This window comes from Urocampus carinirostris, chromosome 4, assembly GCF_059441175.1.
Source record: "Urocampus carinirostris isolate Australia breed hairy pipefish chromosome 4, RoL_Ucar_1.0, whole genome shotgun sequence".
NCBI classification, from domain to species: domain Eukaryota; kingdom Metazoa; phylum Chordata; class Actinopteri; order Syngnathiformes; family Syngnathidae; genus Urocampus; species Urocampus carinirostris.
Window position 1 is genome coordinate 13,697,534 of NC_142352.1, and position 58,530 is coordinate 13,756,063.

Consider the following 58,530-nt stretch of genomic DNA (forward strand, 5'->3'; position numbering starts at 1 on the left):
TATGTGTGTGGCACAGTTCTAAGGTCTGTGTGGGTTCAAATCCAGCTACTGGACTTCCTGTGCGGAGTTTGTATGTTCTCCCCGTGCTTGCGTGGGTTTCCTCCGGGCACTCCAGTTTCCTCCCACATTCCAAAGACATGCATTTCAGGTGGATTGGCCGGTCCAAATTGTCCCTAGGTGTGAATGTGTGTCTGTCCCAGTGTGCCCTGCGATTGGCTGGCAACCAGTTCAGGGTGTCCCCTGCCCACTGGATGCCCAATGATTGCTGGGATGGGCTCCATCACCCCCGCGACCCTACTGAGGATAAGCGGTGCAGTTAATGAGATGATATATATATATATATATATATATATATATATATATATATATATATATATATATATATATATATATATATATATATATATATATATTCATATGCTATAGAATAGAAGTGTGTTTTAAACGTGGATTTAAACATTCCCACTGAGGTTGCAGACCGAATCTCAGGGGGAAGAGCATTCCACAGCACCGGGACCCGAATGGAGAACGCTCTCAAACCTGCGAATTTCTTCTTGGCTCTTGGGATCACTAGTAGACCAGCATTTTAAGAGCAAAAGCTCTGGACCGGAACATGGGGAGAAATTATATCTGAAAGATAGGAGGGAGCAAGTCCATGCATGATTTTGTATCCTATGGACAGAACCTTAAAATCACATCTTAAGCTAACAGGGAGCCAATGCAGGTTAGCTAAAATCGGGGTAATGTGATCAAACTTTCTTGTCTTAGTTAAAAGCCCTGCTGCAGCATTTTGTACCAGCTGAAGGCTCTTAATTTTGGACTTCGGGAGACCGGAGAGTAGTGCATTACAGTAACCGAGACGTTAGGTAACAAACCCATTAATTATAATCGCTGCATCTGACTGAGACAGCATAGGCCGAATTTTAGCAATGTTGCAAAGATGTAAAAAAGCTGTCCTAGTAATATTCCTAACGTGTTTTTGAAAGGACAGATCATGGTCAAATATGACACCTGAATTTTTGACTGAGTCACTTTGGGTGATATTACATTTGTCAATGTTCAGAGCCGTTTTTGAAAACAAGTCACGGTATTTAGATAGACCGATAACTAGCATTTTGGTCTTGGATGCACGAGATATTAAACAATAAAAATGTCAAAGTTCTTAGCGTGCTGGAGATTCAGTCCAGCATGTTTACACAAGTACTAGAAAGAGGAAGTAGATTTCTTCTGGGTGGATGCTGGGTGACCTCTCACAGCGCCACCACACACGCTGGTAGCGACGGAAAGAATCACTACAGTAATGTCCTGTACTCGGAAAAAGGTGCACACAGTATAAAATTTAATTGATAGCAATGTCCGGATATTTTTCGACATCCTGAAAAAAATCGAATCGAAGTCGAATGCTCGTAAGTAGGGGAGTGTCAGTATGTAGTTCGATAATCCAATGGAAACAGAAAGGAAGAGAGACTTTAAAAAGAAAAAGGGAAAAGATTTTTTGTGTCCGCCAACATAAAAAAGAATGAAGTAGTCAATGTTGTGCTGGGCTTATTTTCACTACAATAATCCTGTTGGCTTGGCTGCTGTATCGCGAGTCGGCACTATCCCCCGAACTGGGCAGAGAGCAGTCGATGATTTCCTGGGCTGTGCTGATGACTTACTTTTGATGTCTGCAGCAAAGCTCCTAGCATACCACACCCTGATGTCATATGCAAGCATGATCTCCACTGTTTTTTCTGTAGAAGGACAGCCAAAACTTCTGACTTAGAGTTCAAGTCAAGTCAAGTCAAATTTATTTATACAGCCCTTAATCACAAAAATGTCTCAAAGGACTGCACAGGATTACAATGACACAATTACCTGATCTTGAACCAACATGCGGGCAAGGAACAACTCAAAACCTCAGCGTGAGGAAAAAGAGAAACCTTGAGAAGGGACCTCACAAGTGGTATCCCCCTTTCAGGATGACCAGGGTGAATTACATTTAGCATTAATTTAATTAATTTTAGAGTCCTGAACAGTCTCAATAGGTAGAGTTGCTTCTGGACCTGCCCTACCACGGCTCTGGTGTTGGCAGATGAGAAGAGGTCATTAGAGATGTCAGAGAGATTCTGTGACACCAATGTAAAACACAGACAAAGCATCATCTCATTATGTCTCTGTTTTAAAGTTCTAAATTTAACTGGTGCCTAAGTTCCAGGGCCCCTGCTCTCAAGGCCTGTCAGCCGACTAGGTGTTGGAGGAAATGATGGTTGAAATATAGCCTTAGCGTGCGTGCGTGCATATGTGCGTTCCTGGCACAGGATGAGCATTGATGGGACGTGCCGAGGGCAGCTGTTGTTCTTTGGCCATTATGCTGGGACCGGAATGAAGGTGTCTGGAGAAAAGGATGGGGTGGGGCGATTGCACTACTGTTAAAGATAAAAGAGCGAGACACACTGCAGAGAAAATCACCTCGTTTTGGAGAGGACATCCTTGGGGAAGATGCCAGAGCCAGTCAAAAAAACGCGTGAGTTTTCCACTTATGTCATTTAAATCATGTTTTTTTTTAATTGGGTGCAGCCCACACATCTGTTACTTGGACAAACTGTAAGCTTCACTCTTGGGCTTGAACATATCCTCTCTTACAAAACACAATTTTTTTGAGATACAAGGACAAAAACCCTGAATGTGTTTTTCCCTCACACTGTCTTGAGCAATATTAACCACAGCCAAACTGCTAGAAAAGCTCTCTACTTGTCTCAAAAGATAAAGAAATTGAAAAAAATAAAATATTAATGAATTTATAACTATAAAAATCCCCAACTAACTTTTATTCCGATTATGTGAGGCCACTAGGAAAACAAAAATAGATTGTAAGCACAATTCATCAAATTTGTTTTAAATCAAAATAAAATTCAGTAATCTATCTATGTCATCATTTGATAAATTGTGTATGTCCCCATTGCCGATCTATAATGAAATGGATGTTTGATTTAAGTGCATTTGCTCAAAATAATTGAGAAAAAAGGACCATGTAACATGACAATAGCTCTACTGCCTTTTCTCATGTCATATAGCTCCCTAATGGTCTAATGAAAACACAGTGGATTTATGGCTCAATAGTTTTTACCATGTTTCCCTGCACAATGTAATTCTTACTTTGGTGTCCACACAGTTGCCAGCGAAAAAAAAAATACTAATCAAGAAACTATATACTGTACATGTATACATAAAAGAATCTCATCTCATCTCATCAGCTGCACCGCTTATCCTCAGTAGGGTCGCGGGGGTGCTGGAGCCCATCCCAGCAATCATCGGGCAGTGGGCAGGGGACACCCTGAACTGGTTGCCAGCCAATCGCAGGGCACACAGGGACAGACAACTCGCTCGCTCATTCACACCTAGGGACAATTTGGACCGGCCAATCCACCTGAAATGCATGTCTTTGGAATGTGGGAGGAAACCGGAGTGCCCGGAGGAAACCCACGCAAGCACGGGGAGAACATACAAACTCCGCACAGGAAGTCTGGTAGCTGGATTTGAACCCACACAGGAGGTTCCCAAGACCTTTGAACTGTGCCGCACACGCGCTAACCACTGCCCCGCCGTGCTGCCCCAGAATATTTTGAATATTAAAATAGAAAAACTCAAGTTAGGTTAAGGCAATAAAATAAAAATAAAGATAAAACTGATAAAACGCTGGAATATACCCTTCTTTTTTGCAATTTTTGGGGGGTATGAGTTGATGTATCTGCAACAGACTTTTTCTTACTTTTACCATTTTCTTTCTACACTCACGAAAACTGCGAAAATGAGCATTAAATCATCCTCCAAAGCCTAAACCCAGGCCCTTCCTCCCCCCTCCTGTTACCTGATTGGTTGTGCGTCCAGGAACAGCTTTGATAAAAGTGTGATTAGAGGAGATAGGAGTTTGGGAAAAATATATATAAAGGCTCTTTGAACATAGTTGGACATTGTTAACACATACTTGATAGCAAAATTATTCTAGCTCTATCTTTTTGAGGAGACCTCAAACAACATGCACCACTTTTTAGTGAAACAACGTTTTACTACATTATGAATTAAATATTCAATGGTTCAAAATCACATCCATAGAAGTATACAGTGGTCAGCAATCACCGGGCTGTGGGCCGCTACTGGGCTGTAGGTCTTTGGTAATCGGCCGTAGAAAAAAAAGAAAGTTGCCTTATTTTTTGGATATGGCACATTTAGTTTTTCCCACAAAAAACTCAAAGTATGGGTGCGCAATATACACAACGTTTTACGATAGTGTATTACTGTATTTGAGCAATGATTGATTGGATGCAACTGGAATCGAACACGAATCACAGAAGTAAAAGTGCATAATCTTAACCACTAGTATTCTTACTTATACTTATTTAATATGATTCAATGTTTGATTCATTATCATGATTCCCTCATCGTTCTTTTTTGCATTTATTAATATACTTCAAGACAACTTTTGTTTTTCTCCATTGTTTAACTGTTAGAGCAGTCGGGAACCTCTTGACCCAATGAGACATAAAAGCAAAAATATTTTGTTACTTTTTGGGGGGACGGGGGTTTCCACACAATATATTTTAAGACAAATTTATACAAAACTGTCAACCCACTCTCCAGACAAAATCTAATTCTTCAGCACATTTTTTCACCGTGTGACATTAGATGATTTGATGAAATCTTTGAAATTACAAGCCTGTCCCATATCGATAAAAATATACAACTTAAAATGTTTCTCCCTCCCAAAGTGTTGAGGCTCATCATGACTGTCATTTTTGTCCTAAAGACTGTTTTCAAACACGGTGAAAAATAATGCAAACAAGGATACCCATGTTTACCTTCAGTACAGACTGCACTGGGCGAGGGTAAGAAGCTGTGCGTACACCGTGTGTATAGCGCCGCCTACTCCTACCGCTCACCCTGTCAAACTGTAGTTCTAAAATTGTGCACTACCACACATCGGCCCGGTATTGCAGTACCTCCGGGAACGGTGCATTCGCACTGATCGCTGCTTGGCCCTGTGGCTAGGACCATGACTCAGCCTCTTGGCTGTGAGCAAGTGTCTCGGCCTCTTGGCTTTGTAGTGTATTATGATTTGACCGATAATGGATAATGGATAATTGATAAAGAATATAGAACAATAAACCTCTACAAAACCCGCTTTGCCCTGTTTTTGGGTGTTGACAGTATGTTCTGTGGATTTTTTTCATAAAGCGTCTCAACAGTGAACATAAATTGTTTATAGGTTTCCATGTAAAGGATTCTTTAGCGATGTGCAATCAAAACGGGGTCTGTTGATGTGACTGTGATTGTCAACTGTAGTTAGAAATAAGCCAAACCTTACATGTAATCAGTTTTGTCCTGGCTTTTCACATGCTACAATTGTAAACAATTGCGCATGTTCCATTTAACTTCGAGCCTGTTGTGCTGAAAAAAGCCATATATGGCTCACCATCCACAGGTTCCCGACTCCTGTGTTTGAGAATGGAGAGAATTTGAGAGTATAACATTCGTCTTTGGTACCTTAAGTAAAAATATTGTGATGTTGAGACAAAATGGAATGTCTTTACGTATATCTTGTATCTCTAGTGGTCAAGTGATTACACAGTAGATTTAGGGTGATTATAATTTGTAATTATTATTGTTCAAACTAATGTTATTACTATTATTAAAGTCGGTCAGTGGTACAGAAAAGGTTGGGGACCATTGCTTTGTTTCATGATTTTCTTTTTGATGGACCAATGTTGATGACATGTTTAACAAAATATAGTCATGAACTCCTACAAAATTGTGATGTTGTGTTGTTTTTTTTTTTTTTTTTACATTTGTACATATTAATTTCTTTTACGCAGTTTTCACACTACTTTTAAGTTTGTTGTGATACAGTCGACCTCGGAGTTGACTCTTTATCGCAACAACACTCATTTCCATTGGCTAACATTATTATTCAAACCCCAAATAACGCTTATGTATATAAAGGCAGCATCACATGGAAATGATTCCATCTTCTTTCACACAAGTGAGTGAAAGAAAAGCCATGAATGTACTTAATGTGAGTAGGCTCCGGGATACTGGTCTCCTCAAACAATAAAAAATATTATTTGCTGCTTTTGAAGAAGGTCTATGGCAAGAGTAAGTGTATACATCAGTAGTGGCCCGCAAGGTAGTTTTCTTACGGCCCCTGTGTTAATCTCCAGGCCAACATATGTTTCCACCCAGTCTCAAACCGAGCATAAATATATTTTCATACACAATTTATAAACACCACTCATCTGTCATGATGCGATTTTATTTCTCTTTTATTGTTTTCCAATTGTGACGTTTTAACAAATCACATTGGCCGTCTAAAAGTGATTGTATAAAAGAATAAAAGAGACTTATCAACCGAAAACAAAATTTAGGCCTAGAGAGGAGTCATAGCAGATTGGAGCCAACCCTCTGGTTCGAGAAACTGAAGGGCCCACAAGTATTTCAGTCACTCAAAAGCTTTAAAAATAGATCCAAGATAATCCCACTGCTGTGATAACCGTGCTTGTGCAGCAACTTAACCCTACTGAACTCATTCATTAGTTCTTTGCATATGCATCCTCAATTTAAACACATTTAAGCTATCACAAATAGACTGTGGAAAAAAACCCAGACTTTTTACGTTATTTGCAAATTTAAATGAAGTGGCCGCGTGTTGAATAACTACAAAGTGATGTCAGAAACTGCTATGTTCAAATATTTTAGCCTACAGTATATTGTCCAAACCTTTTCCACTAGGAATCACTTTTGGAAAATTGAAGTAGACTTTGAATTTGGTTTAACAGCCCTTTAAATAAAAATAATAAAACATGTATTTTTGCATGAGATTACTGAGCATTAATTTTACCAAAACCATCTATTTTTGGGAAAAGGGTTGACTTCAAAAATGTAAAATTTGAACTATTTAAAAAACCTTCACAGTGATTTTACTTTAGGGGGCAAAGTCGAATCCCAGTTGCAAAACTTGAGCTGGTATTTGCTAATTGTTGTTCTAACTTAGATTTTGTTACAAAATACAGACTTTATGTGTCGTGCGTACATGTAATACTTGGCCCTCTGTGTCACATAAACGATAAGCATAAGCAGTTTTTATTGTTAAAAAAAACCATAACAATCTGTGAAATGTTTCGTTTAAATCGGCCCAATTTCAGATTTTGTCATGATTTGTCAAATGCTCTCACCTGCGCTCACCCTTTCAGCCCCAGCTGCCACTTGTTCCCTAATTAGTCCTCCTCCTATTTAAGCACGTCAGTCTCGTTTATTCCTGGTCAGTCCGTCCGCGAAACTCGGTGCATGCAAGGCAAGCACTTTTGACTCTGGCTCCCGTTTTGATCCTGACCTGTTTCCTGTATCGAACCAAGATCTAAGCTCCGTTATCTTGTCTCGGTTACCCGTATCCTGATTCTGTTTACTGTATCGATCCCCTTTCCAAGCTCCGTTATCGTGTCCCGGCTACCCGTATCCTGCATTATTCTGTTTCCTGTGTTGATCCCCAATCCAAGCTCCGTTCTCCTGTCCTGGTTATCCGCATCCTGCCTGATTCTGTTTCCTGTATCGATCCCCGTTCCAAGCTCTGTTATCCTGTCCCGGCTACCTGAATCCTGCCTGATTCTGTTTCCTGTGTAGATCCCCGAATCAAGCTCCGTTTTCCTGTCCCGGCTACCCGTATCTTGTCTGATTCTGTTTCCTGTGTCAATCACCGATCCAAGCTCCGTTCTCCTGTCCCGGTTACCCGATCCTGCCTAATTATTTTCCCTGTATCGATCCCCGATCCAAGCTCAATTCTCCTGTCCCTTTTACCCGTATCCTGCCTGATTCAGTTTCTGGTATCGATCCCCAATCGCTGGCTTCCCCGATTCCTTAACAAAGCAATGTGTGAAACTTTATACGCATTTGGGTCCCCTGCTTGTACCCGTTGTGACAGATTTGTGTTTCAGTTTCAGCCTTTACCAAGAAGCCAAAGACGCAAGAAGCAGAAGAAGGCTCCTCAGTGATCTTCGAAGTAGAAACCGAGAAAGCCGACGCCAAAGTCAAATGGCAATGTAATACAAAAGATCTCGCCAGTGGGGACAAATACGAGATCGCGGCGGAGGGAAATAAGCATTCCCTCACCATAAAAGCCGTTTCCCGGGAAGATGCCAACGTCTATGCTGTGATTGCTGGCGGCTCGAAGGTCAAATTTGACCTAAAGGTCCAACCAAAGAAAGGTGCGTTGCACATAGGTCCATACCTGTCAACCTGTACGGTTGTATGTTTCCCCCTTTTCAGTCTCTTTTATTTCATTCTCTCTCTCTGTCTCTCTCTTTCAGTCACTGACTTTATTTTTATTTATCTCTGTCTTTCTCTCTTTTTTCTTTCTTTTCTCTTTCCCTCTTTAGTTCTCTGTATTTTTCTTTATCGCTCTTTCTTTTTTTCTGCTCTCTTCTTTTTACTCACAATTAATCTGGTAATAACAAAGTAACAACATAGTATATCAAGTTGTTATTTTAGAAATGTATATCAAACTGGGTGCCCTTTGCACTAATATGTAGCAAAATGTAGCTCTCAGCTTGAAAAAGGTTGGGCAGCCCTGATTTAGTATGTTCAGTATTGTTGATTGAAAAGAAGTTAGTTTTACCACAGGCGCGCAACACGGTCGGGTGCGCAACACACATCACCCTTTAAATAAAAGCCATGCTTGTCAGTATCTTGGACCAGATAAGGCAGAAACATCTTGGGAAAATATCTGCAGTTGTGTGTTGCAACCCTTTGAAATGCGCTTGTGCAGCGACCTTGACCTTCCACTGGCATTATTTAGTCATGAGTAATCAGCACTTGACTGGCTCTCAAGCCAGACACGAGAGCGTGTGGAAGAAAAGCCATGCAACCAAAGATGAGATGTATGAGTACGGTTATATTCTGAAAACAAAAAAATTCCGATAATTTATTTAGTTAAGTTAAGTTATATGACTCCAAACAGATACTCAGATTCAGATATACCGTACTAACATTATCATTATCGTTCAGGTACAGATGTATATGGAACAAAATGTCTATACATACATTTTACAAAATGTGTGGATGTGCAATAGTAAATACATAATTCTAGCTATATCAACAATGTACTGTAGTTCAACAGGAGCATCTCGGATAAATGTGCAAAATGGGCAGTCAGGTAAAAGTATTGTCACGACCAGAACAGAATCAGGACCCAAATGTGTAGCGTGAACACAAGTTTATTGATAGAAAGAGGACGGGCAGCGCCAGCGATCCAGTGGAAGCAAGCCACTCACACAATCAGATCAAGATCCGAATACGGAAGGAAATCTTCCGGAGCGGGAGATGGCGGTGTCAAGGGCGGAAAAACAGGTCGATAGCCGGGACAGGAGAGCAAAAACGTGGGCGGGATTAAAAACAGGTCGTAAACCGGGACAGGAGATCAAACGTGGTCGGAATCAAAAACAGGTCAGAGCCGGAGACATCAGGGGAGATCAGGAACGGACAGGTGCAAAAACGGGTGCAAAAACGAGACAGGCGGGAGTCAGGGTCAAAATGCTTGCCTTGTAACAACAGAGGTTAGCTGACGGACTGACAATCGGAGAGTGAAAAGGAATGGGCTTAAATAGGGAAAGGGGACCAATCAGGTAGCCCGCAGTGACTGGCGCCAAATGAACGGGCACGGGTGATGCCAATCAGTAATCATGACACGTATGTTCTCATAATACAGTACAGTATATAGTAAAGCAGCGCAGAGGAGTGGATAGGTACTATGTGAACTGTCGATAGAGCAAGGAAAAACATGTGCAAATAGATCTTTATATGTCCAGATTTGTGACAGCAATTTAGGTCGTTTGAGCATTACCTGTTTTTGGGATGTTTATTGTTATTATTTGTATTGTATATAAATGACTTATGTAACGTATCATCAAGATTAAAATATATTCTTTCTGCTGGTGATGCCACTTTATTAAGCTCAGGAAAGTTTCACAGAGTGAATGTTAGCCATGATATTAGCTGGAGATCACATATGAACTGGATACAATCCAAATTAGCAAAGAACATTACAGTTATGAGTAGATGCAGACAAATATTTGACCATAAAGACCATCATGTAATGTACTTCCACTGTTCTCACTATCCTCCTCACAGTTCCCAAGTCATAGGCCCTGCAACCTCTACGTCACATAGATACACAGTTGGTCAGGATACTCTCTGAAAAGCAACATTGAGTTGATCTTTATCATATCATGTGGGTTGCAATATATTTGGCTCTTCTAGGTTCTCAGAAAAACAGCACTAAAGAGAGCATATATCATGAAGTTACCACTAAGTAGGGGTGGGTAGATCAATAGATAATATTGATACTAAGCTAGTACTTGGATCAGATCAATATTAGATAGAGATAGATAGATAGATAGATACTTTATTCATCCCCTAAGGGAAATTCACATTATTGTCCTGGGATCGATACTTTGCTCCTCCACCCATCTCCACATAGTTCAGCTTCTCTATGTAGATAGCATCTACTATCTTCTATCTTTCACACTGCACCCTTGGCTATATTTTGCAGGTCTGCAATGTATGCCTCAGTGGGTAACTGATAGGCACACCTTTCACTACATGAACTGACAAGCAGAAGAAAGGGCCAAATCTATGTGCCTACCGCCTACCAGAAATTTAAAATGACAGAGGTAATCAGGAAGTGCAGCGCGGTGTGTACTTTTTTCAACTACAGAAACAATGTCAGGTGTTATTAATGTGTTAAAAGCGGTCTGCCCCTGTGGCAACACCACAAATTTACATAAACACATGAATAAAGGTCACCCTCCAGAGAGCAACGAGCTGAAACAAACTTTTTTAATGAGTTTTTGGAAAAAAAACTTTAAATCAATTGTCAATATGGCATGAAATAAAGGACGATAGATACTTATTTGCATTACTGACTTTATTTTCAAAATGTTGTGAAATAAAGTGGTTGTTTAGTTGTTTTGTCTACGTTGTTATTCTGTATTTTTATTTTTGATATATTTAGGCTTGACTCTCTTGGCTTTTGTTCTGAAACAGTTTTAATAGAAATAATTCTGTTTTTTTTACACTGTAAAAGTCGGATTGGTATCAATCAATACTACCCTGTATATACTTGCATCGGATCGATACCAACATTTACGGTATCGCCCACCCAAACCACTAAGTGTGCAACATGTCTACATGGTAACCTAAACACAGAACCTCCTGCTGTGGTTCCTGCAACTGCATCAGAACAGTTGAGTGTGACGCAAGAACAACAGAATGCCACACCTGAAGCAGCGCCTATAGGAAACCAAGACACTGCTCCACCGACAGAAGGTAAGTAAACAGAAATAATACTGCACAATTGTTTGTGGAAAGGTCTTACTTTTCACTTTTTCACTCGCCTTTAGGAAAACTGTTGAGTATTTTACCCATGTCACAAACCACGGGACCTGACAGCGTTTGTTTTACTCAGTTTTTATCAAGAAAGAAAACAGTGCTTGCATCCACGATCCAATGATCGTCGGTCACGGGTAGCAGATAGCAGGAACGCGGAGGTGGCACTTCCGTGTTAAGCAAGGGTAGTCGTTGGCAGCGAGAAAAACAGGTCGACAGGGCAGGATTGTTTCGGAGAGTACAAAGGCTTGCCTAGCTGAGAGCAAATGGTTCGCAGACGGTCTGATGGGTTCCTTTCGGAAGACCGGGGTTTAAAAGGAGTCCAACAGCCAATCAGGTCCCGTGGCTGTTGGCGCCAATGGGGCAGCCGCACGTGCCCCGAATCAGGAATCATGACAACCCAAATTGCTTTCAAAAGGGCCAATCCTGTGGAAAACTGGTTAGCAAGTCTGATTCACGGTTCCTGTGTGCAGTTTAGCCTACTGGCCTCCCTGTATGAAATGTGCATGTTCTCCACCTGTCTGTTTTTTCCAAGCTATACGGTTTCCTCCCACGATACAGGTGGATTGGTGACTCCAAACTGTCCTAAGGATAGTTACATGTGTCTATGTCTTCCCTGTGATCAATCAGTCCAGGCTGTTTTGATGTCAGCTGGGATGGGCTCCAGCACCCCTGCTATATTAGCAAACATTAAAGGGATTTCCAAATTCTAAAATGTATAATCGCGATATATTTTCAGAGATAATATATTTTGAAAACAGTCTGTCTCGTCTTTGAGTTCCTAATATCTGAGGCTCAGGTGAAGCATACCAGCACCCTCGTGAGCCAGTCACTCTATTGGTTTGGGAGAGGATTTGAGTGTTTGTAGACAGGTTTTGCTAGTTTTTTTGCAGAATGGTTGGGCGTTGTGTCGCAGATCGGTGCAGCAATGGTATAACAAATGGCGAGCAGCCTTAATGGTGTGAACTGGCAATATCATATTATTTGAAAGACAAGCGGCAATAACACGAGAGGAAAGTCACAATCACATACCTAAAATGAGGGGAAGTCAAAAAAGGAGAACCCAGTTGTAAGTCAGATGTTACCCTTCATGTTTTTATAATTCTCAACATATTGTCATATGATGTTTTTACTTTACACCGTACGAGTCACTAACCTAAACTTACCTTATCTTATCTTGTGCATTGAAGATGGCCAGCCTCAAGACACCCGGCAGGACCTCACAGGCCTCTTTATGGAGAAACCCCAAAGTGGAGAAGTGACCGTAGGTGAGAATCTTATCACTCAACTTTGCACAGTTCATGTTTGTTTTACTTAAACAATTTATGAAACAGACTCAGCCCCTAAACAGAGCCATGTGAATTCCATGTACGAGGATAATTTTTGACAGTAACATCTCATGGCCAAGCATATTTTGATCATTATGTATGGATATTTTTACAAACCATCGATCCAACAAATGGAGAGTTATGTTTTTAAGGGAATTTTGATTCTGTGTCTAGGTGGAAACATAACATTTGTGGCAAAAGTCAATGCCGAATCACTGCTGAAGAAACCAACCATCAAATGGTTTAAGGGGAAGTGGATGGACCTCGCTAGTAAATCTGGAAAACATCTGCAACTCAAGGAGTTCTATGACCGAAACACCAAAGTAAAAAAGACCATTTTTATGCATTAGGTTTCATGTTATTGTTTATTTGGATGTTCATTTATTTCAATTAATAATAGCGAAAGTTAATATAGAAAAAAATAATTTAATCTGTTTTTTAGTATAATATTTGCCCCTTTTGTCTATGAAAGATTAAAAAAAAGTTGAAAATCATCCCTGAAACAGGTCCACACCTTCGAGATGCACATCATGGAGGCCAAGCCCAACTTTGCAGGAGCTTACAGATGTGAAGTTTCATCCAAAAACAAGTTTGACAGCTGTAATTTTCAACTGACTGTACATGGTTAGTCCGTTAAAATCGCTGTTCTTGTGTCTTTGATTTTTTTCAAAAGTGGTTTAATCAGTTATTCCAAATGTATACAACAAAACATCATTTCAACTGATTTTTCTCCATACTTAGAGGCTTGCACTACTGAAGGTTTTGACATAAGAGCAGCTTTTCGACGCACGTAAGTTTGCACGTTTCTGTTGGAATATGCAGATCGTATACCTTTCTTTCTTTGCTCTCACATCCCAAAAACATTCTTTGACATTCTAAAGATGACCAAGAATAAGATCATACATTATACAGTGGCTCGCAAAACTATTTGGCCCCCTTGAACTGCCACATTTCTGACTTCAAACATAAAGATATAAAACTGTAAATTCTTGTGAAGCATGAACAATAAGTGGGACACAATCATGAAGCGGAACACTCTTTATTGGATATTTTAAACTTTTTTAACAAATAAAAATGAAAAAGTGGGTGAGCAAAATTATTCAACCCCTTTACTTTCAGTGCAGCAAACTCTCTCCAGAAGTTCAGTGAGGATCTCTGAATGATTCAATGTTGATCTAAATGATTAACGATGATAAATGGAATCCACCAGTGTGTAATCAAGTCTTTGTATAAATGCACCTGCACTGTGATAGTCTCAGAGGTCTGTTTAAAGTGAAGAGGGCATCATGAAGAACGAGGAATACACCAGGCACGTCCAAGATACTGTTGTGGGGAAGTTTATAGCTGGATCATCAAGTGGAACACACTTTATTGGATATTTTAAACTTTTTTAATGAATTAAAAACAAAAAAGTGGGTGTGCAAAATTATTCAGCCCCATTGAGTTAATACTTTGTAGCGCCACCTTTTGCTGCGATTATAACTGCAAGTTGCTTGGGGTATGTCCCTATCAGTTTTGCACATCGAGTATTTTTGCCCATTCCCGAATGGTCTGGTATTTGGTTCCATTCATCTTCCCATCAATTTTAACCATCCTTTCCCTGCTGAAGAAGAGCAGGCCCAAACCATGATGCTGCCACCACCATGTTTGACTGTGGGGATGGTGTGTTGAGAGTGATGAGCTGTGCTGCTTCTATGGAAAACATAACGTCTTGCATTGTTGCCAAAAAGTTTGATTTTGGTCTCATCTGACCAGAGCACCTTCTTCCACATGTTTGGTGTGTCTCCCAGGTGGCTTGTGGCAAACTTTAAACAACACTTTTTATGGATATCTTTAAGAAATGACTTCCTCATTACCATTCTTCCGTAAAGGCCAGTACGACTGATTGTTGTCCTATGGAGAGATTCTCCCCCTCAGCTGTAGACCTCTGCAGTTCATCCAGTGATCATGGGCCTCTTGGCTGCATCTATGAACAGTTTTCTCCTTGTATGAGCTGAAAGTTTAGGGGGACGGCCCGATCTTGGTAGATTTGCGGTGGTCTGATACGCCTTCCATTTCAATATTATTGCTTGCACAGAGCTCCTTGGGAAGTTTAAAGCTTGGGAAATCTTTTTGTATCCAAATCCAGCTATAAACTTCCCCACAACAGTATCTCGGACGTGCCTGGTGTATTCCTCGTTCTTCATGATGCTCTCTGCACTTTAAACAGACCTCTGAGACTATCACAGTGCAGGTGCATTTATACAAAGACTTGATTACACACTGGTGGATTCCATTTATCATGGTTAATCATTTAGATCAACATTGAATCATTCAGAGATTATCCCTGAACTTCTGGACAGAGTTTGCTGCACTGAAAGTAAAGGGGCTGAATAATTTTGCTCACCCACTTTTTCATTTTTTATTTGTTAAAAAAGTTTAAAATATCCAATAAAGTGTGTTCCACTTCATGATTGTGTCCCACTTATTGTTGATGCTTCACAAGAAATTACAGTTTTATTTCTTAATGTTTGAAGTCTGAAATGTGGCAAAAGGTCACAAAGTTCAAGGGGGCCAAATAGTTTCTCAAGCCACTGTATTTTACATTTCTTTTCATCCTTGTGATGTGTTTTTAGTGGTATTTCACAAATACGTCATATTCATAAGCCAGACCACATTCAGCAAACTCAGTAAAATTACTATGCTATGCTAACCTATTAGGAGCGATGCCGACTTGAAGAAAAGCGGAGCGCCAATAAGGTAGTAAAAGTTTAATGTTGCAACCATTAAACTTTATGGAGTGTTCATGAAGTGAGAAACCTGGACTGAGATTGAAAAGTCCTTCAAAAACAGAGAAAATGTCTTCTCTTCTTTGAAATCAGACGGAACCAACAATACTGTTGATATTTGAAGGAGCTCAGAAGGCAGAATGTGAGAGAGCCAACAGACAAAAGAGGAAATCATGATAAGAATTCCACAGAAGTATTTTATATTCTAAAATATTACATATAATATCAATAGATAGATAGATAGATAGATAGATACTTTATTCATCCCCGCAAAAGGAATACAATATACAAATACCCAATGTGACGTGCTAATAACCACTGTAGCGTGTTGTATAGAGTATTTAAATAGTAATAGTAAATAAAACAAAACAAATAAAAACAAGACAAAATAAATAAATACACATTTCATAAACTGATAAGAATTTGTAGTAACGACAACAACAGTAAAAATAATAATAATTACACTACTACTACTACTACTACTTGTCAGGACCAGAACGGAAACAGGACCCAATTGTTTCATTGGAGGAAAGAGAAAGGGCGGCGCCCACAATCCGGTGTTCGCTGAACGTGAGAAACAAGTCGCTCTTGTACTTGATGATGCTCCGAACGTGGAAGTGGATCTTCTGTAGCGAGCGATGGCGGTGTCAGGGACGGAAAAACGGGTCGGTAGCGGGGACTGGGACAGCAAAGCGTGGTTGGGGTCGGAAACGAGTCATAAGCCAGGACGGGAGAGTAGACTTAGTCAGAATCAAAAATGGGTCGTAAGCCGGGACAGGAAGAGCAGACGTGGTAGGGATCAAAACAGGTCGTGGACGGAGACAAACGGGAGCAAAAACAGGACAGGCGGGAGTCAGGGTCGAAAAACGCTTGCGTTGTATAAACAGAGGTTTGCAGACGGACTGACAATAGGGGATTAACAGGACTAGGTTCAAATAGGAACAGGGAGCCAATCAGAGCCCGCAGCGGTTGGTGCCAAATGAGCGGGCACAGGTGATTCACATCGGTAATCATGACATAAACAAACATGCAGTTTTTAAAATACTCATAGATCGAGAAATTTGTATTTATCTGACGGAACCTGAAACTCACTGAGAAGGAGTATAAATCATTGTCTTGCTGATACCAAAACATGATTCAGCAACATTTAAAGGTTAAATGTTACACAGTGAACCTTTAGTGTCATGAACTGGAAAAGGATCAGGACCCAATCGGTGACGTTTCTCACACAAGCCTTTATTTTACGGTAAATGGGGAGTCATGCACGTTAGGCAGCGGTCTGGCGTGGAAAGACAGGAAGCCAGAGACCGACGAGATTGATACCAATTGCCCGAGCAGATATCGGACGGATGGGGTAGATACCGGACAGAACAGGACAAACATGATTGATATTGAAGCAGAATATCGAAATTGAACAGGACAAACTAGACGGGAACGATAACTGGAGAGAATAAATAACGGGACAAAAATAGACGAAAACGAAACTGGAAACTGATATAAAACAGGACAAAATAAACTGGAACAATACCGGAGAGGAAATAACAACAGGAAACAGGACCGAGTCAGAACGAGGGGCAGAGGTTCGTTGACGGACTGACAAAGGAAGAGTACGAGCACTGAACTTAAATAGACGGAAAGCCAATCTGTCAACAAGCCGCAGCTGGCGCCACACAGGCGGGGCCAAATATTACTAATGCAATGCTAACAGGAACTTTCCCTTGTCCATCCTTAGAGAGAGGAAAGCAAAACGTCACTACAATATAAAATTACTTTCGTCATTAAAGAGACGTTGATACTTTTCACCTCAGATGTTTATAAATAAATCATTAGCTCTTATGACATATTGGGAAGCGAGCGCTCTCTCATCTGCTTCTGGGTCTCAGTCAAAAAGCCCGACTGAAAGCGTCGGATGTGTTAAAAGACACACCTGCGCTTCAGTTTGCAAGTTCCTCCACTCACTGAGCACAAAGATAAAGCACAAATCAGTGAAGCACATAAAGCACTGCACCACACGCAATCCTTATTGTCCATTTTATATTGTCCATGCACATGTTTTAAATGCAATCGTGTTTTTGGGGGGCATTCTGATGTTTCTCTTGGCGTAAACAAACATCTTGAGGAGATGTTTGCTTTCCAACCAACATGAGAAACTCGATTCACGTTATGCCGGGATAGGTTGTACCACATGCATGCATAATTTGAGATCGGGATTTTGTTTAAAAAGGCAGGAGGCATATCTAAATTTCGGCCTGCTAAGACCTTGCGCCTATTTAGCAAAGGATGTTCAACAAGTGCTGAATCAAATCCTGAAAGAATTGAAGGAAGGATGGCAGGAGGGAAGGGTTGAAGGAAGTAATGGAGGATCCAAAAAAGGGAGGAAGGACCAAAGAAAGAAACAAGCAGACAGAGGAAGGGGAGAGACAAGGAATGAATGGAGGGATAAAGAATGGAGGAAGGAAGGAAGGGAGGAAGAACAATATATTGGATGAATGGACTAAGGAATGAGGGAAGGAAGGAAGGAAGGAAGGAAGAAAGGAAGGAAGGAAGGAAGGAAGGAATAAAACAAGGAAAGAAGGAAGAACAATATATTGGATGAAAGGACTAAGGAATGAGGTAGGGAAGGAGGGAGGAAGGAAGAAAGGAAATAAGGATTAACAAAATATTGCATGAATGGAATACAGAATTAGGGAGGGAAGGGAGGAAAATATATAAGTAAGGGAGGAGGAAGGTAGGGAGGGTGGGAGAAAGGATGGATGGAAGAAAGAAAGAAAGGCAGGCAGGAAGGAAGGAAGGAAGGAAGGAAGGAAGGAAAGAAGGAAATAAAAAATTGGACAAATGGAAAAAGAAAAGAAGGATGGAACAAAGAAGGAAGGAATGTGGGACGAATTGAAGGAAGGAAGGATTGAAAGGATGAAGAAAAGATTGGAGAATTGATACATTAAAATATGCAACAAAAAGTGATTAAAATATTTACAATCATGATTAAAATGAGAGCAAAACAACCTGCCAGCACAAAGCTTTTTGGACAGTGCATTTCTTGAGCCTTCCATTTACAATTTTACAATTTCTCTGTCAAAACGTCCACTGCGACAAAAAGCAAAACTGAAACAAAGAATGGAAAACGCTTCGAGAGTCCTCGTAATGACAATAAAAAGAGCATTTTCCTGTGAGAGGTCACTAGTTTTAAACTATGTTACTTCTTATATGGAAAGCATGATGACTGATGGATGTTGGAGTTTATCTTGTAGCTAAATGTTAATAAAACTTGTTGCTGCCATTGATATTTTTGCAGTAGCACTGATGGAAAAGAAGACTCGGGAGAATTGGACTTCAGCACATTGTTAAAAAAGAGGTAAGGCTCAGAAAAACTGAACTTGAAAATGACCTCAGCATATTTCACGACAATATGGCGCACGTTGTTAAAAGGCACATTCTTCGTTGTTTTATTTCTGTATTTTACATGACAGGGTGTCTGTTGCTGTCAGGACCAGAACGGAAACAGGACCCACTCACGTAACGTTTACCACAAGTTTTATTAAAGGAACGAGGAAGGGGTGCGCCCACGATCCGGTGTTCGCTCTCGTACTCGGCTTGTGATCCGCACACGAAAGTGGATCTTCCGTAGCGAGCGATGGCGGTGTCAGGGGCGGAAAACTGGTCGGTAGCCGGGACTGGGAGAGAAGGACATGGTCGGGTTCGGAAACGAGTCGTAAGCCAGGACGGGAGAGCAGACGTGGTCAGTATCAAAAACGGATCTTAATTCAGGACGGGAGAGCAGACGAAAACAGGTCGTAGCGGCAGATAAACAGGAGCAAAAAAACGCACAGGCTTGAGTCAGGGTCGAAAAAGGGTTCCTTTGAAAAACAGACGTTCGCAGATGGACCGACAACAGGGGATTGACAGGGTTTAAATAGTGGGGAAGCCAATCTGTCAACAAGCTGCAGCTGGCGCCACAGGGCGGGGCTAATTTGGCGCCATGGCAACCGTGGCAGTTGCGGCCTATGCTGTTGTGCCTACTATACGACTCCCCTTTGTGTGAACTATGCTTCTCAGCTCTGCTGTGTCGGAGACGTTTGCATAAACTTGATAAAACTCATTATACAGACTACAATCGCTTGTTTTAATCACGGCAATCAATATTCCTTTATAAACACATTATATAGACTACGATCGAGACACACGTTGTGTGGGAAGCATAGTGAGCGTTCACACGGAGAGGATTTTGCAGAGGCATCGAATTTATCCACAACATCCCTCACGGCTGGTCGGTTACCATGATCTTCAGCGTAGCGTAGAAATCTACACACCATAGCAAACAAAAATACCGAAAGCTTTCAATAGTGCGAAAGAGAGGTTTTAGATTTATTCAATATTTGGGGGGACAACTCTGTTCTGCCTCTAGTGGCACAATAACCTTCAAATTGATGGATACTGTACGGTGTTATGATCCATGTATACTTCCGCAAACATAGGTAGCATTGCGAGCGACGTCACATGTCCTCTTCTGTACAAGCGAGAAACTTATGGCGTCCAAACAAGAGTCGCTTAAAAGTCACGGGGGATCGCATCCAGTCGCTTTCAGTCAGAAATGTGAAGGATCTCACAAGAACATCGGATTTCACCCGAAAATGTTGTAAGTCTTTACTAAGCCAAGGCTCGTACCTGTCATGATTACTGATGCGGGGCACCTGAGTCTGCTCCGTTGGCGCCAACAGCCGCGGACCCTGATTGGCTGTTGTACTCTTTTTAAACCCCCGCCTTCCTGTCAACATTCGTCGGATCGTCTGCGAACCTTTGCTACACGCTAGGCAAGCTTTTGTGACTCCTATCTCTATCCTGCCCTGTTTTCCGTCTGATTCCCGTTGCCGACTTCTTTTCTGGACCCATTTATGTTTTTGCTCCTCCGTCCCGGCCATCAACCTGTTTATTTCTCGCTCTTGACACTGCCTTCGCTCGACACGGAAGTGCCACTTCGGCGTTCCCAGGTATCTGCTACCCGCGACCGACGATCATCGGATCGTGGGTGCAAGTCCTTTCCTCCTTCTAAATAAAGCTGAGTAAACGAGCGCAAATGGGTCCCCTCTCTATTCCTGGTCGGTGACAGCACCTGTGAGCTCCCAGTGTCAGAGCGGGCACCCAACCTTACGTCTGCCACTTTACATCACACACAGGGCGCATCGCAGGATCGGGCACGCCGCACAATTCAAAGAAAATCTTAGACTTTTATCTGCGCCTTATGGTTGTGAAAATACAACTATCGCATTTACCTGATTTCATTAATGTCATTTTATCTCTCATTCTGGTGACTGTTCCACATCCAAAGAGAGTAAGTAATGTCGTCTACTTATCACAATTACATGTATCAGAGCTACTCTGCCATATGTAAAAAAAAAAACAGAAATAACAGACAATTCTACAAAAATATGCCATATAGATAAATGAACACATAAATGTATCAGGTAATACCTATTAATATGACATGAATGTATATTGTTATTTAATTTTGTCATCTTTTTATTTCGGTAATTGTCATTTTCATTTGTGTTGTCGTATAGTTGGTCAGGTATTCCGTCATGTATTTTTTAAGTGTTCCGTCACAACAAAATGTCATTTTGTTCATCATGACCAGATCGTGATCGCTTCCCACATCGGCTCCTGGATATGCATGACAATACACCAAAAATGACAAGATAGACGTACCAAAATACGTTACAAAATACAGTACATGACAAAAAACATAACAAATTACATGCCAAAATGAAAGAAAAATACACAGCAAAATATATGACAAAATACATGACAAAATACAAGACAAAATAAATGCCAAAACAAATACACAACAAAAAAACATAAACTAAATACACGACAAAATACACAACAAAAAATGCGGCAAAATACTCGAAAAGATACACAACAGAATGCTTTCTAAACACAGGAGAAAATGCATGACGTACTACTTTAAATACTGAAATAAACAAATGACGAACGGAACGACAAAATGCATAAATAATTTTTTGCCATATATTTGGCCATTATAAGATATATGTATTGTTCATTTATTAATTTTGAATATACTTATAGATATTTGTTAATAGGGCAGCACGGCGGCGCAGTGGTTAGCGCATGTGCGGCACAGTTCATGTCTTGGGAACCTCCTGCGTGGGTTCAAATCCAACTCCAGACTTCCTGTGCGGAGTTTGTATGTTCTCCCGTGGGTTTCCTCCGGGCACTCCGGTTTCCTCCCACATTCCAAAAACATGCATTTCAGGTGAATTGGCCGGTCCAAATTGTCCATAGGTATGAATGAGCGAGTGAGTTGTATGTCCCTGTGTGCCCTGCGATTGGCTGGCAACCAGTTCAGGGTGTCCCCTGCCCACTGCCCGATGATTGCTGGGATGGGCTCCAGCACCCCTGCGACCCTACTGAGGATAAGCGGTGTAGCTAATGAGATGAGATATTTGTTAATACTTTTATTTTTACATATGGCAGAATTGGTCCTCCATAGTCATACCAAAACACAATAATTGCTCTCGCAACTTAACATGCGTCTGAATTGAAGGAATGACACATTTGAATTTGTAGATAACATCACCTACCTTGTCAGCTAATATTTAATGCCATAACCTGCATGACGGCACATATAAAAACATTGTAGGGTTTCGAAAACAAATGATTCCCCATTAACGACAGAAACAAAGCATGTATACGAGACATTTTGAAATTTAAGTTGAGCCTCTACTAATCCTAAGCGTAGATTTGAATTCAATATCTCAGTTGATATAGTACCTAGCGAAAATATTGAGAACTTTCAGTAATATTGCCACATTTCAGCCTTTAAACTTAAAGCTTTAAAACTGAAAACATTTTCTGAGGATCTACAATACAAGAAATGAGACACAATCGTGAAGTGTAACACAATTATTTCAACAATTTGTATTATATTTACAACCATAAAAATGGTGTTGCAAAAATGTAGCCACCCCTGTACTCTTAGCTCAACCAACTGACTAGAGAAGTTCCCTGATGACTTTTGCATGATTTCATGTTGACCTAAATGACTCACAGTGAAAAATAGACTGCACCTGTGTGTCATTATTGAGTTTAAAAGCACCTGCTTTGTGATAAGCTCGGATGTCTGTGAAAGGAAACACTGGAGAACGGGCTGCATTATGAAAACCAAATAACACACCAGGCAGTTCCAAGATAAACTTGTGGAAAAGTTCGAAGGAGGAATGGGAAACAAGACCTCAATCCCATAGAGCATTTGTGGAAATATCTGAAAAATGCTGTGCACAAACGTTCAGCATCAAACCTTAAGGAACTGAGATGATTTCTAAGGGAGAATGGGCAAATATCTCTGTTTCAAGATGTGAAAAACCTATAGAGACATACCCCATAATACTTGTGGCTGTGATCGCAGCAAAAGGAAGTTGTACAAAGTATTTTTGCAACGCCTACTTTTCAGTTCCCACGATATAAAATGTTGAATAAACTTTGTTTCTTCTCACGATTGTGTCTCACATGTTGTTGATTCTTGGAATCTTTGGAGCTTTTTAATCTATGACTTTGAAGGCTGAAATATGGCAGTATGTTAAAAAGTTATTGGGGGGGGCAGTACTTTTGCAAGGTAGTGTAGCTGAGTACAATGCAAATGTTGCCCAAAGTGCTTTGGACATGCTGTGTTTTAACTTGTCTGCTTTGTTTTGCTGCTTGGCTTCGTCTACCCTCTGAATGAGCAGCAGTTTCTTAAAATCCTCCAATCGGTAAGGAGCTGCTTACGTCACGTGACTTGGGAAAACCTTGTATTTAATTCATTCAATTAGGGTGGGTTTTACTGTAAATATTAGTATCGATATCATTCAAATTAATGCATGGTAGTATCCATCGATACTGCTCTGAAACTGAAACTTTTAACTTGAAAATGTCATTATCATTGAATAATTAACCCTCCCCCTTGAATTCATATTCACTTGAGTTTATATTTTAGGCGTTAAAAATATTTACGATTACAAGTGTTTCAAAGAAAAAGCTAAGAGCAATGGGTAAACATTTTGAGTTGCATTGGGTTAAAACATTCGGCCAAGGGGCTTGGTGACCTATCCAATTTTTCTCATTTATAAATAAAGATACGTGCAGAAATCTACATGTTATATTTTATTTCATAATTGTGTTTACTTAGATCATTCCATCAAATTGGTTTTGAAACACAATTAAAGCAATATATGAGGTCTCTGTTTTAAGCACTTAATTGTATGTTTCTATAGATGTATTTTGATAGTATTCCTCTAATAAGAGTTCTGTTGTATATTATAGAATGAAAGTAAATGAATATATCAGGTCCCTGTTTCAAAGCACTAAATTTGATGTTAATTTTTATAGTAGTTTTAGTATTGTACTAGTATTTTACAGGAGACACACACAAGGTTGTCAACGCTGGCACCAAAAAAAACCCAACAAAGTAGTAATGTAACGAAAATACAAATATAAGAATGTCAACATGTCAACTTTACGTTCCATAGCACAATATTTTGAAAATAAAGACGGAAAGTGCAGATAGTTTAAACAATACAATATAAAAACCTTTAACGGTGTAAAAAGTAAAATACTTCTACTACAACAACTGTTAATGGGCAACAGTCAAGAGACTCAAAACAAATAATCAGCATTTAACTAACAAACACAAAAGATTTACAGGTTTTTGTTCAGGAACAGTAACATGCTTACATTTTTGGTTGCAGCCTGTTGCGCTCTGTAGAGTGAACTTCCTGTGTTTATGTAAATTTGCCACAATAGCAGACCACTTTACCACACTAATAAAGTACCACACATAAAAACTATAAAATACAAGAATAAACTTTAAATTGGTCACATATAAAAAAATACAATTTAAAGTCAACAACACAGAAACCCTGAAAAAAATACATATTGACCAATCAGGTGCACTCTCAAGAGAAAAAAGCGTTTAAAAGGGAACTGGCTTTTAATTGATTTTCACATCAAAGAGCAAATATTTACAAACAATGCATCAGTACTCCGTAAGTTGTATTCTTCCTTGTGTTTTGTGGCACTCGTTTCTGGTTGCACTGCACAACACAACATCTAGTGGTCGAATATTACACAGTGTCTCTTCGAGGAAAAAAAGGTGCGGGATCTACACAATTCTATTTTTGCATTAACTTAACAAAATACGATTGACTAAATTCAACACTTATTTTTTCTGCGTGTTTAATAAATGAGTTTCATTTCCCCATGCAATGGGAACATAAAAAACTAAACATTCTCATTTTCAGAGCGGCGCACATAAGCACAGAACCCGAAGTGGACATTTGGGACGTTCTTAGCCACGCTCCCGCCTCAGAGTATGAGAAAATTGCATTCCAGCACGGCATTACGGATTTGAGGGGCATGCTCAAACGACTTAAGAAGATGAAAAAAGAAGAGAAGAGTGCAGGTTGGTTCTAGTCTAGACGAAATTGCTGCAGACATGATTTCATTGAACTCATTGAAACCTTGTCAGCTTTCCTCAAGAAGCTGGACCCAGCTTACCAAGTGACAAAGGGACATAAAATTAAACTAGCAATAGAGGTAGCCAATGCGGATGTTGACGTCAAATGGATGAAGAATGGACAAGTAATACAACCAACAGGAAGGTCTGAATGTGTTTATTATTTTTTTTTCAACATATATTTTTATAAAAAGATCAATAAACTATTCTGTTAATTTTCCTTTTTGCCTTTCATTCTTCTGGATCAACAGCAAGTAAGTATCCCGAACTATCGGATGCATAGTACAGAGAACGTTCCATAATCAAATATTGTATTATTCTTAATTTATGCAGGTACATTTTTGAAAGTGTTGGAAATATGCGCTACCTCACCATCAACCATTGCTCATTGGCGGACGATGCGGCCTACTGCTGTGTAGTTGGAGAGGACAAATGCACCACAGAGCTTTTTGTGAAAGGTCTCTTCTCGTCGTGGTCAATGAAGTGTATAAATAATACTAGGATCATTTTTTTTTAACTTTGGGCATCAGGGACACAAACACAACACTATTTCAGTTTGTACAATAATATTACAGCATCCAAGCTGACAATATGACATAAAAACAAACAACCCGATACATGCACAACAAACGGAACTAAGAAAATTTAAAAGAAAAATAGCGGTACCTTGACATGCCTAAAAAGAGAAAATACAATTTATATTATCAAAACCGTGGATGGCCCTCACACGTGAGACAACTGAACACATTAATGGAGGAAAAAAACATGCATAGCACACACATACACACAAGCAGAAACTAACTAACTTTAACTGGATTACTTTCAATTATGTTTCGATTACTCCAATACCAAATATGCTAATAAAAGACAAAAGAAAAGAAATATGTATAAAATGACTAAATTTTGTGCAGGCTTGGGGAGTAACGGAATACATGGAACGGCAAAAACGATGTTGGCAAGCTGTTTGGACTTATTTTCATTTTGTTTCTGTCGCATTTTATGTTAGTTTTGATGGAGATCAAAGAGATCAAAGCCAGGAGAGAAAGCTTACCACGTGTTGTGAGTCATCATTTTATTAATATTTCGTTTCTTTTGTCTTTTATTAGCATATTTGGTATTGGAGTAATCCAAAAGTAATCGAAAGTAATCCAGTTAAAGTAACCCTACCCAACCCTGCTGCTACACATGCTTCACACCATTTGGACCAAATAAATTAATTTTCGTCTCATCAGACTAGGGGATATCTTTTCTGTAAGCCATACTTATTTTAATTGTGTCCAAGCGATGTTTCTTCAATGATGTTCTATTAAACGTTTAAATGAAATCCCTGCAGAAATGTCACTTTTGTGACATACTGTATGTTGTTTGGCTTTAGTTAGTTTCAATTTAATTAGAGATGTTCCAAATAATTCTATTGTTCGGTACGGTTTGACAACTGAGCCACATACTTTTGAAATAGTTTGAAATATTTTGAAAAACATACAGAGACAAACAACATCGGAACATGTGGGTATGATTGGCTTGGGATTTATAACACAATGCATATTTTGAAATAACACCCTCAAAAGTTTGGGTTATACATTTTTGTTTTATTTTCTTTGCCCCAGAGCCTCCTGTCATGATTATAAAGAACTTGGAAGATCAGATGGTCATGAAAGGTGAACGTGTGGAGCTGATGTGTGAGGTCTCCGAGGAGGGCGCAAATGTGAAATGGTGACACCTTTTTTTAATCCCAAACATGTTTTACTTTGTGTTTATCTGTTTCATGTTTTAACAATTAGGAAGTTATACACAAAAACAGTATACGCTAGTGGAGTGGTTCTGAATCTTGTTGTTTTTGGATGAAACCCTTGCAAAATATTTTGGATAAGTTTAAAGTTTGGTCGACACTCAAAATATGGAGAGAAGATATCACTAGATTTTGAACTTGCAAGGATAACAGAGGGAGAGAGCCATACCCTGTCGTAAGAGATTCCAACCTGTTCTAAAGGCCTTCTTCGAGCCCTTTCTTTTGCATTAAATATCCTAGGTTAAAAAATAAAATTCGCCTTAAAGGTTACTGGGTATCAAGGATCAGCAACATGATTGATAAATAGTGACAATCACGTAAACAGTTTATAATAGTTAAAGCAACAAACAACAGTCCGCAATAATAGTCAAAATAATAAACATGGCCTTGAATACAATATCATTTTCAGGTGTCCAATATTGAAAACAGTACAACTCATCAATCTTTGTCAGACAAGTACTACTAAAAATTCTGGAAATGTGAATTTCCCTTCGGGGATGAATAAAGTATCTATCTATCTATCTATCTATCTATCTATCTATCTATCTATCTATCTATCTATCTATCTATCTATCTATCTATCTATCTATCTATCTATCTATCTATCTATCTATCTATCTATCTATCTATCTATCTATCTATCTATCTATCTATCTATCTATCTATCTATCTATCTATCTATCTATCTATCTATCTATCTAACCTGAGAAAAGTATTTTTAATGGATATTTAAAGGGACAATTTGCATTTTTTAACGCAAATTCGTTTAAAAAAAAGCAAACAAAATTTATTGTTAAAAAAAAAAGTAGAAATTCATGAACTATCACACAAACATTTAATTTTAGGATAACCTTATCCTCCTTGTTTTATAACCTTATCTTCTCTGTTACGTTATCTTCTTGTTTTTTTTACCCACTGTGAATGTGTGAGACTGGAGTGTCATGCCCAATTTCGTTGTCACAATATGTTAACCCATTTTGTAGCAATGACAATAAAGGTATATTCTATTCTATTCTATTCTATTCTATTAAATACCTATAGGTCGGGAGATTTGTACTCATTGTACATAACATGAGCCTCACGTTAAGGAACTGACATAATTGTCCGTCATCTTGCTGTGCCAGGTACCCAAAAAACACGCGAAAGGTTGGGGGAAAAAAAATGAGAAGAAAAATGCTGTAGTGTGGTCACTTTGAGTTTTTGTATTTTTCTTTGAGCTTTTAAGGACTCAATTTTGTTTTAGTGGTCTAATAAAACACACTGTCCCTTAGAAATGAAAACTATATTTTGAAAGCACTATTTCTCAAATTGGGTTTAAAATCGGCCTATCCTCAATTTTGATCAACTTGATTTTACACAAATGGACAAATGTTTCAGGTGTTTCTTTTTGTTTCTTTTTTTTTGCTTGTGATTTTGACTATACATCAGTGACGCTATCGGCCAATCATGTTCATACTCTTTGACATCCACACCATTTAGGGCTGATTTTTTTTGTAAACTTGAAGATTTAATGAAAACAGAGGGCTCAGAGGAGAGCGGGCGGAAGGGATGGAATTATTTTCTCTAAAAGCCCCTTACCCGGTTCTCCCTGCTACTTCAAAATCCATTGATGTCGTCTCGCCTTATTTTGAGTGTCTACAAAAGTTTAAACTTATATGAACCAACCAGGGAGAAGGATGGCGTGGAACTGTCTCGAGACGAATCCTTCAAATATCGCTTCAAGAAAGATGGCTGCAAGCATATTCTAATTATCAACGAAGCGACAAAAGAAGATTGTGGCCATTACAAAGTCAAAACCAATGGGGGAGAATCTGTGGCTGAGCTGATGGTACAGGGTGAGTGTTAGTTTTATTGCCCATAATTAATATTTGGTCACATAAATATACCCCCAAAAATTAACCTTTCATTGAGAGCAGAAAAATTACACATTTTATTTTAGTTAACGCAGATAAATAGATATAATTAATTTGACTTAGTTCTACCGGAAATTAATATGTACAGCCCGGGATGAGTGTCTCAGAAAAGTCTATCTTCTCCTTTGTCTCAAATGCAGCATAATAATACACAAACCAATGATCCAATGAAAAACACCAGGGGGGCATTTTACAAAACCAAGATGAGTAATTAAACCAGGATATATTTGTTATTTTGGTTGAACATCTGGCACTACTACTGTCAGTTGGGTGGAAAGATTAATGGGTTTTATTTCATTTCTATGGACTTTCTTGATTTAGTGCATATATCGAGACCGTAGTGTAGTAGTGTAGTAGAAGGAAAAACAGGTCGTTAGCCGGGACGGGAGATCAAAACGTGGTCGGGGTCAAAAAACAGGGTCCTAGACAAACGGGGATATCAGGAACGGACAGGTGGAAAACGGGTGAAAGAACGGGACCGACGGGAGTCAGAGTCAAAAATGCTTGCCTTGTGAAAACAGAGGTTTGCTGATGGACTGACAACAGGCGAGTGAAAGGACGGAGCTTAAGTAGGACGGAGAACCAATCAGGAAGCCAGCAGCGCCTGGCGCCAAAAGAGCCGGCACAGATGAATGTAATCAGTTATGACAGATCTTGCATTAAAATTTTACATATAGGCCATACTGCCATTTCATTTAAATATGTTGACTCTATAATTCCAACAGTCATTTTATAGTCATTCAGTAGTAAAATTCATCCGTCAGGCCACATGTTTTATTGCTATGCCAATTAAGAATGCTTGTCAAATTGCCATCAAAAAGAAAAAAGAAAACAAAAAACAATTACAATCAGAAGTTGGTGAATGTGTACATAATTGCGGTTTTTGAGATTCTAAATTCTTATCAATGAAGTATTTGACAAGGGTACTATAGTTTATATCTTTTAGGTCCAACTCAAATTCATCTGTTCCCTCGTCAAAGAGAGAAGTGTGTTCTTTATAAAACAATGAATTAACTATAAGAAAAAATAATTAAATAGATACGAATTAAAATTAGGATTGACTTTATCGTCATTGATAACAACATAGTGAACATCGTTCACAATGAGTTCAGACAAGGCACTCCAGAATAAACATTTATTAAAAGACTCAAAAGAGAAATATAATTTTTTTTTTTTAATAAAATGAACAGGCGAAGATTTATCAGTGTATGTGTGAGAGAATATACCGTATTATTGTGTGAATGAGTGTAAAGTAGTCTGTGCATGAGAGTATGAGTAGTAATTATGATAGAGTATAGTAGTGTGTGGATCAGAGTATAGCGGTATGTGTATGAGAATATAGTGGTATGTGTGAAAGAGTATATTGTATTATTGTGGCCATGAGTGTATAGTTGTGTGTGAAAGAGAGTATAAGTGTGAGAGAGTATAGTAGTGTGCTTGAGAGTATAGGATTATGCATAAGAGAATTTAACAGTGTTTGTGCATGGGTATGACTGCCTGTATAAGAGTATAGATGTCTTCAGGGTTGGGTAGGGTTACTTTAACTTGATTACTTTGAATTACTTTTGGATTACTCCAATGTCAAATATGCTAATAAAAGACAAAAGAAACTAAATATGAATAAAATTATGACTCACAACACGTGGTAAGCTTTCTCTCCTGGCTTTGATCTCTTTGATCTCCGGCAAAACGAACATAAAATGCCACAGAAACAAAATGAAAATAAATCCAAACAGCTTGCCAACATCATTTTTTCCGTTCCATGTATACCGTTACTCCCCAAGCCTGCACAAAATTTAGTAATTAGAATAGAATAGAATAGAATATGCCTGTATTGTCATTGTTACAACATGGGATATGCTGTGACAACGAAATTGGACGACTCCAGTTCCACATTTACAGTGAGGATAAGGAAACAAAGAGACAAAGGAACAAAGAACTAACTGACTTTGTTGTAAGTAGGCTTTGTTGTCCTCCAGGGGGGGGTGATGAGGGTCAAACAGAGTTGCCGGATACAACCGAATGTTTGATCTTACATTACACATAGTCCAGTGTTTTTCGGAATTGCTCAGTCCACAATTGAATGGATTTGGGAGTACAGTCCATAAACATGCCCGATTAAAGTCGCCGTCGACGATAAAGCTCCGTTGGGGTGTGTAAGCTGCTGTTTATTGATAGCAGCGGGCAGGAGATTTAGCACTATGCTAACGTTAGCATCCGGTGAAACTGTTAGCGGTGGAAAGTAAACAGCAAACACAAAGACCACAGTTAACTCTCCCGGTACATAGAAGGGTCTGCACGATACTGCTAGAAACTCCATATCGAGTGAGCAGTGTGTGTCAATGGTTTGGCTATTATTGTAGCGCGTAGTCTCCAAGCCCTGTTTTTACCGGAGTCTTCGTCTCGTTCGAGCCGGTGATGTAATGCGGCGTCGGGAAAGCCAAGACTCCGTGATGACAAAAAAAAATCCTCCAATTCCGGACGTTGTATTGTATTGTATTGTATTGTAATGTATTACAATTGTATTGTAATTGTATTCATATTGTGTTTTTTGGACTGTGTACTTTATATTCAGTTACAATCGCGGGACTCAAAGCCGGGTTTGGGCTAATTTTCTGATTGTGTCACATGTTTTAATGTGGGCGCATGCGGCTTATATACAGGTGCGGCTTGTGTAAGTACAAAATCGGTTTTCCTCTTATAGTCTGGAATTTACGGTATTTTTTTTGTCTTTTAATAGCATATTTGGTATTGGAGTAATCCAAAAGTAGTTGAAAGTAATCAAGTTAAAGTAACCCTACCCAACCCTGGATGTGTGTGAGAGTATAGTTGTCCATGTGTGAGAGTATGACTTTATAAGTGAGAGCAAGTATAATTTACATCTCAAATGGTCTCTCATACAATTACCTGCATGCATGCTGCTATTTGGGATATGCAGCAAATGACCGCATTGTTGTTAAGCTACAAAAAAATATCATCAAAAATATGAATGCACTGTGGAATACACCCTACTGTAGGAATCATGAATGTTTGGCAAGTTCAAATACTGCATTTTTTTTCCTGTGAATAGTAAATGGCATCTGAATTTTGTCCAAAAATGGTTTTGTTTTAACTGTGCAGAGAAAGAGCTGGAGGTCTACCAGAGCATCGCTGATTTGACGGTGAAGGCGAAGGACCAGGCCGTGTTCAAGTGTGAGGTGTCGGATGAGAACGTGAGGGGAACTTGGTACAAGAATGGAGCCGAAGTCAAGCCAGAAGGCCGGATCAATATCACGCATATTGGCAGGTAGGCTTGCTTTGTACTGTTCAACATCTGCGTCCCTACCGAACGCCAGAGGCAATGCTTCAAGCACCGAATGTTAATACTTCGCATGCGTAGTGCGAGTAGTGCATACTAAAAATTAGTCACTCTAACATACCTGTGTCATAGGGATTGTATATCAAATTTAGTCTCATCACAGGTATGTCACCTTTTATCTTCTTGCGTGGCAGGTGCATACTGCTATCTCCCACTTGAAGGAATTGACATTTTTGCCATTCCTACTGCTTTTTAGCCTTGTGTCTCGAAGTGTTTTTTACCTTCCCAGCACGCTGCATAGGGTTTGTATACCTGCACAGGTGCGGCTTGCTTTCCACCTTGCCTTTGCCTCCCTTCAGGTTGGCGAGTGTAGCCTTTTGTTTTTCTACTGTCACGGTTGTTTTGATTTTGCACAGCATAGCTTTCTGTCAGCATCGGGGCTACCGTGTCAGGTTCCGGCCGTCACCGATTGTTGCTGCGGCCTATGCGGATGCTGTTTCGGGATTTCTTCCGGTTTGCCCGTTTGCAAGCTGGGTGTTTTTATTCAGCTGGCTTCCCGCTTGCTTCGGGGCTATCATGTCCTTGTCCGGGTAGCCAAGCCTTTTGGCGCTATGGCCGCTGCCAACGCTGTTTTTATATAATTTCTTGTCGTTTTATTGAAAATCTTTTGTTTATTTTCACCATACTCTCTCACAAACTGGAAAAAAAAACATATGTATTAATACCCACACCCAACCTATGCCCAACCTTTCAGATTTAAACAACAGGTCCATCATCCAACTGGCAAACACAATAGTCCAGGACATCACTCACCCTCTAACCAATACTTCATCCCGCTACCGTCACAGCGCACATACAGGACAATAAGATTTAGGAGGGCCCACCTCAGGAAAAGCCTAATCCCCTCTGCCCTAACCGTTTTAACAACAGTTCCCACTGACCCATCCAACCGGTATGCCCTCAATGCCCCACTGTCATTTATGTTTGTAATTCTGCAGTTTTTTATTTTTTATTTGTAATGTTGTGCAAATCCTGTTCTTTTCCTCCAGTACATGCAGTGGAAGTTAATTTCCCTAAGAGGACAAATAAATTAAATCTTATTTACGATACAATCTGACCTCTCTAGGATCCACAAACTGACTATTGACAACGTCAAACCTGAGGATGAAGCGGACTACACATTTGAACCTGATGGCTACGCTTTCAACTTGTCAGCCAAACTCAATTTCATGGGTAGGGCTGATGCTTTATTCGCGAATCCATCAAAACTCCACAAATGATTCACTTTCTCCAACTAATTTCTGAAAATACGCATTATCCTTTTCCAGAGGTGAAGATTGACTTTGTTCCACGTCAAGGTAATCATTGTGTATTTTGTAAATTGCTCGAGCTTGCACAAAGAGATATTTTTTTTCCTTTTTAAGGGACAGTGTGTATATTTTAGCACGTCTTGATGGTAAAAACGTCAAATAGGTTTCATAACCAATATTGATTGGAATATGAAATAATATAAAAATAGAAAAAAAATGGTGTGGTTTGGTCCGTTGAGTTTCCATAGTTTGTATTCCTCAGTGTGCTTTTTATCAGTAATTGTGTAGTATTTAATGTTATACTACACAATACAACTAAAGATAAAAAAAATACACACTGTCCCTTTAAGGAGCTCCATAAAATTTTGGAAGCAAATTGTCAAAAGCACTTTAGTGGGATGGTACACTACCCATTATTCCTGAAAAGGTTATTGTTGAAGGAAAAAACATTTCTATTGATTATTTGCAGTAAAAATGTCCCTGTTATAATTGATTTATAATTTTTTTCATTCCCTTAATCATCAATAATTAATAAAACAATTATTCGTTATAATTTGGTCTATATTTCTTTTGGATTCTCTTCCAAGTTAAAAAAGATGTAGTTTCATGCATAAGGGTACAATTTATTTACAAAGTACAGTATTTTGTCGCGCTTTGGGGGTGAACGAGGATCTTGGGCAACGACAGAAAATAATCAAGAAGTATTGTGTATAAGTGGTGTTCTGATTTACTGTTGGGCAGAGGCTGTGCGTCTTTCCATGATTCTTATCAAACCACCTGCACGATTCAGTCTCAAGAAAGGACTGGTGTGAAACTGTAATTTGGGGAATTTTCCACTAACTTTTCTTTAATTTCTATTATATACCATTACTGCCCCTCTTGTATCTAAATGATTGTCAGCCATTTTAAAACCGTAGAACCATTTTGCTATACTCACAAGCCCAAAATATTCAGTTCAATTTGTTTTTATTTTAAGAAAAATCTCAACGGAACTGCTTTACTTCAGTGGTTTCTATACCCGCGACGTCTTGCAGCCCAGAAGAGCCTGTCCTCTTGAACTATTTACGCCCTAAGAACAGAATGATTCTATAAAAATCCCCAACTCTTTAAAACAACTTGATGGTGCATCTCACAAGTGGCATTGTTTGACTTCCATTTAATGTCACCCCTCCCAATTTTCATGTTCTTCACATTACAGTAGTTTGCATTGTACTTTTCACAATCTAAACTACTTCTTTATTGCATTATGTGTATGTGTATTTATTTTGCCTCATAAGACCCTCCTAAGATACATCTGGACTGCAGAGGCCATACAGCTGAGTCAACCATCATAGTAGTGGCTGGAAATAAACTACGCCTAGATGTCCCGATCACTGGGGATCCGGCTCCCACTGTTGTTTGGACCAAAGGGGGGATGGTAATCGGCATCCATCATACTGTACACGAATCATCATTTAGTCCCAAATATGCTTTTAGAGTGTCATACAGTACCGCAATTACATCATCACTCCTTTTAGTCAAGACCAGTGCTGCATATCACCAAAAATCAAGCTAAATATAGAAAATTGCCTGTCAAAAGTTTCAAATCAAAAGAGAGTGGCACATTGTATGGATTTCATTACAATTTATTGATTCTATTCATTCTGAAAGTGTCAATAGCCCACTTGAGGTGGTACAGAAGCATAATGCATTAACACTAGAAGTACTAAATACAGCTACGGCAGGGTTCGATACATGGAATGTCAGGCAGCAGAGCAACAGTAGCTAGAACACCAGAGTCAGCAGTCGTTATCCAAAAGGCAGGAAAAAATTCTGCGATCCGGTAAATAAAGAAATGAAGGTGACAGTCCAAGAGTGTATTTGACGGTACACCAAATCAAGAAGGGTAGTCAAGGGTTCGGGACACGGGAATAACAAAATGCTGAGACAAGAGTGATTTGGATGAGACAAGAAAGACATTAAACTAGCACAGAGCCAAGGAGACAGAGTGTTGAAATAGCGAGGAGGGAGAGACGTGATTGGCGGGAGAGCGGGAAAATCAAAAGGACGGCTGTGGGGTCAAAATTAAAACGCAGAATTGAGTGACCGAATAAGATAAGGGCAAGAGAGAGAGAGAAAGATAGAGAAACAGAATTGTGACAGAAAAATATTTACATCCAGCAGCCAGTGGAGTGGCGTCATCATCAAAAAAAAAAAAAAATAATAGAAAAAGTGGGTAAAATATTTGCACAACACCGGCTGATTAATAATTTAGGCTTGAATAATAGCTGACCCCTAGATTTATTGTTTATATAAAGAATTAAGTTGATCTTTGTGTATTTCAAAAAGCTGTTTAACCAATTTGTATCAAGTACCATTTTTAAGTATATGCTTGTCATATATTTATTTCAAATAGTTTTGGAGGAAACTAACTGGGAAAAAATATAGCATTGTATGGGCCACTCTAAAATCTCCGACAACCCACAAATAGCCACTGGGCTGGACTTGAGTCATGTACTGTTCTCGGTATGTTAATGCTATTAGAGTCTTACTTTGCATTTTTTTCCCTTAGGCTAGTGTAAGCCCACTCCTAGTTTAAATCTATTTTTGCATTTAGAATATAATAGTATTTATTGTCATTGTCATTGCAACAAGATTAGACATCGCATTCCACGATTGATCTGATCTGCATTTTTTATATAGCGCTTTTCAAGTCAATGACTTCCCAAAGCGCTTTACAATGTGCTCCACATTTCCCAATAGCTGCTTTGCAGCCATGTAAGGCGCTAACCTGCTTATTGGGAGTATTAGGGGTTCAGTGTCCTACCTAAGGACACTTCGACATGTAACTTGGACGAGCCGGGATTTCGAACTGGGATCCCTTGATCCCAAGACGAGCGCTCTACCTCCTGAGCTACTCCCGCCCTAACACGTAATTAAGTCTGTTACAGGCCTGTTCGAACACTTTACTTATGCATCCCGAATCCTGGAGAATCCTACTGCATGATGACTGCACATCCATCCATCCATCCATTAAGAGACACAAAAATAAACTCAACTTGCGTTTCTAAAATCCAGGTGATCACCGAGGGAGACGGCAGAGTCCGTTTGGAAACCACCAAAGGCCATTGCATTTTTACTATAGAAGGGGCTGAGAGGCAAGATGAGGGGATTTATTCCGTAGTTGTTCGTAACCCTGCCGGGGAGGACACTGCAGACATCAATGTCAAAGTTGTTGGTAAGAACACGATTAAACCCCATTCAACGTCACTATTGTCGACAAAAGCATGCGACTTGTGGTAAAGGATGAGCTGATTATATATTGCTTCCTCCATTTGCTGTCAACAGACGTTCCAGATCCTCCCCAAACTCCTAAAATCCTCAGTGTGGGAGAAGACTCCTGTGTTGTCCAGTGGGATCCCCCTTTGTTTGATGGAGGACAGCCAATTATTGGTAGAGAAAACCAAATTTAATCAGCTGGAAAATATCCTGCTTATCTTTTTAAAAATACAAACTTAATAGATCCTGGGTCATAATAAATGCTTGATTTTATTCAGGTTACGTGTTGGAACGTAAGAAAAAGAAGAGCTATCGATGGATGAGACTAAACTTTGACCCGTACACTGAAACAACCTACGAGGCAAAGAGGATGATTGAAGGAGTGGAATATGAAATGCGAGTTTATGCTGTCAATGGCATTGGCATGTCGCGTCATAGTCCAGCCTCACAACCGTTCATGCCTGTTGGTGAGTCCAAAGATGATTTAATTTGAAATTTGTATAGTGAACAGTTGTCAAAGGCCAGAAACGGAGACAGGACCAAATAGCGTTTGTTTTTACTCAGTTTTATTGAGAAAAAGAGCAGTGCTTGCTTCCACCATCCGATGATCGTCGGACACGGGTAGCTAATGGCAGGAACGCGGAAGTGGCACTTGTCGAGCGACGATAGTCGTAGGCAGCGGGACAGCTGGTCGATAGCTGGGACGGGGGAGCAAGGGCGGTAACGAGTCCAGAAAAGAGGTCGGCAACAGGTATCAGGCAGGAAACAGGGCAAAACAGGTCGATGTCCGGGACGGAGGAGCAAGGCAGAAACAGGTTCAGAAACAGGTCGGCGACAGGTATCAGGCAGAAGAAAACAGGGCAGGAGAATGTCGGATAGTGCAGAGCTTGCCTAGCTGAAAGCATAGGTTCGCAGAGGGTCTGACAGCTTCCTCTTGGAAGCCAGAGTCAGGGAACCAATCAGCGCTCAGGGCTGTTGGTGCCAACGGGGCAGTCGCAGGAGCCCCGAATCAGCAATCATGACAATTAGATCTTTCGGTGCGATTTTCTGTTTTCCCCATTGTCTAACATGGTACCGACTAAAAATAGTGTGATGATGAGATAAAACTTAATACACTTTTACGTTAAAGTAAATAGTCTGAATTTATATAGCGCCTTTTCAAGTCACTGAATACCTCTCAAAGCGCTTTACAATGTTCACACGTACCCACCGAAAGCAGCGTCAGCCATGCAAGGCAAGCACCTGCTTATTGGGGGCATTAGGGATTCAGTGTCTTGCCCAGGGACACTTCGACATATAACATGGGGGGGAATCGAACCTGCGACCAATTGATCCCAAGGTGAGTGATTTACATCCTGAGCTACTGCCGCCCAAACATGTGGATAGAATTCAGCGCTCTATCTGGCGCAATCCACGTTTAATTCCTGTTGCATATAATGTTATACAATAGTGATCAGTGATGTATTGCTTCTGGTCAATCAATGCACAAATACGGTACTTCTTTATTGGTGTGCAACCCTAGCCCTTTCTATCAGGACCTGAACGGGGACAGGACCCACTTGCGTTACGTTTCTCCCAGTTTTATTGGGAAGAAAGGAAAGGATTGCACGCACGATCATGTCGCTCAGAACGCGGAAGTGGGGCTTCCGCGGCAAATGATGGCGGTGTCAGGAACTGAAAAAACGTGTCAGTAGCCGGGACAGGAGAGCAAAAAGCCTGGTCGGGATCACCAACGAGTCGAAAGCCAGGAGAGGAGAGTAGACATGGTCAAGATAAAAAAACTGGTCAAAGCAAACACAGGAGTAAGTCAGGGTCGAAAAGCTTGTCTAGAGTAAACTGAGGTTCGCAGACAGACTGACCACAGGTGACGGATAGACGATGGTTTAAATAGTGACAGGGAGCCAATCAGAGTCCGAGGCAGTTGGCGCCAAAGGAGCAGTTACAGGTGCATCACATCGGTAATCATGACACCTTTCTATAGTTTCAATTACATACGTCTTATAGTGCGGTGCGCCTTGCATATGCAAAAATATCACCAAAGAATATTTTACAGGTGTGTGCCTTAAAAACTGGTGCAACTTATAAAATATGATAATAGGGCAATAGTTAGGGAGTCATTTTCGAGGTTTGATCCCCAAGAGTCCTCCTGATAGTTTACGACTCATTAGATTAAACTCAAGTTTACTTCACTGTTCATTAATTCACTGTAATATTTTCAAAATAATATTTTAACCAGCACTTCAAGCCTGCCCCTTGTGTCTATTTCAGCGCCGACGAGCGAGCCCATCGGACTGTGCGTGGAAGACATCAGTGACACTTGCATCACACTCAAGTGGCGAGCGCCCGAAAGGATCGGCTCGGCTGAGCTGGAGGGCTACGGGGTTGAGTACTGCAAGGAGGGCAGTAAGTGCTCAGCCCAATCGGGAGTTCAAAATCATTTTTTAATACATTGGTAATTCATACCTGTCAACCACCAGGGCTCCATGGCCTCACAAACTGTCGTATTTTCCCTTACAAAATACAAAATAATCTTATACCATATTTTTTTTCCAAACGTGTTTATTTATGTATATATATATATATATATATATATATATATATATATATATATATATATATATATATATATATATATATATATATATATTGTTAATTAACATTTTGTTGTGAGATCCTGAGTTGCTTGACAAGAATGAGGTTTATTATAAAAAAAAGTTAATTAAGTAGCTTGGACTTTCACTGTAGAAGGAAAAAATACATGCAAATATATTTAAGTAGAATAATACATTTTCTTATTCAAATTATGAATTCATTTTCTGCATTAAATTATTGTTGGTAATGTTCTGATTAAAGGGATAACCACAAACCTGTCTTTTTTATTTTCTCCTTTTATACTTCCTTTTTTTCTTAACTTCTTTATACAACATAATAATTCGTAAAATAATGCATCAAAGCAAGTGAACCGTTGGAGAGCCGGCTCTCTTTAAAGAGTTTGCTCATTTAAACTACTAGAAGCAAAAAGAAGAGTGTGCTATAGTTTTTTTTCTGTGTGCATTCTTTTAAAGTTGCAGTAACTTTAAGAGTGCTGTCCAGAATAAAAATGTGTTACTCACTGCTGCCATCTCCTGGCTCAAAGCGTTTGTAAAAGTAAGATGAAAGCAGAGAGTGGAACAAAAATATAGGCACTTTAAACTCAGTTGGACATTGTTAACACATATTTAATACAGACAATATTTTACTTTAAATACGGCAGCACAGTAGTTAGCGCGTGTGTGGCACAGTTCTGAGGTCATGGGATCGAACCTTCCTGGGTGGAGTTTGCATGTTCTCGCCGTGCTTGCGTGGGTTTACTCCGGGAAGTCCGTTTTCCAAAAACATGCATGTCAGGTTAATAATACATAATACATTTTCTTATTCAAATTCTGAATTCATTTTCTGCATTAAATTATTGTTGGTAATATACCAATTTAAGGGATAACCACAAACCTGTCTTTTTTCATTTTCTCATTTTATACTTCCTTTTTTTCTTAACTTCTTTATCCAACATCATAATTCGTAATATAATGCATCAAAGCAAGTGAGCGGTTTGAGAGCCGGCTCTCTTTGATGAGTTGAGCCGAAAAAGACGGTTCTCTAAAAAGAAACGGACTTCCTTTCACTACATCAAACCGCTCACTTTGTTTGCAGCGAAAAAAAGATACAGGGATAGAGGCTTCCGCGGCGAACTCGTTTGACTTGATTGATTTGCCGTTTCGTGATAGTCGGTGTAGTCGGATGGTACCCATAATTGACAAATTTGCGTTTTTCCGTACAGATTTTCTCGTACGTCGTACACGTCTTAAAATGCATAATAAACGTACTTTGTACGGCAAAACCATACAGGTGGACAGGTATGTCCTTATCAGATGCCTGAGCGACCTCAACTTGCTCCTCTCAATGCGGGAACGCACTATTCCGTTTTTACTTATTTTATGTTGGGAAAATGTGCACGTTAAAAGAGCAATTCGTGCTACGAACACAATCCTGGAACCAATTAATCTTGTATAAAGAGGTACCACTGTACACCAAAATACAAGAACCACTTTGAGCATGCCATGCTCTATGATATCTTATCTGATACAGCAGATGAATGGCAACCAGCCATTCAGGGTCTGACCGAAAGGACTTCCTTGACAATCAGAGAGCTTACTACAGGGGACAAACTGCAGTTTCGTGTTCGGGCGTTCAACATGGCCGGTCCGAGTCCGGCCGCCACCCTGGCTCAGCCTGTGACCATCAGAGAAATCATGCGTGAGTGGGCTACTTCTTAAAGTATCAAGTTTGTGTTGAATTCAAGCAATGGGATCACTGTTTGTTATTTGTTGTTTTTATGCAGAACGGCCAAAAATTTGGCTTCCCCGAAATCTACGCCAAACCCTGATCAAAAGAGTTGGAGACACTGTCAACCTTGTAATTCCCTTTCAGGTAAAGTCAATTTTGGTTGTGTCATGCTAAAGCCCAATGCGCAGTGGCGGTCATCATTTTGCTTGTGGTGTCAGGCAGTGTTCCCTCTAAGCTGCGTGCGTACGCAATTGCGCACTGCTCGCACATTCTCAGCGCACAAGAAAATCTGGCCAGCGCACAAAAGCCAATAAGTCAAAGTTACAGTGCATGAAGGTAAAAATACACGGGTATCCCTGACGTTTTGTCCTAAATGCGGTATTTTGAAGTCGAGTCGAAGTAGAACGAAGTTGAGTAAAGTTAGTAGAGTTTGTTGAGAACCGGCTTCTTCGGCTCGGCTCACTAAAAGGAACCGGCTCTATCGGGTCCTAAACGGCTCTTCAAGTTGGTTTTGCTTCTTTAATCCCAACATGACCAAATATTATGTGAAATTATGCACAAAATGACTTAAAGGAATGGGGGAATAGAAAGCCAGAAAAAAAGAAAAGAAAGAAATGTAGGAAAAAAGTAAATAGAGAACAAAAAGAAAAAAGTAACAGCTTGGAAAAAATAAACACAATGAGATATGTTTTAAAGGAATTAAAAAAAAAGTAGAAAATAATATGGAAAAAAGACGAAAAAGTTTGTGTTGCATTCAAATAATTTCCAATTATATCAAGTGAATCTTGTTGCCAACATTGTACTTCCACTAAAAAATGTGATTAAGGACAGTTCTGTATCTTACAACCGACTAAATAAGCCCCCAAAAATGTTAATATTATGCGACAAAATATATCAGGAAATAAAAAGAAATGGATATCTTGTGAAAGAATTGTAAGAACAAACGACGTTTGTAGGCCGTACAACCTTTGCAATAGTACATGAGTCAATTCATTCAAAAGAGAAAAATAATTTTGCATTGCCGGAAACTCAGCAAAATGTAACTTGATGTAAAGTTTTGGACATGTTTGATAATTAATTATCTTGCCACACTTGGGATTATGGTTGCTCACTGTTGTTTCAAGCGTTGCTCACCTACTTTGTGTGAACGCTCAGACCCGTGGAAAATTAGAGGGAACATTGGTGTCAGGGGTGCGCAGGCACTTTATGGAAGTGAACAGCCCGAATGGCATTGAGTATCAAGCATGTTTGATAATTTTGGCGCTCGTTTGCCAAATGCCTCAAGTGTACAACAATATCCTTAGAAAACATAACAGGAGCAAAACGGGATGTTCAACAGTACATAATTCCATATTTACTACGTAAATGATATGTCAACTTTTTCACCCACAAAGTTCTCAATTTCGATATCCAAACTGAGTTTCTGGCTGGTTAAAAAAAAAATTCCTTTAGTGATTTAGGATCATTCAACACTGTTCAGGAATGTTGCTTGACCTTGAGGGTTGAAAACCTGTTAATAACTTTTTGGTGTTGCATTTGTTCAAGCACATCTTTTTCAATTTCAGTCACTGCCAGGTGTTGGAGTCTGTTGCATTCACTTGTCATCTTTCCTTGAGGATTAAAGGACAATCCAGTCAAATAAATTAGTGCCTTGTTTTGTATTTAGAGCACATCCATCAAGCTGCTGTTTTCCAATGCCATCCGCTCACTTGAGAAATTTAGTGAATAAGCGTCAAAATCAATATTCGACGCCATTGGTACCATGCCGCTTTGACCAAAATGTGAAATGAAATGAAATGATATGCATTTATATAGCGCTTTTCAAGTCAAGACTTCCCAAAGCGCTTTACAGTGTGCTTCACATTTCCCAATAGCGGCCGTGCAGCCATGTAAGGCGCTAACCTGCTTATTGGGGGCATTAGGGGTTCAGTGTCTTACCCAAGGACACTTCGACATGTAACACGGAGGAGCCGGGATTCGAACTGCGATCTCTTGATCCCAAGACGAGCGCTCTACCTCCTGAGCCATGTGCTTTAATGCCTGGCTCCAGAGGTAAAATGGTGGTGCCAGGGACGGCGGGACTTTACCGTGACAACCAGCAATGAAAACATCACAAGAAAGACGCCTTCTCTAGTCTGTGTTGGAATCTGGCACTATTCTCCACAGTATGGTTGCCCTAGCACTGACATCTAGAATTATGGGGCTGACATTTTATGCGATGCAGCCTTACTTCGAGTTTACTTTCTCCACAGTTGTATATATGTCCCGGTCTTCATAATCACTACCTGACTCTCGTAGAGTTTATTCGAACGGTCACATGATCCGAAAACTTGTGACGTAAACAGTTTGGGGTAGAGCTGAAAACTGCGCAGCTAAAAATTGCTTTAGGTGTGTGGGTTAAAGTGCCATTGGTGTCCCTCAGCCAACAGTGTCAATGCCAAATTGGCCACACGCTTGGCCCCTTTGTGTGTTTAGAATCGGCTGGTTATCTAAAGTATATCAAGAACATTTACAGCAGTACATGGAGGAAGGGGTGTGACAGCTATGTTTTCCTTTTTGTTCTAATTACGCAGGGTAAACCTAAGCCCAAAGTGACCTGGAGTAAAGATGGGCAGCCGCTTGACTCCTCGCTGGTCAGTGTGAGAAACAGTGACACAGACACAATCCTTTTCATTCGCAAGTCGGACAGAAACCACTCAGGGCAGTATGACCTCCGAGTGCAGATCGAGAATATGGAGGATGAAGCTAAAGTCGTGCTGCAGATCGTTGGTGAGCAGTAGCGACCAGACACAAGCCCTGTTATAGATTTGTCTTAAAACTGTTTGAAATTCTTGTGAAAATGTGTTCCAAAGTGACCCTGTGAACAGCAATATGAGTGAAGAAGAAACCTTTTTGTTTATTGCAAGTAGTCTATAATTAAATGCTCTACTGTACACTGAAACCAAGGAGCAAACCATCTTACAAACTCAATAACTTATTTATCTTTACAAATAAAAGAACTGCATACTGTAAACATTTACTTATTTGACAACAATAACTATTATCATCAGAACTGTTTAGCCTACTATATAAATAAAAAAAGTAATATTATTAATGGACATATAAACAATAACACACACACACACACACATACATATATATATAAAGAAAAAAACGATTTTAAAAGTTATTTGATGCAAGGAATTAATACTCAGAATCAGCTTATGCTGTTTACTTTAGCTTCGGACGCTTTGATGTCAGAAATTGATCAATATGGAATCAATACAATCAACCATAAAATGTAGCGCAAGAGCGAACGGTTTAATCATATTTATTAGATAAGTATTGCTATTTTAATCATAGATGTCCCGGGACCACCCGAAGCTTTGAAGATCCAAGATGTCTGGGGCTTCAATGTCGCCCTGGACTGGAAACCACCAAGAGAAGATGGGAACTGTGAAATCACTGGTTATTGTATTCAGAAGGCTGACAAAAAGACCATGGTGAGTACTGCATGCCGTCAAGTTATATTTCTGAATCATTAGATACTACAAGAACTAAACTTTAGATCTTGTAGTATCTAGTTTAGTGTTTTTCAACCGGTGTGCCATGAGACTTTGTCTAGTATGCCACAGGAATTGGCTAATCTTATCATTAAAAAAAAAAACAACACCCAAGCTTAATATCTTTCTTCCAGTGTTCAGCTGAGAAATTGTAACATTCTTCCATTAGTTTGTGGCAGAAAAATGTGAAAAACAGGTTGAAAGTACAGTAATCCCTCACTATATCACAGCTAACTTTTTGCGGTTTCATTACTTGGCGGATTTTCATTGTTCATAGTGCACAGCAAATGCTGTCACAGGGCAGGTTTGGGCCGGCTTTTTGTGCGTATGTTGGGTGCGCGACTGATTGGTTGGTGTATGCTGTCAGTCAAATAGATGGGCTTTGCGTCTTTACATCAAAAATAATTTCATTAGTTAAATCAGACTCTAAGGAAAGTTAGCTCAATGAAATACTGATCACCACCTGGTGCTCCAAGGATGATGATTGGGTCAGTGAAGAGACCAAGACGGTGTTGGGAGATAAAGCAAAGGTGGGGCTGCAGGTCCCGCCAACTGCTGTGGCCTGTATCTCAACAATGTCAGATCCATTACCGATGAAATGGTTGACTTAGGGCTACAACTTGCACAAAACTGTTACATTTGTGACGGTTGTATCTTAATAATCATGCAGACCTGGCTAAACCTGATGACCTCTGATACTAGCATGGAGCTAACCGGCTGCGCTCTACATCGCTTTCTTACACTGAAAGAAGAAGCCCTCCGATTATGTTCACGTGATGCCTGGTAAACTCACCTGTGTGTCAGCTCTGTCAGAAAAGAGGCTCAAGGGCTTGGGACACGACAGGTATCGGTTGCATTATGACCAGGTCCTGCAGGCAATAGCAGACACAATCTGCACTGGCATCACCACCTGCAAGCAGAATCATGCAACCAGGAGCATGATTTCCTTTGTGCGAGCAGGGGAGAAACGTCAACCCTCCAAGAAGACTGGTGCTCACAATAGCAAGAGACTTGCAACTCCTGCTGGACATAGGGAAGCAATTGCAATTCCCAAACATCATCGCAGCTGCAACACTCTGGCCAGACATGGTGCTGATGTTTGGAGCCAGCAAGCAGGTGGCGCTCCTTAAGAAGACGTCCCCTGAGAGAACCAGATGAATGATGCTCAAGAGAGGAAGAGGGAAAAGTGTGGCGATTTCTTGGCTGAATGCCGGAGGAATGGATGGAGGGGCCACTGCGGACCTATTGAGGTCTTTTACACCGTGTCCTGGGGATCCTAGGATTTATGGACTGCACAGGCAAAGACCATTAATGAAATCCTGGGAGCATTGAAAAGGCTTCATGCTGGATCTGGTTAAGGAGATGGAGTCGTGGCGTAGTGCACTACCTGGACACAAGTCAGGGAACTGGGGTCACCTGGGTGTGGGTATCTGACAAAGACCCAAAACACCCGATGACCCTGGGAGAGTCACTGATGATGTGTGCAGGTTGCACAATAAGGTGTATTGTGTACCAAAAATAATAACTACTTTGCGGGTTTTTGTTTTTTATTGCGGAACTTTTTTGAAAACGCATTGCCCGCAAAAAAATGGTGATTACTGGGTCATAAAATCCTAAATTACTGCAAAGTTATTTTCCAAAATGAATAACCTGTATTACTTCCTGAGCCACCACAACTACAAATGATTAAGAAAAAAATACTTTTGCATTTGCCATTTCAGGCAGCATGATCATCCATCCATCCATTATCTGCAACGCTTATCCTCAGTAGGGTCATGGGGGTGCTGGAGCCCATCCCAGCCATCCTCGGGCATTGGGCAGGGGACACCCTGAACTGGTTGCCAGCCAATCGCAGGACCAGGGTTTGGTAGGGTTACTTTAGCTGGATTACTTTCAATTACTTTTGGATTACTCCAATACCAAATATGCTAATAAAAGACAAAATAAACTAAATATGAATAAAATTACTAAATTTTGTGCAGGCTTTGGGAGTAACAGAATACATGGAACGGCAAAAAAGATGTTGGCAAGCTGTTTGGATTTATTTTCATTTTGTTTCTGTCGCATTTTATGTTAGTTTTGCCGGAGATCAAAAAGATCAAAGCCAGGAGAGAAAGCTTACCACGTGTTGTGAGTCATAATTTTATTCATGTTTAGTTTCTTTTGTCTTTTATTAGCATATTTGTTATTGGAGTAATCCAAAAGTAATTGAAAGTAATCCAGGTAAAGTAACCCTACCCAACCCTGCGCAGGACACACAGAGACAGACAACTTACTCCATCATTCACACCTAGACAGTTTGGACCAACCAATTGACCTGATATGCATGTTTTTGGAACGTGGGGGGAAACCAGAGCACCCGGAGGAAACCAACGCAAGCCCCGGGAGAACATGCAAACTCCGCACAAGAAGACTGGTAGCTGGATTTTAAACCATGATCTCAGAATTGTGCCGTGGACATGCTAACCACTCAGCTGCCGTACTGCCTGACAGAATCATTCAAGCTTAAAAAAACACATTAATTCGAATTTAAAACATTTTCGACGGATTCTTTTAATGAAAATAAGGGTGCCTTGGCTCCAAAAAGGTTGGAAAACACTGCTCTAGTTCTTTATCTGGATGACAAAGCAGTTGCCTCAATAGGCAAGACGTGTTCTAACTATCAGACTGTCAAGGCGTTCAAGGAAGTCTGAAATAAAAGGATCGATGCTTTTCCCTGATGATTTTTTCATTCAGATTGTTTTTTTCCCATTCACCAATGTTTTTTATCTCCCCCCACCCATAAAAACTTGTCCTTTTTTTGAAGGAGTGGTTCACAGTCTTTGGCCAGTACCGTAGAACAAACTGTGTTGTGTCTGACCTCATCATGGGCAATGAATATGTCTTTCGAGTGTATGCCATCAACCTGGTGGGTCACAGCCCAGAAGCCTGCATCACCAAAGACGGTGTCTACATCCAGAAAAGTGGTAAGTAGCACTGGAAAGATGCAAGAAGGTCGCTGTGGTTTTTCGCCTTGTAGTCATGGCGTATATCGATAAAATCTACAGGACTGTTGATGTAAATATAATTGTTTTACAGGGATAGAATGGAAGCCTGCCAATTTCAAAGAGCTGGACTTTTCACAGGCTCCCAAATTCACACATCCATTGATCAATCGTTCAGTCATAGCAGGATACAACGCCACACTCAGCTGCTCTGTTAGCGGTATCCCCAAGGTCAGTCTCTTCGTTGTAAGAATTTGTTCCTCAACACTACAATCTAAATTGTTGTTACTTTGTGTAACAATCAATATGAAACATAATATACAGCTTTTGAAAACCTCTGCCCACAACCAACTTTCAGGTAAAATGGACCTTTGCTTTAGACCAAATTCTAGCTTAGTCACTTGACTCATTTTTGGGACTGCTCGACTTGAAAAGATCTCAAAAAGAAAAGTGCCAGTACAGTGTTCTCTTGTATCGTGGTTTTGCGACCTTCGGATTTTCATTGTGTGCATATCAGCTAAACAGTCGCCCCTCCCCTTTTCTACCAGTGTCTGCCTGTTAATAACGTTGTGGTCTGGGCTGTACATGTCAGGACCAGGACAGGAAGCAGCACCCACCGCCTATAGTATTTCGTGAAAGAGGCTAATGAATTCAGCGCATATTTCCAAACATATTTAATTCTATTTAACACAATAATGTTTTCTATTATCTTTTTTTCTGTGTGTCTTCTGACATTAATGTTGCTATTAGCCCAAAGTAACCTGGTACAAAAACAAGATGGACATCACAAATGAAGCCAAGTACAGGATGCTCAGCAAGCATGGGGTTCTGACCTTGGAGATCCGAAAGCCGTGTCCTTTCGATGGAGGCGTGTACATGTGCAAAGCAGTCAATGACAGCGGGGAAGATGTCGTGGAGTGTAAACTGGAAGTTCGCCGTAAGTAGACAGATGCTAACCTTTTGATCCAGGTTATTGTTGCTTTTTTTATTTGTTATTTTTATTTATTTATTTTTTGTGGGGTTACAGTGTCTTGCAAAAGTATCCAATGTGAAAATGGTCTCTTGGTTGCTTCTCTGATTAGTTTTCTCCTTGTTTGGGCTGGAACTTTGGAGCGATGGCCAGGGGTTGGCAGGTTTGCAGTGGTTTTATGGTCTTTCCATTTCAATATTATTCCTCGCACAGTGCTCTGGGAGATGTGTAAATATTGTGAAATCTTCTTACTGCGGTGAACCTTTCCGAGACATTATCCCAAACCTAACTGGTATGTTTTTAGTGTCTGCTTTCACAGACCTCTAAGTCCATCACAGAGCAAGTGCATTTAAACTGTGTCTTAATGGTTCATCATTTAGGTCGTCATTGGATCATCAGAAGTCATCATGAAACTTCTGGCGTCAGTTGGCTGAGCTGTGTCTCAGACGCTGTTGATTCTTAGAGAACATTTTCTGATTTTTTTAGCTTTCAGTTTGAAGCCTAAAATGTGGCACAATGGCAAAAAAATCTGGGGGTGCCAACACTGTATGTTTCAATGATTGCTAAGTACGGTAGTTGGAGCAAACACCTTAAAGAGAAAAAAAATAAGGCAACAGAAAAGACACCTACAACTGCTAACATTTGATTTGGGTATAAATTTAATTCTAGCTCAGTGTTCTCAAACTTGAGGTCCGGGGGCCAAATCCAGCCACTAGGAAGATAGTTTGAGGCCCCCGCACTCATTTGAAAGTCTAACGTAAGTGAAGCCCGCGTCAATTTCTGATTCATTCGTTACTGTTTGATTGATTTATCTTCATAGAAATAGGAATACAATTTGTCATTGGAACAAGTATAAAGCACAATTAAAATAAAAACTGTCATCCTAAAGTGTAAAATATTGTTACAAAACACAATAACCTCAGAACATAACATTTATCGCTGTTGTTAGGTTCCAAAATGAATCCTTAATGGGCGAAATCACCCAAATGGAAAGCTTTTTTTTTTTTTTACAGTTAGTGTTAAACAGTTAACCCCTCTACAATCCATTGAAATCAAAGAACATAAAACGTTTTTACCTGCCCAAACTTTCATTTAACAAATGAAATTAATGAGTAAAATTATGACTCACAACACGTGGTAAGCTTTCTCTCCTGGCTTTGATCTCTTTAATCTCCGACAAAACTAACAAAATGCAACAGAAACAAAATAAAAATAAATCCAAACAGCTTGCCAACATCATTTTTGCTGTTCCATGTATTCCGTTACTCCCCAAGCCTGCACAAAATTTTGTGATTTTATTCATATTTAGTTTCTTTTGTCTTTTATTAGCATATTTGGTATTAGAGTAATTGAAAGTAATCCAGTTAAAGTAACCCTACCCAACCCTGCGTGTACTGAACAATTGTATTATGTCTCTCAACAGTTGCTCAGTTTTGTTTCACAACTTTTATTAACTAAACCCCCTCCCCCAGTACCCAGTGTGTTAATGTCTCTGTCCTCAATTTGGAATTATTTTATCACATTACCGCCTCTGTGACGTCAGTTGTTGAGTGTCGAACCATGAGTAATTTGTTTATCTTTCTTGCAGCTCAAATTGCAAAAGAAGAAAAGAAGTAATCCAGGAGTTTGCTCAGATTCTCTCGAGTGTTCACCTCTGAGAAATTGGTCACACCATCAGTTTTCACTGCACATCTGGTGACATATCATGTACTCAAGAGATGCACTGTACATGTATCATTATATCCTATTACAAATAAATTGCATTTTTGCCTTTCTTTCGACCCGCACTGTGTTTCAGTGATCTGCAGGAAGCACCACACACAATCACTTTAGGGATATCACACAAAACCAAGATAAGGTTTTAAGACTGGATATGTTTATTATTTTGGCTGAATTTAGCCTCAAGTCGGTTGCATGAAAGGGGGGTAAATTTAGCCTAAACCAGCCTAACAACCAGGCTACAAACGAACTGCTGTTATGATGCACGATTCTCTAAAAAGAAAAAAAAAATCATTGAACAATTGTTATAACTTAGGCCAGTCTAAGTTTTGGGTCGTTCAGTCGGACCCCTTAACCACTAGGGGTTATAGGGGCACCATAATTACTACTTTGTAAATATTTATGCCTATATATCCCGACAGTCTTGCGCGTGTGCGGCACAGTTCTAAGGTCTTGGGAACCTCCTGTGTGGGTTCAAATCCAGCTAACGGACTTACTGTGCGGAGTTTGTATGTTCTCCCAGTGCTTGCGTGGGTTTCCTCCGGGCACTCCGGTTTCCTCCCACATTCCAAAGACATGCATTTCAGGTGAATTAGCCGGTCCAAATTGTCCCTTGGTGTGAATTAGCGAGCGAGTTGTCTATCCATGTGTGCCCTGCGATTGGCTGGCAACCAGTTCAGGGTGTCCCCTGCCCACTGCCCGATGATTGCTGAGAAGGGCTCCAGCACCCCCGCGACCCTACTGAGGATAAGCGGTGCAGCTGATGAGATCCTGACAGTCTTTGATCTTGTTTTTCTCTTTAAAAGCTTTATTTCATGTTTTCCTTGGATTGCCATGTCTAATCTCGTTGCATACAAAGTTATTTAACTACAAAAAATACTATTCGTTTCAAAAAGATTATCCCAGAGGTACTGTACGTTTTGCACTACTATTGTCAATTGTGTGAAAAAATTGGGTTGAATAGCACATCTATGGACTTTCTAATTATGTTGTATTACTTTAACTATCCTGCATTAAAATTGTACATATAGGCTATACTGCCATTTCATTAAACTCTTGATTGTATTTTTTACCACAGTTATTTTACAGTCATTTACGTAGTACATCGATGGCTGTCGGGCAATTTCTATTGTCAATTACCATCAGAGCTTTGTCGAAGATACTGTTACTGAGATCCTATAAAGTGACCAAAAATACTTGCAAACATATACTAAAGGGTAATATATCATATATAGGTTCAACTCCCAGTCATCTGTTTCTTAGTCAAAGAGAGAAAAGTTTGTTCTTTAACGATCATGGAATAAAAACATTAAACAGATAAGAATTAGAATTGTCATTGATATCAACAAAGTGACCATTGTTTAAAAAGGAGATAAGATGTGGCAGGATAAACAAGCGAAGAAAGCTTTTAAAGAAAAAAATAAAAGAAAAAAACTATATTTTCTAAAGTGGGTCTTTGTTGCATTGGCCGCATAGCAATCCAAAATGCTACCACTGGACCACTGAAAGCAGGAACAAATCGAACATAGTCCCGTTAGATTGAATGGTAGCCAAATACAGCTATTGGATGGACGCTTTGGAGACATCCAGTGGACATATTTAAAACTGCAGGTAATTGTTTTACGCTAGAAATAGATCGCAAGATATGTTTTCAGTTTTGTGCACTCCTTTAGGGTGGTGGTGGCCCTGGGGAAGAAGCAGTCTCTGAGCCCGTTTGGCCTTGTTTCAATGGACCTGTAGCGCATACCAGAGGGTCAAAGAGGTAGGTAGGAAAAGTCCTTTGAAATGTCATTGGCTCTCCTGCCAACAATGTCCTCTAGACTGGGCAGAGAGCAGCCGATGATGTTCTGGGCTGTGTTGATGACCCTGTAGGTATTTTCTATCCTCTGCCATGCTCCTTTGTCACGTGCTAGACTCAACACTGGCTAATTGTCATATACAGTGCAACCTCGGTTTTCGAACGCCTATCAGTTCGAACAAATCGGAGTCCGACCAAAAATTGCGAGAAATTCTTGCTTCGCTGTTCGGTCAAAAAATCGGAGTTCGAACGCCGGTAATGCGTGAGCGCGTACGCAAGGGTGCGATGCTGAGCGGCGTGCGGGCGTAGATCGCTCTTTTCATGACCAACTGTTATTGCGTGCGGACGTGCTTCGTTTTGCTTTCGCTTTTAATATAGGTGTACAAAGTGTTTTAGCCCCTAATTATGCCTCTGAGGAAAGTCAGTGTAAGCAGCAAAGTTGCTACAGGTGAAAAAAGAAAAGTAGTGCGTACAACTATTGCATTTAAGAAAGAAATAATAGCAAAATATGAAGGAGTTGTGCAAGTGTCTGATCTTGCTCAGGAATACCCCACTGTCCACCTGCGCCTTCTGCTGACCACCACAAATGTAAGAAATCCTATATATAATTCTTTTCTTCATCCTTTTTTTTATTTTTACACTTTCATGTTAGCGTAATCTTTCGTACGGAAGATTACGATAACGCGGACGTACGATTAGCCTGGGTTAGCTTCATGTTTACGTTAACGTTCAAGGTAAACATTCAGGGTGTTGGAACGGAGCCCAACTTTCAGGCTGTTGGAACAGAGCCCCCTTTCCAATGAACCGCTCACCACTTGTGGAGACCCAGGTGCTAAATGACTTGTAAACGACCTGATTTTTTAATTTTTACACATTCATGTTAGCGTAATCTTTTTACGATTAGCCGGGGTTAGCTTTATGTTTACGTTAAACATTCAAGTTAAACATTCAGGGTGTTGGAACGGATTAAAACGATTTACATTATTTTTAATGGGAAAAAGGATTTCGGTGATAGAACAAATCGGTTTTCGAACAGGTTTCTGGAACGGATTATGGTCGAGAACCGAGGTTCCACTGTATTAGGAAGGAGAATCGGAATTACAAAGAAAAATATGTGTGACGCACGTGTAAAATGCGTACAGCAGTGAGACACATGCGCGTGTGTGTGTGTCTAAAATAGCTGACTTTTCACCCACAGAACACAAGTGTGTCTGAGAGAGACACGTAAACACACGGCGGCTTGTTTTAAACAGAGTGGGCTTGTGCTGCCCTAATTATTCTTACATTTTTCGTTCTGAACTATATCCTGCTTCTGAACTCCATGCCACATAACATGGCCAATGGTAGCAAGTTAGCAACAGTGCTTCTTTATTGGGAATTCCAGGTTAGGCCTCACTGATGCTGTTGAGTCAAGTTTAAACACGATTTTCACGAGTTCTGCCAGACAGCGGCTGTTAACATTAACAGCCTAAGTTGAACTGATGGTTTTCAAAGTACACAAATAAGAAATAGGTTCATTAAAAGCTGTGATTAAGTCAAATAGAGACTTCCTTGTTGCAAATGATAGGTAGTATTTCATTTACTAAACTACCCCCTCCACCAGTGTTCCCTCTAAGGTGCGCGCATGCGCAATTGCGCACTGCTCGCACATTCTCAGTGCACAAGAAAATCTAACCAGCGCACAAAAATGAGGGCTCAAAATTACTAATTAAGAAGCGACTTACCAATAAGTCAAAGTTACAGTGCATGAAGGTAAAAATACACAGGTTCCCCTGACGTTGTGTCCTAAATGCGGTATTTTGAAGTCGAGTCGAAGTAGAAGGAAGTTGAGTAAAGTTAGTAGAGTTTGTCAAGAACCGGCTTCTTCGGCTCGGCTCACTGAAAGGAACCGGCTCTTTCGGGTCCTAAATGGCTCTTCAGGTTGTTTTTGCTTCTTTAATCCCAACATGACCAAATATTATGTAAAATTATGCACAAAATGACGAGGAAGGGGGGAATAGAATAAAAAAGAAAAAAAATACCAAAATGAAAAAGTAGTGAAAAGCTAAGAAAAAAAGAAACTAAAGGAAGAGAAAGAATAATAATAATAATAATAATAATTTCCTTGTATTGTCATTCTGTGTAACAATGTACACAGAACGAAATGTCGATTGCACCTGACCCGTTGTAGCGAGCCGATGCAGCCGCAGCCAACAGAGGGCGCCGCCGACCACTTTTTAAGTCTTAGGAATGACTCGGCCGGGGCGCGAACCACCGACCTCCCAGTCTCAAAGCGGGCGCCTTACCATCTAGGCTACTGAGCTGGTAAGAAGGAAAAATTTAGAAAAAAAGCCAGAAAAAAAGAAATGAAACAAATGTAAGAAAAAAGTAAATAGAGAACAAAAAGAAAAAAGTAACAGCTCGGAAAAAATAAACACAATGAGATTTTTTTTTTAAAGGAATTTTAAAAAAAGTAGAAAAAAAAACACGGAAAAAAGAAGAAAGTTTTTTGTTGCATTCAAATAATTTCCAATGATATCAAGTGAATCTTATTGCCAACATTGTACTTCCACTAAAAAATGTGATTAAGTACAGTTGTGTATCGTGCAACCAACTAAACGAGCCCCCAAAAATGTTAATATTATGCGACAAAATTATCAGGAAATAAAAAGAAATGGATATCTTGTGAAAGAATTGTAAGAACAAACGACGTTTGTAGGCCGTACAACCTTTGCAATAGTACATGAGTCAATTCATTCAAAAGAGAAAAATAATTTTGCATTGTCGGAAACTCAGTAAAATGTAACTTGATGTCAAGTTTTGGACATGTTTGATAATTAATTATCTTGCCACACTTGGGATTATGGTGGCTCACTGTTGTTTCAAGCGTTGCTTACCAACTTTGTGTGAACGCTCAGACCCGTGGAAAATTACAGGGAACATTGCCCTCCACCCTCACTATTTAAAGTTGCGATTAATTTTAGTCATATGAGCTTTGGACTGCAGCCTCAAGCACTTTAGAGCTGCTTGCCCGCTCGGTTAAAAATAGAAGATTGGTGTTCTAAATAAATAACTTGACTTCAGCAAAGGGGAATCAATACCACAACCAATCGGGAGCTGTCCAGTAGGGGTGTGGCCATGCTGGGAACTTAGTTATCAATCCGATTTAAGTAGATACACGGTAATATCCATGGATACTGATCAGATACCTTTTACTTGAAAATGTCATGATCATTGAATAATTGAACCCACTCCCCTGAGTTAGTTTATATTTAAGATAAACATAGCACGGATATTTCAGGCACTAAAAATGTTTCATTTTTTAATCAAATAACTACAATTTAAACTTTTACAGTATAACACGATCAATAGAAATATTTCCATTACAACGGTTTCGGAACAAAAGAGAGTCGGACCGAAAATAAGCAGCAAAGTAAAAACAAAGTACTATACCTACTACTGAAAAATACATATAATTTAACAGTATAAAGAATTAAATACTTCTACTACAAGAATTGTTTCAGAGCAAAAGCCAAGAGTCAAACAAAAAAACGAAAACAAAGAAATCAGCAATATAACCTGCCTCCATTACCATAGTGACAACTGATTTAAAGGTTTTTGTCGAGAAAGCAGCCCGCGGCTCCCTGTAGTGTAACTTTTTCTAATGTGTTTATGTAAATTAGCCACAGAAGCAGACAACTCTACTACACAAATTATACCTAGCATCGTCTTTTTCTGTTATTGGACAAAAAAACCACACTGTGACTCTCACTTTAAGCTTCTGGCAAAGGGTTTGAACGTAGACTTGGTCCTTTCTTCTTCCTGGCGGGAGAGATGCAGCAGCAGGCCAGGTAGTGAGAGGTGCTTAAAGTGTGCCTGTCAGTCACACATTGAAGCCAAAACATAGAGAGGGCCCAACAGTGCTGGGTGAAAGATAGAAAAGTGGTGCTTTTAGGAAACTGCTGGAGTGGTGAAGTATCGATCCCAGGAGAATACTTTTGATTCGATCCAAGTACTGTACTTGCCTAGTATCAATACTATTTGATAACAATCCGTCCACCTCAGCTGTCCAGGAAGGTTTGGCATACAGTGGGGAGTTCACTGAATAGTGCAATAGTGCGCAAACATTTTAAATAGTGGGCCTCACATAGTTAAAAAAGAAATTGGCCTCCTGGGCGACTGGCAAAAGAGGGGAACAAATATTTATTAATTCGATTTTTTTTACACCAATAGTCTCTGTCAGGACCAGTACGGAGACAGGGCCCACTCGCGTAATGGTTCTCACAGTTTTATTGGGAAGAAGGGAAAAGAGCGCACACATGATCCGGAGATCGCTAGTCGCGGGGAGTAGGTTGCTCAGACGCAGAAGTGGGACTTCCGTGGCGAGCGATGGCGGAAAAAAACGAGCCAGTAGCCGGGATAGAAGAACAAAACGTGATCGGGATCGGAAACAAGTCGAAAGCCAGGAGAGGAGAGTAGATCAAGATAAAGAACGAGTTGTTTTTTGGGACGGGAGAACAGATGTGGTCGAGATCAAACAGATCGTAGCAGTAGGCAAACAGGAGCAAAAACACGAGATAGGCGAAAAAGGACTTGCCGTGTAAAAACAGGGATTTGCAGACGGACCGACAAAAGGGGACTGACAGGACAGAGTTTACATACTGACTGGGAGCCAATCTGTCAACAAGCTGCAGCTGGCCCGCACGGGCGGGGCCAATTGGGCGCCATGGCAACTGTGACAGAAGCTGGCACCACCCGGGCGGCCCAATTGGGCGTCATTGCAACCGTGACAGTCGAAAATCCAAAAGATCGGCAATACATGAAGAAAAATAATAAAGTAGTCCATTTTTTCTTATTTGCATTTATGATTTCATAAATTTGAGGTCATCGACAGGTTATATCGTATTTAATTTTATATTTGTTTATAAATCGATTCATTTTTGGGGGTTTTAAATCACTCAGAATTAACAGAATATATTTGGTCACTGTTTTCAAGCACCAATTTCGATAATATGCATTGAAGACGTAAATGCAAATAGGGCTAACGCAGCTATTGTTTTTTCTTGCTTGAAATTTATGAATTAAAAAATATCAGGTAGAGAAGAAATTAGCCGGCTGTTCTCATGTTAGCCTACCTTCATGTAAAATACAGCCTGTTTCAAAAGTCTTGGGCACCATATCTCCCTAACATTTGAATGGTAGTAAGACGAACAATGTGCCATTTTAAAGCTACGGTAATTCCATTCTTCGTAAGGCCATTTATTTGTTTTTTTAATTTCTTTTGAGAAACATTAATGGCCCTTACTCAACCACAAAAAGCTTTTGTGTGCTTCAAATTGCAAAAACCGGATTACTGAGAGCAAGAATGTGCATTTCCCAGAAAGAAGCCATCAGAGATAGAGTCCATAGTTAGATGTCATAGTAAATTCGTAACAGATGGGTTCTTATGGCCAGCTAAAAGAACTGGCCGCCCCTTGACTTCAGAAGATGTGTTGCAATTGCTTTCCTGCGGAGACCTCGTGAATCGATCAGAAAAGCCAGAAGGGAACTTCAGTGTCCAACAACAATTGTTTGAAGTGTTGAGGAAGACAACTTCACATGACGCTAAACATGCTACAGTTAGTCCAACAGTTCAAGGTTAAACCAGGTCGTCAAGACTTTTGCATTGCGAAGCAACATAAGATGGAAGTTGACAGATTTGACGAGCGGCTTGTTTTTAGCAACGAGGCAACTTTTCACGTAAATGGCAAGGTTAACAAGCAAAAGTGAGTGCAGAGCAAAATTATTGGCCAATACAATTGGCACTGAGTACGGTAATTTTGCTGTATTCAGTTGTATATTTTTAGGTAAATACGAACATACTCGCCCTTATTCAACGTTCTTGTCGAATTGAGGATTGCATGTTTCACCATGGACAAAGAAGGAACAGTCAGCTATCAGAGAACACCGTAGTTCATGAACTGCTTTTGATAAGCAGCTGAGTAATGCACCACGTTGTAACAATAGTTATGTTACAAAATGTTATTAATAACCCGTAACAATAGTCATTCCCGAAAAAAGTAATTGATTTCCAGGAATGCATTCCTTAATCCCAAAAGTGTCAGTGTGTTTTAAAACTGATGAGTTAACTTAAATGCAATTTATTAGCTCATCCTTGGATGGCACCATGGTTAACACGCTGTTCCTTCGAAGCCCCACTTTACAATCTGATCAGTCATGCAAATTTGACAAGCCAAGTTTGTAGTTCAAAACTTCTCGTGAGACCTGAGATTTTGTAAAAAATGCTAATACTTTAACCTTAACGTTGGTCACAAATTGTTTCAGCTCTGTGGGAAATGGGCTTAAAGGTGTGACTGTGACTGTATGCCTAGTTTATGGAACAACAGTCTACTTATTATGTTTTGTTGTTGTTTGCACAAAACTGAAAAAATATACCTTCAGACTTGAAGATTTTTGTTGCTGCTAAATGTTATTGCACTTATGTTCATCGCAGTATTGTTACGATGCACTATTATTTTTCATTGCGCTATAATTTAGGCAATTCTCTTAATAATCTGCTGTAAATATGTTTTTCCTATTTATCCTGACAAATCTTTTTTTCTTCAAAGTCTTTATTACATGTTTACCCTAGAGTGCC

The 58,530-nt window shown here is 39.9% G+C and overlaps 1 protein-coding gene across 1 annotated transcript; it reads left to right on the plus strand.

The window, feature by feature from the left end:
• Positions 1-2,442: 2,442 nt before the first annotated feature.
• mybpc3 (myosin binding protein C3) lies at positions 2,443-50,171 on the plus strand. The gene is made up of 31 exons (XM_088333178.1): positions 2,443-2,506; positions 7,965-8,234; positions 11,233-11,352; positions 12,603-12,680; positions 12,915-13,063; positions 13,247-13,364; positions 13,482-13,530; positions 18,801-18,860; positions 23,248-23,271; positions 24,799-24,959; positions 25,026-25,158; positions 25,265-25,267; positions 25,347-25,471; positions 26,621-26,726; positions 28,471-28,637; positions 31,836-32,001; positions 33,140-33,246; positions 33,342-33,371; positions 34,601-34,740; positions 36,381-36,540; positions 36,651-36,755; positions 36,860-37,048; positions 38,850-38,984; positions 40,704-40,871; positions 40,957-41,045; positions 43,475-43,670; positions 44,244-44,383; positions 47,250-47,409; positions 47,522-47,658; positions 48,178-48,364; positions 49,986-50,171. The coding sequence occupies exons 1-31, from the start codon at positions 2,482-2,484 to the stop codon at positions 50,012-50,014; spliced, it is 3,726 nt and encodes a 1,241-aa protein (XP_088189304.1). The 5' UTR covers positions 2,443-2,481; the 3' UTR covers positions 50,015-50,171.
• Positions 50,172-58,530: the final 8,359 nt, after the last annotated feature.

What these genes read in the sequence shown, in the direction of transcription:
- mybpc3 (XM_088333178.1), top strand. Translation starts at nt 2,482, where the DNA reads ATGCCAGAGCCAGTCAAAAAAACGC. An exon ending in AGAGCCAGTCAAAAAAACGC is followed by an intron (nt 2,507 to 7,964) that starts GTGAGTTTTCCA and finishes TTTGTGTTTCAG; the next exon opens with TTTCAGCCTTTACCAAGAAG. An exon ending in CATCAATGTCAAAGTTGTTG is followed by an intron (nt 36,541 to 36,650) that starts GTAAGAACACGA and finishes TGCTGTCAACAG; the next exon opens with ACGTTCCAGATCCTCCCCAA.